The sequence below is a fragment of the Balaenoptera musculus genome, chromosome 9 (genome assembly GCF_009873245.2).
Source record: "Balaenoptera musculus isolate JJ_BM4_2016_0621 chromosome 9, mBalMus1.pri.v3, whole genome shotgun sequence".
Taxonomy (NCBI): domain Eukaryota; kingdom Metazoa; phylum Chordata; class Mammalia; order Artiodactyla; family Balaenopteridae; genus Balaenoptera; species Balaenoptera musculus.
The window spans coordinates 77175927-77248015 of NC_045793.1; the positions used below are offsets into that span (position 1 = coordinate 77175927).

Below are 72089 nucleotides of genomic sequence, written 5' to 3' on the forward strand. Positions count from 1 at the left end.
TTGCTGCTCGCTGGGGCTACTCTTTGTTGCGGTGCGCAGGCTTCTCGTTGAGGTGGCTTCTCTTCTTGCACAACACAGGCTCTAGGTGCATGGGTTTCAGTAGTTGAGGCAAGCGGGCTCAGTAGTTGCAGCGCACGGGCTCTAGAGCACAGGCTCAGTAGTTGTGGCGCACGGGCTTAGTTGCCCCACAGCATGTGGGATCTTCCCGGACCAGGGATCGAACCCGTGTCACCTGCATTGGCAGGCAGATTCTTAACCACTGCGCCACCAGGGAAGTCCCAGAGCAAGGGTTTTAAAGCACTGCATTGAACTGCTTTGCACTAGCAGTAACATTTTTTTTTTTTTTGGCCTATTTCATATGCTATCTTATTTTGAAATTTCTTTTTTGTGTGTTTTGTCTCCCCATCTAGACCTTAAGGATCATAAAGTCAAGAATCTTTCTTTTTTCTTTCTCACATTTGGGTCTTTAACATCCTGGCACTGGACCTAGTTAATGCTTATTAAATGTCCAAGGACAGGATAGAATTTTACACTCTGTGTTCAGACTTGGTCTTAGGTTACAGCCTTCCTCTGGGGGGGGGGGTATGTCAAGGCTAATTTAGTTGCAAAACACAGAAACTATAGTGGAATTGTGTCCTTTTTTTGTTAGTGTAGTATCCAAGGCCTTCACCTGGGGAATCTCTCCTGAGATGGCAGCTTTTGGGGAGTCTATGCTGTGTTCCCCTCCTTGGTTGCCCCAGAAGAGAGTTCTTTCCTCCCTAACACTTTGCAGCTGGAGCAGGTGGCCTTAGACTTGACCTTACAGCTTCTCCTACCTGGAGCCTTAAGTCTGGAGCAAACGATGCGAAGGTAAGAGGCCACTGAGATTCATTAAGGGTACCTTCAGAGGCTGGCAGTGTTGCATAGCAGTGGTAAAGGTGTTCTGGCCAGCCTATCCTTGTTAAAAGACAATTGTTGGGCCACTGGACATTCCAATGATGCCTCAGTCCCTATCCATCTTCTCAGTTTGGTTCTATAGCCTCTTTTCTATTCCTTGAACCCCTGACACATTTTCCTTTTTTTCCTTAAGATAATTAGAGTTAGTTTCTGTTGTCTGCAGTCAAGAAACGCTACTGATCCCTTCAATCAAGCTGGCTTCAGGCAAGGCAAATTTATTATAGGGATACAGAGGCGTCTCATGAAACAATTCAGACAGGCCTTCCCTGACCACCCTGTATAAAATAGTTGCCATCCCCCTTGCCCCTCTCCATCCTCTTATTTTGCTTTACTTTTCCTCATAGCATTTATCATCTCCAGACATAGCATCCGTTTGTTCATTGCTTTCACTGGACTGTCAGTCCATGAGAGCAGGCACTTTGATGGCTCGCTGCTATTTCCCCAGCACCTGGCACATTGCTGAATGAATACTTAAATAAATGAAAGAGAACCGAGGCTCATAAGGGACTGCAACTGAAAACCGGAAAACTATCGGGACCTGGGGCAGTTTCTCTCCTAAGGGTCAGTCTCTAGGGCCACGTGTTTGTTCATCTTTACCTTTCTCTTCCCATCTGCTTTTTGGCTTCTCCCTACAGACTAAGATGGAGGGAGGGAGGAATAGAGAAACAAGATGGTTTAAACCAGAGGTTTCTAAACCTAGTGGCTCATTAGAATCATTACAGGATCATTTTAAAAACATTGATTCCTGGGTCTCACTCAAGACCCCCTGTATCAAAATTTCCACAAATGGGGCTCTGAGATCTATAGTTTTAACATCCATATTTAGACAGCCAGGCGCTGAATTATAGATGAGTCTCTGAGAACCTCTGCTTTAAACAAATCAAGCTTTCCCCAAAATGTTTAGAGTTGACATCTTCAACAAATGTTTACTGAGAATACCTAATAGGAGCCAGGCATTGGTGTAGGTGCTAAGAGTCTGTAGGAAAGAAAACTAAAGTCTCTGACTTTCTTGTGGTTAATCCCATACACAGGAAAAGGGAGGGAAATGCCTTCTTTCTTTATTCATTCCATTTCACAAGTATCTCGAAAGCAGATTGGTACTATTATTGGAAGGGTAGGGTCCTAGTTGAGATATCAAAAGACCTAATTTCTAATCTTGCCTCTGCCACCTACAGGTTTTGTCTTCTTGGGCATGTCATGTCCCTACTCTGAGCCTTAGTTTCCTCAACAAAAAATTGAGATAGTATCCTCTCTGTGTACCTCTCGGAGAGTTATAACAATTAGAAGAAATAATGCAAAAATGTTTTGCAAATTACACAAATGTCAGCTACTGTGTTTTTCCCACAGATCGTATAATTTCTATACATTGTTTAGAACACTTTGCTTATGTGTTCCCAACAGTCACAGTAACAGAAGAATAGTGTTCCAAAGTTAATAATGTCCTTTTATGATTGGACTTATCTACCACCAGGTCTGAGTTAAGCACATTATAAACATTATATCACCTTGAATTTCTATAACACTTATTACTGGTATCATATTTGGTAATATCTATATTGCTCTTTAATGACTTTCCTTGTTAACTTGTTTTTCCAACCTCCTCATAAATTCATCAATCACAGGCCTGTTTTGTGCTTGCCGTGTGTTCTCCAAGGCACTGGGTATAAAGGTGGGAAGTTGGTGCTCCATAAATACCTGTTGATGGAATAATTGAATGGATAAGTTTATTTTTATGATAACAGAGTGTGTGCCCTGTTTGTTATCATCAGCCATAGGAGTAGGGAGGCAGGAAATGAGGAGAGACTGCATTAAAGTCTTTTTCTTTGTTTCCTCCCTCTCACATTTTATGGAATCTGAGAGAGATGGCTGACAGGATGTGGGTGGGAATAGATGGATCTGACAGGGACTAGCGTTTTAAGGCTGCATCTATCTGTTCTGCTAAAGGACTGATCTGAGTAGTGTACAATGGGGAAGGTATTGGGATGTGTGAATTTTATAGTACATGTTAAAGTGGAACTTATGACAGACAAAGCTCTTGGGATTGTAAGAATTAAAACGCAATAAAGTTGGGTAATGCTTAGACCAAAATATTAATACAACTCTGCACTGTGTCACATCTTTTCTCTAAATTTGCAATGTCATACATCTTGATCGACAAGATCTCATAATCTATTTGAGGAAGAGTTAAGTAGAGAGATACCTAAACATTTTTTTAATGAACGGGTAAACTAAGTCATAGCCAACGAAAGTGGCTTAATCCTTGGGATTTATCAAACATGGTTATTAAAAATTGAATCCATTTAATCTAATTTAGAATATCCGGAGGCTTTAATTTCTAAATCTAGCTCCTTATGTGGAAAAAATGTATAGTAATGAGCTTTGAATGCAATAGCATTCATCAATTCATTTACTTTAATGGGGTAATTATTCTGAATTTTATAATAATGAACAAAATATAGGTAATTTTTGTGGTTAGGCAAGTTAGCAAAAAAAAAAAAGATACATATTTGCACCTTTTGGTTGGTTAAAATCTATCTCCCTGCGTGTGAGCACCTGCTAGGAGATATAATGGTTTTTATGATCTTGATAATTAGAATGCTCATCTTTGCATTTTTGCAGTTTACATCTGGGAGTTTAAATAAATAAGATCTGCTTTCTATAAAGGAAAGCCTAAATTTGAATTAGGCAAGATATGATGAGTTCTTGCTGGATTTGGATGTATTTATTCATTGGCAAGAGCAACCTGCATTGTGCAATCAGTTAATGGTCACAGGACATAGCTTAGCGGCAGAGAATTAAAATACCTGTCTTGCATGTACACACTGCTATATTTAAAATAGATAACCAACAAGTAACTACTATACAGCACAGGGGACTCTGCTCAATACTCTGTAATAACCTAAATGGGAAAAGAATTTGAAAAAGAATTGTTACATGTATATGTGTAACTGAATCACTATGCTATACAGCTGAAACTAACACAACATTATTAATCAACTATACTCCCATATACAATAAAAAAACTAAACATTGTTTTTATTTTGATATAGGTTTTTCTACATACTGTTAAATGATATATATGTGTATATACATATACAAAGACACATACTTAAATTAAAACATATATTATATACAAAACAAAAAACAAAAAACCTGTCTTGGTCCAAACTCTTTATTACTTTTTCTTTTTTAAAATTTATTTATTTATTTATTTTTATTTTTGGCTGTGTTGGGTCTTCGTTTCTGTGCGAGGGCTTTCTCCAGTTGCGGCGAGCAGGGGCCACTCTTCATCGCGGTGCGTGGGCCTCTCACTATCGCGGCCTCTCTTGTTGCGGAGCACGGGCTCTAGGTGTGCAGGCTCAGTAGTTGTGGCACACGGGCCCAGTTGCTCCGCGGCATGTGGGATCCTCCCAGACCAGGGCTCGAACCCGTGTCCCCTGCATTGGCAGACAGATTCTCAACCACTGCGCCACCAGGAAAGCCCCTTTATTACACTTTTGATTAGGAGCTTTTCCTATGGTTAGCAGGCTCCTCTCACATTCCCAAACCCCAGAGAAGGGCAGGTTAGGGCCTCCCTTTCCTAGCCTGTCAGACTCCCCCAGACCAAACCCTTGGACCACTATGTGGAAAAATAGAACTGTCCACGAAGGGTCAGGTATATCACAGAAACATATCACAATGTAGGAGGAGCAAAGATTCTGTTAACTTGAGTGTACCCCTCAAAGCCCAGTGGAAGGTGTTTCCAGTTTTAGGCTTTCCCAACCATAGCGTCCTTCAGGGAGGCTCCCTTCATTTCTGACCTGTGTCTCTCCCTCCTCCTGGTCTCTATATTTCAAACTCTCAGGAAAGAGCCACCATTTCCCCACAGGTTTAGCCCAGAGTTTAGCTGATTACATTCTTTTGACTCTAGGTCTCCCTTTGACAGATGAGTGGGCGGAGTTTGGCAATACATCCCACTGCATCTAAGAAAAAGATTTCTAAGTTGTAAAGTGCTATAAAATATAATAATAATTATTACCTTCAACATTCCAAATTAATTTAATCTTTGTCTACCCGGATGTGGGATAGAATGGAGGTGATGAGAAATCTTGAAAATAACAATAGATGAATCTTTTGGCCAGGGAAACCTCTATCAAACAGCAGTTATTAAATATATATGGTATCCAGAGATTTGTGTATGAGGCCAGTAGGAAGATTTATTTATTCATCATATATTTACCGAGTGCCTTCTACCAGTGTCTGGAAACAGTGGATAGTAATGTGTTTATAATCTAATAGAGGAGATTGGTTTAACATATTAGATAACAAAATAGAATCTCACAGACAAATTCATAATTATCTCCCCATCTTAAAACTTTGTGTGGCTCCTCAAATTAAGTAAAAGTTTCTTAGTTTGGCATTTAAGCTTTCTAAGTTTTTGCTCTGTCCTTTCTGTTTGTCTGTTTGTTTGTTTGATGTATCTCTATAGAAGCATTGTCCAATATGAATATAATGCAAGCCACATATGCAGTTTTATTTTTCTTTGTAGTCATATTTGAAAAGTAAAAAGAAACAAGTGGATTAATTTTAATAATGTATTTTATTTAACCAATATATCCAAAATATTATCGTGTTAACATATAATCAGTATTTTAAAACTATCAGAGAAATGTAATGTTTTTTGTAGTAAATTTTCAAAATTTGGTGTGTATATTACACTTACGGCACATCTCAATTCAGACTAGCCACACTGCAAGCTCTCAAAAGCCACATATGGCTAGTGGCTACTGTACTGGACAGCTCAGGTAATCTGTATCCAGGTTATCCCATGTTTTGTATACATGACCTGTATTGCCTCTTCTCCTTTGTGCCTGGCTACCATGTGGACTTTTCCCACTCAGATAGAAATGTTTTTTCTCTACATATAGCAGATACCACATTCTACTGTGGCTTTCTGTATATTTGTGTTCTCCCCCCTCCCCCTACCATAAGAGACTTCCCAGTCTCAATCCTCTCCCCATAGGGTTCCTTCTGTCTTAAGAGGTAGCCGTTAACCTTTTTATGGTAACTATTTCCTTCCTCTTCTTTACTGTTTCAGCACCTAAGTATGCATTCTTTATTCATGTTTTTGAACTTTATAAAAATGGAATAATACATTATATATTCTTTCGAGAGTGGTTTCTTTTTCTTAACATTGTATTTTAAGATTCATCTATATTATTGCATGTAGTTTGTTCATTTCTCTGTTATATTCTATGTCTATTATTATATGACAATTTATCCATTTTGTTGTTGATAGAGGACATTGGGTTGTTTACAGTTTTTAGCTATAACAACAATACTGCTGTTAACATTCTTGCACATGCATCTTGGTGCACATGAGCCTTTCTTAGGGTATATACCTGGAAGTGACATGCTTGGTCATGTACAGGCCTGTGTTCTTAGTCATGCACAGGCCTCTGTACTTTAGTAGATAAGGCCAACAATGTTTCCAAACTGCTCTGTTAATTTACTCTCCCTAGAGTAAAGTGAAAAATTCCTGTTGCTCTACTCCTAGTGAACACTTGTAATTGTCAGTCTCTTTCATTTTAGCCATTCTGGTCGGTGGTGTAGTGTTATCTTGCTGCGGTTCAAATTTCCCTGTTCTTTTATAAGATTGACACTTTTTCACAGGTTTACTGGTTATTTGGATTTCTTCCTCGGTAATTTGCCTGTTCATTTCTTTTTCTTATGACTGTAGTTCTTTATATATCCTGGATACAAGACTTCTCTTGGTTCTATATACTGTAAATTTTTTTCAGCTTTATTGAGCGATAACTGACATACAGCTCTGTATAAATTTAAGGTGTACAGCATAATGCTGTAATTTCTTATTTGATTCTGAGGCTTGCTTTTTAGCTCTTTTAACGGTGTCATTTGATGAAACCAGGTCTTAAATATTAATGTAGTCAATTTATCAGTTTTCCTATTATAATTAGTACTTTTGGATTAATTTAAAAAGTCTGTCCCCTACTCTTGAGGTCATGGATATTTGCTCCTATTTTATCTTCTAAAAGCTTTATTGTTTTGCCTTTCAAATTTATGTCTAATATCCACCTGGAATTGATTTTGGTGTGTAATGTAAAGAGCCCAATTTCATTTTTTTTCTTCCAAATGGAAATCTATTTGTCCCAGCACCAATTATTGAAAACCATCCTTTAGGCATTGCTCTGCATCACCATCATGACAACGTAAATCAAACTTCCATGTACAGATGAGACTTTCTGGGCTCTTTATTCTTTTTTTTTTTTTTAAATATCAGGGGTTGGCCGACTGCATAGGTCTCCTGGGGGAGGGGCTGGCGAGGCTCAGACCTATCTTTGGGAGCGGCTGTCGCTACTGAAGCCGTGGCGCATCTCTGGGCTCTTCATTCTGTTTTATTGGTGTACTGGTGCATCCTTGATCCAATACCACACTGCCTTAATGACTATGGCTTTATAATAAAGCTTGATATCTGGTTGCACAAGTCTTCTTCCTCCTCTTCCTCATAAATACTTGTTTTATTTCCTCCTCTTCCTCATATATACTTGTCTTTGCTCTTCCATAAACTTAAATTAGCTCGTTAAGTTTCTCTCTTTCTCACACACACACACACACACACACGCACACACAGAAATCTACTGAAATTTATCTGGAATTGCACTGGGTCTACAGATTAATTTGGGGAGGCTTGACATCTTTCAGTATGGAATCTTTCAATCTGTGAACGTGTTATTATCTTATTTGTTTAGGTCTTGTTCAATGTTTTTAAAATGTTTCCTTCATATAGGTCTTGCACTTCTTTGATTTATTCCTAGATATCTGATATTGGTTTGAGGGTATTGTAAGCTTCAAATTCTCTAACTTAAAGAAAATCCAATTATCTTTTTTTCCCGGAATATAGAAATAAGTATTTTTTAAGAATACTATTTTTGTGTCTATTAACCTTGTTAAACTCTTATTAATTGTAACAATTTATCTGCAAATTCTTTTGGATTTGCCACATACATAGTATTGATATTATCTATGAAAAATAACGATTTTGTTTCTTCCTGTTCAATCTTTAGTCGGTTATTTTTGCCTTACTCCGTTGGCTACGGACATTCGGGGCAAAAATGGGCATTCTTGTCAGTAGTACACTTTTAATCACTACTAAGCCCTTCTGCCTCAAGCCAACAGCGTATAACTGTTAGTTCCCAGCTGGAGGGTATGAGTGAGACGCCTACGCTCTCCTTTCCGCGCCCGCAGCGAATGAAGGCAGAGAGAACTCCTCCCTCAAGCTAAGCTCATCCGAAAAAGGAGCCTGCAGGGGCCTCTGGTTGCTGTGCAACGGCGTCGTCCTGACCCGGAGTAGGTGCCGACGGCTTAGAAACACGTGCCGCCTCTTCCGCATTCCGGGACTACATCCCCCACAATGCCGCGCGTTGCGGGTGGCTGGTCTCCGAAGTGGGGGAAGGGCCGGGCCAGGAGGCGGAGCGGAAGCGGAGTGCTAGGGAAGAGAGGAGTAAAATCTCCACCAGCTGGGAACCAACCTTGTCCCTGATTCCCAGTCCTGGCCTTTCTCCATCCCGACCTGGAGGCTGTTTCGCAGGCGCAGGAGGCTGCTGACGCCCGCTAATCGGCTTTCGCTGCGCCGCCCCGGCTTGGAAGCCCGTTGGCGTCGGCGACGGTGACGAGAAGCCCACAAACAAGGTAATGGGGAGAGGGCGAGAGGGAAGGCGTCTCCGCTCGCCCTGTCCGCGTCTCTGGCTGAGCCCCTCAGGCAGGCGGCCGCCCCTCCTCCGCCGCGCTACGCACTGGTCCGCACCCCGCCCCATCGGGGCCGCTGCCGCCGGGCGTCCACGGAGCCCCGGCTCGGCCACTGGATTGCAGCCCCGGGCCACGGCCGGGGAGGCTCTTTGTCCCTGCCCCTCCGGGTCTGACAGCCGCGCCCCCTTGGCCCCGGGCGGAGAACCGAGCGTGGCTCGGGCTGCGTGATCCGAGCAGGGCGGGCTCGGTCCCGTGGCCGCTGGCGCTGGGGAGCGACTGACCTGAGCTGGGGGTATGGAGCGCCCGCGCGGCAGCCGCACTCACTTCTCTTTCTGTGTCTGACAGCTCAGTTCTCTTCTACTTTGAGAGAGAGAAAGCCAAATGCCCTTTTAAAATTTCCTCTTCAAAACTCAGCTCCTGGGTGACTGGTAAGGATGAACTTAAACAGCTGTGTCGACTGCGGCTTATACTCTCGCTAAGCCTTGTTAAGACAGCCGGGGTTCCAATCCCGATCGACGCACTGCCTGGCTTTAGTGACCTTGGTTAATTAAAGGCTCTAAGCCTGAATTTTCTCACCAAATGGCGGTAACAGTACACACCTTTAAGATGCTAGAATAAGAAGTAATATGCTTACAACGCCATGAATTCTTCGCTTGACGAAAAAATTCTTTTGAGTATGATACATTAGCTATACTGAAGTGGCCCCTAGATTGGTGAGTTTTGTGTTTTTCCTTGTTTAATCATTAGCACTCTAGGTTGTGTGTTCTTCACTTTATATATACCTTGTTCACCTTAAACCTAAGCAAAGAATTCTTTAAAATATGCTGTCTTCTCAATTTCCGCTGTTTTAAGATGGCTGAGAATGTTCTTAGGAAATTGATGACTTTGCTTTTCTGTGGATCAGCTTTAGATTCAAGGACTTATTCACCCCACCCCCAGCTGTGTCCTGTAGAGGATCCTTAGAGGAGCTTAAGTGTTTGTTCTGGCAGAATAAGCGTTTAGGTGTGCTGTAGTCCTGACTTGGGGCTTCACCACCTTTACCCTATGTCAACTTCTTTTCTTCCTCTCTCTACACTTTCCCACTGTTTAGTAATTTCCCCTCTTTGGGATTTGTGTTTCCAAGTTGTAGTTTTTGGTCTCAGGATAAGTTGAATGATTGCAATACATTTTATAAGGAATGACTTGAAACATTTCACATTAGTTCTTCTTCAGTTTCGATTGTTCTTGCACTGTTTTCTCTGAACTTTAGTGACATAGGTGTTGAGTTTTTCTTCAGGGAAATCGTTATGGTGCTTAGTTGAAATTGTTTTCAGTTAAAATGTCTGTTCTGTACTACTTTTTTTTTTTTAAATTAATTAATTTATTTATATTTATTTTTGGCTGTGTTGGGTCTTCGTTTCTGTGCGAGGGCTTTCTCCAGTTGCTGTGAGCGGGGGCCACTCTTCATCGCGGTGCGCGGGCCTCTCACTGTCGCGGCCTCTCCCGTTGCGGAGCACAGGCTCCAGACGCGCGCAGGCTCAGTAGTTGTGGCTCACGGGCCTAGCTGCTCCGCGGCATGTGGGATCTTCCCAGACCAGGGCTCGAACCCGTGTCCCCTGCACTGGCAGGCAGATTCTTAACCACTGCGCCACCAAGGAAGCCCTGTTCTGTACTACTTTTGGGTTCAAGCACTGTTGTGCAGTCTGTGAAATAACATGTTCTGAGTAATGCTGTTTTTGAAGGTACGGTGGGGAAAAGCCAGTGGAGCATGATGAATTTTGTGTAATGTCTTGAGTGACACATGCATTAAAAAAAAAATACCTTTACAAAGAAAAGGAGAAATCTAATGAATGTATTTCATAAGAATACCAGAGAACCATAGAGTAAATAAGTGAAAAATTTAAACTGTGGGAGATGGCATAAAGCACATAAAGATTTCTGATTCATTTAAAAATGTGTGGCAGAAATACTCGTTTTGAGTAAAAATTTTTCTCTGTTGGTGATATTTAGTGCTGTGTAGGACAGAGAGTAATGACTATGGAAATAGGAGACCTTGGTTCTTGTCCTAGCTCTGTCACTATTTATACAACCCTAGTTTCCTTTGCGGTCCTCAATTTCCTTCTCTCTCAAATAGTGAATTGATCTGATTCCAAGGACTCTTCTAACTCAGACTTTGCAATGATAAGCTTTTTTAATGTGGAAAAAAAATGATGTAAACCCTTTTAGTCATTTATTTGTGTCTTAGGTTTTTTTTTTCCCGTCACCTTGAGGAAGGGGATATACACGACAGAACTAGAAAGCTGCCATAAACAAAAATCTCTCCTGACCACTTCATCCCTCTTTCATGAGCTGCACATGTTTTCTCTGCATTTTTGACATGCTTAGTTCTCTTCCTCCCTACTACGTATCTCTTTTTTTTTTTACTCATAGCCTCTTTATTAAATTTTTTATTTATTTATTTATTTTATTTATGGCTGTGTTGGGTCCTCGTTTCTGTGCGAGGGCTTTCTCTAGTTGTGGCAAGTGGGGGCCACTCTTCATCGCGGTGCGCGGGCCTCTCACTATCGCGGCCTCTCTTGTTGTGGAGCACAGGCTCCAGACGCGCAGGCTCAGTAATTGTGGCTCACGGGCCCAGTTGCTCTGCGGCATGTGGGATCTTCCCAGACCAGGGCTCGAACCCGTGTCCCCTGCACCGGCAGGCAGACTCATAGCCTCTTTATTATGCTTGCTTTTATATAACTTGAGTTTGTCAATCCCTAATTCAACTTCATTGTTTTTTTGTGTGATTTCTTTTACTTTTTGCTCCTACTCCCAGCATATTGGGTTTTTTAGGGGCCAATTTTTGTTGGAGGCCTCAGGCAAAGGTGCCCAGTGCTAGTCTAGTTAGCTGTGGAAGGGGACATGGGGTCATGTGGCACAAAATATGATTGGCTGAGGCAGTGGGGAGGTCAGGTTCCGAGACGGAAATATCTAGTAGTGCGTGATATATTTTGGATTAAACTTCTACTGTGACATAGTGATTGGGTAGTTTCCCTTTTGCTCTAACATTCTCTTCTTAACCCTGACTTATTTTACCCATTTTCTTTTATCTGTCTTTATACTCTTCAACGTTGTTGTCTTCTCTTGCCTCTCCCCAGTATGCCGTCGAAAAATGATCTTGTATCTTGAGATGTGATATTTCTGTATCTTAGCTGGAATTTTAGTGTAGCTTCTCCCAAGGCAGTTCACATTTTAAATCTTAGACCTAATTAGGAGTGGATGCTGTGTCCTATGTTAAATTTTTTCCCCTAGATGTTAGCCTCAGGCAATATTATGTAGAGAAAATAGAAAATATTTTAGGAATGAGCCTTTCCCCTGAAATGACATTCAAAGGCAAGTCTGTGGCGTACTTATTTCTTTTCTTGGAGAGAACTCTCTGAACCTCTGCGCTCTAGTGAACATACTGTGTCTTTTTGTAATAAATATCTGCTTTTCCAGCTATAAATTTCTTAGGAGACCAATAGGCAGTGATTCTTCTAGCACCTTTGGCTGAATGAGAGCTTCTGTGCTTGCTAGTTGCTGCTATCGCTGTCGATAGTTACTTTAGCTGTAGTCAACGGCACAAAAAGTAGAGCACTGAATGAATGCAAAAATGGGATTTGAAGGAGAGATTTCCAAGGTAGGACTGGCCATCCATTAATGTTTTCAGCCTTGCTCTTTGCAACGTTTGCATAAAAATATAAATACAAGGAAGTATTTCAAGATAGGCAGTGTGAAATGTAGTGTGTTTAATATTTTTGACTGCAACCCGTAGCAAGAGATCTTTTTACCTCAAGACTCCATAGATATGTAACTCTGTGTGTGCATATCTGTGTATGAAAAATGTATATATCAAAAAAATGAAAAAAATTTCACAAAACAAAATCTGTATTGTGTACAACCTACTCTGAAGGTTTCTGTTTCATCTTGTTTAAAAAGTGCCAGTTGAAAAGTAGATTCTTGTTCCTTGCTTTTGAAATAGCGCTGGAGTCCTGAGCTGAGAGTTTGGATGCCTAATTTCCCCCATTCTTTTGACACTGGGTAGTCATTATCCTTGTGCTTCACTTTCCTTATCTTTAAAATGAGGGTGTTCTGGTTTAAATATTCACTGATTCTCCATCTTTACTCTTCCCTAGTAATAATGTACTAACATATTTGTCTTTAGGTCTTTGGCTAGGGAGAAACCACTGAAAAATTGCTCAGACATCTAGTTGCTTGCATGTTTGCTGTTTGGCAAGTGGCATAATAGAGCTTTGAACAGATCTTTGCTTATGTGTAAATCTTGTAAATTGGAGTGAATACATTAAGACCTGTAACACAGTAAATATACAAATTAAGAAAAAAATTTCCCCATGTTCTTTGTTTTTCTACTTTTGTGTTTTTTAACCAGGAATATTTTAGAGTTTGAAAAATTGTATTTAAAATGCTTAATAACAGTTGTAAAGTAACATGCCAGTGGATTGCTATATAGAATTTATTCCTGCCTCATCTTACCACCGCCCTCTTCATAGTAGAAAACGCCAAAAAGAGTATGTTTTTCTGTGTAAAGTCCACCATGTCAGGTCATTACTGTTCATATGTTACCAAACAGTGGAACTGCCGTTTTCGTAAGAAAGGCGAATATAGAGGTTTCTTTGCTTGTGAGTTTCCTTCTGTTCACTTTGGACGATTTCTCCAAACCAGGCCATTCCATGTGGGGATTGGGATCCCTCTCATTCTCCTGTGTTTGTACTGAGGAGACTAGGAATGAGGAATTTACTCCTCCTCCCAAGATTCTGGTTGGAGTTCTAAAGGTTTTAGTTAGAAGGAAATTGGAACCAGACTTTGTACTTCCTCTTCTTTCTCAGATCAGACCTCCTTAGAGGGCCTTCCTTGCCCTCATACCTCATGTAGACTCCTCACACATTCTCACATCACCCTGTTTATTTTTTCCATAGCAATTTATCACAAGCTGCAATTGGCTTGTTTCTGTGTTTGCTTGTTACCATCCCACTCCTACTAAAGCATGATCTCCAGAAGAGCAGGAATCCTGTCTCGTTTCATCTTTTACATCGCCTGTTTCTGGCACATAGTAGGTGCTTTAATAAATATTGTGAATGAATAAGTGAGCAAATGAATGAATAAATCAAGTTCTTTCATGCTTTAAATGAAACTGCACGTAGTAAAGGTTGTGTTTGAATATGTCTCTTTCTGCATCCCCCCTACTCCGTTCCTTTTTTTTCTGGAAATGTGTTCTTTCTTATCATTGTATTTATTGATCATGGTGAAGATTTCTACATACAGAAGACCTTGTATTTATCTTTGTTTTACTTCATATTTTTTCTATTGTAGTTTTTTGCCTATGTTAAAAAAAATAAAACAGAGATCGAAGATTTCTTAAATTCTTCTTGTAGCAACTTTGTAATACTTTGATTTATGTGAATCAACATATTTGAACTTTAATATGTGAACTTGATAATTTAAAGAACAGTCCAAATTACACATCTTCAGAATTTTAGGATCATTGCCCTAAACTGCCATTACTGTTTTCTTGTTACGTTCCTTTAAAGCAAAAAAGAACATGGTTCATTTAATATTACAGTTCATTCAGTACTTACAAATGCAATTCTTCTAATGGAGGTACAGGAGGTAGTATAGTATAGAGAAAAACCTAAATACTGAGTCAGGACCTGTGTTCAGGACCAGTGCACTTTCTGCCACTAACTCATTGCCTCATTTTAGGCAGGACAGTTAACATCTTTGGGCTTTACTTCTTTCATCTGAAATGTGAGAAGATTGAATTAGATTTCTTCTCAGGTCCTTCCAGCCTAGAAATGGATAATTGAAGATACAGTTGTCCCTCGGTGTCCTCAGGGCATTGGTTCCAGGTCCACCTCCACCTTTACCCCCGCACAACCATGGATACCAAAATCTATGGGATGCTCAAGTGCCTTATATAAAATGGCATATTATTTGCATATATAACCTACACATGTCCTCCTGTGTACTTTAAACCATCTCTAGATTACTTATAATACCTAATACAATGTAAATGCTATGTAAATCGTTGCCGGTGCATGGCAAATTCAAGTTTTGCTTTTTGAACTTTCTGGAATTTCTTTTTCTTAAATATTTTCTATCTGCAGTTGGTTCAATCTGTGGATATGCAACCCACCGACTGTAATTTTATCTTGAAATTCCCATCTCCTCTGCCCCTCTACCCCCCAGAAACATTGCAGGGAGGTCATATTGGTGCCTGGGAGATGCTGGGGTTAGGCTCAGGGGTGTGCTTAAATATAAGGCATCTCTGCTGATTGTTCTCCAGGCTGTGTGGGAGTTGTGGCTGCAGTGTAGGGCATGTTACTCTTGCCCTTAAAGGACCTGGGACTTAAAGAGACAAGGCTTACACACGTGATTGAGTGATATGATGTGTAAAATCAGTTGGTATAAAGTAATGTGCTGTGAGATGTGAGAGAAGGCCAAAGTGGGCTAGAGTAAGGTTATGAGGTTTTGAAATCCTTCTGGCGCAGGTAGCATTTAAGCAGATACTCTAGTCTCATTTTAGGCTATATGGAAGAGGAACTGTTCTCATCAACAGCATGCTATTATGTCATCTTTTAGGACTGGGTAATTCTTCAGTGACTACTACCAATGCGGTATTTCATGTTGTCCAAAAATTCTGCGAAGAAATTTTTTTCAAGACTGCAGCCTGACTGCTACTGACTGAATGAGAGGATGTAAGGAAACATATCTGGTAAATAAAAATATTATATAAATGTAAGGTATTATTGTAAGTAGATAGGGTAGGGGGTCCCTGGAGGAAGAGAACCAGGCATGGCTTTCTTGACATGAGAGAAGCCATTTTTGGCCTAAGCCATTTTGTGATCTAAGCCTAGCCATAATGCTTGCCCTTGAACAGGTCTCAGTAATGAATGATCTTAAGGGCACAGAAGAATGCAGAAACATTCAAGCAAAGATAATGATATCAGTTGTAAAGGCTCCAAGTTCTGTTTCAGTGGTGAAGATTAGCCTGAAGTGCTCAACTACCAGATCAGCTGGAACCTAAGGGATGACTTTGACCTTTTCTGATCCTTCTGACTTAAATCAAATAAAGCGTGGGCTGCCCAAGCCCTTTCCTGAATATGCACATACTCTTAGCTTAAAACTTCCCCGGGAGGGAGAGGATAAAAAAAAAAAAAAAAAAACTTCCCCAATTTTGCTGTTCCGAGAGACACTGCTTTGGGTAAGATCCCTCCTTACTTGCTGCAAGTGATAATAAATCCTTCCTTCTGATCTTCGGCTTGGTTGTGTCTTTTGGCTCAACACCCATCAAAAGGCGAACCCAGTTTTCGAGTATCATTATTATTGTTACTGAATGAGACAGAGATTGGCTTGATTGGGGGAGATATTTCTGTGATTAGTGGGAAATAAATTTTGTCTTTGGGGACTGGTTTCTGGGAGGGACATGAGAGCTAATCAGGAGTTTTATTTGGGTCTGGTAAAACATCCCCTGTATTAACTCAGGTTACTAAGATTGTTAAGAATTACTGGCATTGCTGTGTAAGTACCTGATACTAATAATAAATGTTAACATTTATTGACATTAGTAGTATGAGGTGTCATTTATTCTCACCAGTATTACATAGGTACTGTTGTCTCCATGATATAAGTGAGGACATTAGGGTATAGGGGGATAAAATAACTTAGTTAAGGTTTTAAAGATAGAATATAGTCACCCCTTTGTATCTGCGGGTTCTGCATCTGCGGATTCAACCGTGGATTGAAAATATTGAATAAAAATGCCAGAAAGTTCCAAAAAGCAAAACTTGAATTTGCTACTCTTTATATAACATTTACATTGTATTAGATATTATTAGTAATCTAGAAATGATTTAAAGTATATAGGAGGATGTGCATACGTTATATGCAAATACTATGCCACTTTATATGAGGGACTTGAGCATCTGTGGATTTTGGTATCTACTGGGGGTCTTGGAACCAGTCCTCTGCAGATACTGAGGGAGGATTGTACTATACATAATTTCATATGGAGATTGATAGAGAGTTCTTTGAGGCTGGAGGTGGGGTAGGGGTGGGAGTGCTACTTTTTGAAGAGGTGACATTTGAGCTAAATACTAAAGGATGAAAAGGAATAAGCCATGGGGAGAGCATTTCAAGCAGGGGAATAGCAGTTGTATAGACCCTGAGTTCAGAAAGAATTTGGTGTGTTTCACCTAGCTGGGCTGTAGCACAGTGAGCAAGGGGGAAGTGATGTGAGATTAGGACAGACAGAGATAAGGGTAGAAGTCAGCTATGCAGAACCTTCGGGATTGTGGTCGTGTTGCTGAACACAAGTTTGTATGCCTGATGAACAGTGAGGCCAAACTAACCAATGTGAGTTCAGAGCTAGGAAAGGTTTATTGCAAGGACCGTGCAAGGAGAATGGGCAGCTCCTGCTCAAAAACCCTGAACTCCGGAATCTTGTGCTTATCACTATTGTATCTTTTTTTTTTAAAATTTATTTATTTTTGGCTGCTTTGGTTCTTCGTTGCTGTGTGTGGCTTTCTCTAGTTGCGGCAAGTGGGGGCTACTCTTTGTCACAGTGCGTGGGCTTCTCATTGCAGTGGCTTCTTGTTGCGGAGCACTGGCTCTATACGCATGGGTTTCAGTAGTTGTGGCATGCAGGCTCTGTAGCTGTGACTCGCGGGCTCTAGAGCGAAGGCTCAGTAGTTGTGGCACACGGGCTTAGCTGCTTTGTGGCATGTGGGATTTTCCCAGACCAGGGCTCGAACCTGTGTCCCCTGCATTGGCAGCGGGATTCTTAACCACTGCACCACCAGGGCAGCCCGTCACTATTGTATCTTGACTGCTCCTCCTTTTTTTCTGCATTCCCTGCCTTTTGTGAGTATCTGTTTGAATCTGCCGTTTGGAACGCAGGGGAGGCCTAGGAGGCTGCAGCCTTTTCCCTACAAATAAGAAATGGGGGGGGGGGACATGGAAAGACATTTGTACCTGGGAGGACCCCACAGGGTCCTGCTTGGTTTCAGTAAATAGTTTTAATTTTATTCTAAGTACAGTGGGAAACTGTTGAAGAGTTTTTTATTTTAATTAATTTTTATTGGAATGTAGTTGATTTACAATGTTGTGTTAGTTTCTGCTGTACAGCAAAGCGAATGTTATACATATATCCACTCTTTTTTAGATTCTTTTCCCATGTAAATCATTACAGAGTATTGAGTAGAGTTCCCTGTGCTATATAGTAGGTTCTTATTAGTTACCTATTTTATACATAGTAGTGTGTATATGTCAATCCCAGTCTCCCAATTTATCCCTCCCCTCCTTTCCCCCTTGGTAACCATAAGTTTGTTTCCTACATCTGTGACTCTATTTCTGTTTTGTAAATAAATTCACTTGTACCATTTTTTTATATTCCACGTATAAGCGATACCACACGATATTTGTCTTTCTCTGTCTGACTTACTTCACTCAGTATGACAATCTCTAAGTCCATCCATGTTGCTGCAGATGGCATTATTTCATTCTTTTTTGTGGCTGAGTAATATTCCACTGTATATATGTACCACATCTTGATGGACATTTAGGTTGCTTCCATGTCCTGGCTATTGTAAATAGTGCTGCAGTGAACATTGGGGTGCGTGTTATCTTTTTTTTTTTTTAAATAAGTTTATTTATTTATTTATTTATTTTTGGCTGTGTTGGGTCTTTGTTGCTGTGCGCAGGCTTTCTCTAGTTGTGGCGACTGGGGGCTACTCTTTGTTGTGGTGCACGGGCTTCTCATTGCGGTGGCTTCTCTTGTTGCGGAGCACGGGCTCTAGGCACGCAGGCTTCAGGAGTTGTGGCTCGCGGGCTCTAGAGCACAGGCTCAGTATTTGTGGTGCATGGGCTTAGTTGCTCCGCAGCATGTGGGATCTTCCCAGGCCAGGGCTCGAACCCATGTCCCCTGCATTGGCAGGTGGATTCTTAACCACTGTGCCACCAGGGAAGTCCGCATGTATCTTTTTGAATTATGGTTTTCTCTGGATATATGCCCAGGAGTGGGATTGCTGGATCATATAGTAGTTCTATGTTTAGTTTTTTAAGGAACCTCCATACTGTTCTCCATAGTGCGTTGAAGGGTTGTGTGTGGTAAAATATATAATATAAAATGTACCATTTTAACCATTTTTAAGTATACAGTTCAGTAGCATTAAGTACTTTCATGTTCTTGTGCAACCATTGATGTCGGCAGGTGAGAGGACCTTGGTCCTTGTCCTCTTTTTTTTTTTTTTTTTTTTTTAATTTTTTTTATTTATTTACTTATTTATGGCTGTGTTGGGTCTTCGTTTCTGTGCGAGGGCTTTCTCTAGTTGCGGCAAGCGGGGGCCACTCTTCATCGCGGTGCACGGGCCTCTCACCGTTGTGACCTCTCTCGTTGAGGAGCACAGGCTCCAGACGCGCAGGCTCAGCAGTTGTGGCTCACGGGCCCAGCCGCTCCGCGGCATGTGGGATCCTCCCGGACCGGGGCCCGAACCCATGCCCCCTGCATTGGCAGGCAGACTCCCAACCACTGCGCCACCAGGGAAGCCCTCCTTGTCCTCTTTGAAGAAAGAATTCCACAAAGAGACATTGTAAAGCAGGCACAGAGTTTATTGGAGGCACTGTATGTGCAAAGAGAACAAAGAAGCAGCTTATTTAGAGCAGAAGCAAAGTAGAAATACACACCCAGAGAAGAGTGTGGCTATCCTTCCTGATGAGGAGTGCACCAGAAAGGTGATTTAAATTCCTTACATGGGGCAGTTCTTCAGGGTTTTTGTTTTCCTCTGGCCAATTATCTTGGCTATTTTCCCACATCTGACCTGTCCCAGGGCCCTATCCAATATGTGTGTGCATCTTTTAGCCAAGATGGATTCCAGTGTGGAGGCCTCTGGGAAAATTTGACAGCACATATTATGGGGGTAGTGTCCCCTCCCTTTTGACCCCTGAGGAGCCTTCCTGTGCACGTGCAGCAGGGGAGGTCTCCTTGACCTCAGTAGTGATAGATGTGGTCATCTTATCTCTTTACTCCAGCAGAGCTCAGCTTCTGCCATTAACTCTTACCTTGAAGTGTCAGGGAAAACAAACTACGATTTACTCCGCTTGACAAACTCCAGCTGCCCAGCCCAGGAGCCCATCTACCTCCTACCTCACCATCACTGCTGTACATCTCCAGAACTTTTTCTTCATCCCAAAGTAAAACTCTGTACTCTAAACTTTATTTTTGTTTTCTTGTTTTTTTTTTTCTGTGCTGTGCCACGCGTCATGTGGGATCTTAGTTCCCTGACCAGGGATCCAGCCTGGCCCCTTGCAGTGGAAGTGTGGAGTCATAACCACTGGACTGCCAGGGAAGTCCCTGTACTCTAAACTTTAAACCATAACTCTCCATTCTCTCATCCCCCTAGCCACTGGTATCTACCTTTCTACTTTCTATCTCTGTATCTAACTCTTCTGGGTACCTATGTAAGTGGCATCGTATAATATTTGTCTTTTTGTGTCTAGCTTCTTTAACTTAGTATCAATATAATGTCTTTAAGTTTCATCCATGTTGTAGCTTGTATCAGAATTTTATTATCTTTTAAAGCTGAATAGTATTTCATTGTATATATATATATATATATATATATATATATATATATATACCACATTTTGTTTATCTGTTCATCTGTTGTTTCCACCTTGCAGTGCTGCAGTGAACACGGGTGTACAAGTTCCTCTTTGAGTCCCTGATTTTGAAACTGAGCAGGACCCTGTGGGGCCCACCTGGGTACAAAAGCCCTTCCATGTCCGCCTTTTCTTACTTGTGGGGTAAAGACTTCAGCCTCTTAGACTTCCTCGAATTTCGAAGGGCAGATTCAAACAGTTGCTAATCAGGGAAGTATGGGTATGCAGAGACAAAGGAGAAACAATCAAGAAACTGTACTGCAGCGATTAAAGCAGTATCCTGGTTCCTCATTAAGGAATATACGTCAAACTTGAAAAGACATAGGAGCCTGTAAAGATTTATAAAAGAATACATTTAACATACATGTATCAAAGAATGTTTTAAAATTTTGCTTGAGAATCCAGAATTTCTACTTTCTGAACTCAAATGTAAAAATCTTTGTAGAAAAAAATATTAGCTAACGTTTACCTTACTTTGCTAAGCAAAGTTTAGTAAAATCCAGTATTGATATTAATGGTTTTGTTTCAGTGAGATCTGAGGGGATTTATTGTGTGCATGGTAACTAAAGAAAAAAGCAGAAGTGGAAGAAAATTAGAAAATGAGTTAATTCCTAATTTTTAATACTGTTATTAGTTTACCATTAATATATTATAATAATAATATAGTTTATAATTAATATACCCAGTTAGTGGTGTAGTCATGCTTGTAGTGAGGTTTGGCAGGATGAGTACACTTCAACAAGAGTAGATTGGTGTTCTTCAGACCTTGGAGCTCCAGGATTTATTAGACGCGTGTCAGGGACTAGGTAGCAGGGTGGGGGAGAGTAAGAGTGGTCATTTTCTGAACAAGAATTGGCAGGGCAGGAGGTCCCGCACTTACACATACCTCAACACACATGCATCTGCTAGAGAAACTTTGATTGTATGTATTTTGTGTTTTGATATTTTGCATAAGATTATTGAGTAAATACTTTCTTATTTTATTTTTAAAAAGGTTTGAAAGCACCTATGCCGGAAAGCAAATTTCTAGGGTAAAACATGGTTTTCCTACTGCCTAGCATATATGCTGGCTCATAAATATGTGTTGAAAATGATTGAGTGCTTTGCCTTTATTGATACTGTATTCATTTCTAGTCTTATTATCCTCAAACTAGATTTTTTTAGTTCACTGATTATACCCTATTAAGTGGGTTAGAATTAGTATGTTTTATTTGACCATACTACTCTAGGAAGTTAAAAAGTTCTTAAGATTATTTTCATTAAGCTGTTAAATGCACTTTTTGACTCCAGGTATATTTCTTCCTAAAGAATTTGACTCCATTAGACGTAATTGAAGAGTTTTCTTCACTGGACACTTTGGTGATTTATGCACATTCTTTTTTTAAATTTTATTTGTTTATTTCTATTTTTGGCTGTGTTGGGTCTTCATTTCTGTGTGAGGGCTTTCTCTAGTTGCGGAGAGCGGGGGCCACTCTTCATCGCGGTGCGCGGGCCCCTCACTATCGTGGCCTCTCTTGTTGTGGAGCACAGGCTCCAGACGCGCAGGCTCAGTAATTGTGGCTCACGGGCCCAGTTGCTCCACGGCATGTGGGATCTTCCCAGACCAGGTCTCGAACCCGTGTGCCCTGCATTGGCAGGCTGACTCCCAACCACTGCACCACCAGGGAAGCCCCCATGCACATTCTTACTGTCCAGGTGTTTGAAGATTCCATGATTGTCATTACCTTTCTCTTTTTTAAAAAACTGAAGTATAACCTTTCAATTTTTCCTTAAATTATAAAAATTATAAAATTTTATAAATTATAAAAATACCTGCATTATTTAAAATTTAGAATTGTAAATTTGGAAAGGTAAAAAAAATTTTCTACCTGTTTTAGCACATGTCATGTCTGGTATAAACTTAAAAGTGTGAACTTAGAAATTACAACTTATTTTTCATCTTAGATTGGATGCTTTTTAAGATTATCTCATTGCCATTAGTAGTATTTTCTAGTGACATTTTCAAATACTGGCATTCTTATATTGTGGGTTTATTTTTTTATTTTTTTAGTCAGACAGCCTTTTTCATCTTCCATCTGTTTCACCTTTCCTTATTTCTTACTTTCATTTTGGCATCAACCTCTTTTTTTTTTTTATAGGAGGAGGAGGAGGAATTGCTTTTACACATTTAGGTTGGTGACCTGTATTTGAATAGACTGAGATCTCCTATAAATCTTATATATCCATAGTTTTAGTTACAAATGATGAGAAGTCATTCAAAGAATTTTGTGACCATGGTGGCATTTCTTTCAGGTAGTTTTAATGAACTGACATTTATTTCTAGTTTAAATTGTTGAAGAGCTGTGTAAATGGAGCTGATAAAAGACCCAGAATCTTATTTAGTGGTAGAGAAAGTTATCAAAGAAGATGATACAGTTCCAAATAAAAACTGTTTATAGAATCTCTTCTTATCTATCATTGTCTATTCTGTTACTGATGTAGGTTAAGACTAATCACCTTTTTTCTTCTCAATTTTACAGAGTTAATTGAGAGTTGGAGGCAACCTTGCTGAAGATGAAGAATATACATTAGAGGAGGAGATTTTTTTCTTTCTTCTTTCAAAAGTCTTGATTGTTTGGTGGCTTGCCTCTAGTTACCATTTTTCAGTTGAGTCTGTTTGCTTCATCAGAAATGATTTTTACAATCTCAAGAAAAAATATGTCCCAGAAATTGAGTTTACTGTTGCTTGTATTTGGACTCATTTGGGGATTGATGTTACTGCACTATACTTTTCAACAACCAAGACATCAAAGCAGTGTCAAGTTACGTGAACAAATACTAGATTTAAGCAAAAGATACGTTAAAGCTCTAGCAGAGGAAAATAAGAACACAGTGGATGTCGAGAATGGCGCTTCTATGGCAGGATATGGTAAGATAACGGTAGAATATTCCTAGTTTTCTCCTCTTCATCCTGTCCCCATTTAAAGATAGTCATGGAAATCCAACTCACGACTTCATGCACAGGTGTTCCCAAAGTAATTTTATCTTGACTTTTTATTATGAAAAATTTCAAATGTACTGAAAATAGAAACATGATAAATACCCATATATCCATCACTTAGATTTTAACAATTTTAACATCTTGCAGTATTTGTTTTCTCCAATTTTTGGAGAATATTTAAATTAAAAATTGTGACATTTCACTGCTAGATATTTCCATATGTATCTCTAAAATAATGACTTTTTTCTACATAATCAGTATTTTTATTGATGTTTCATTGTGTAGGTATGATTGAATCATTAGCCACTTGGTTGAACTCAATTTCCCCGTCTCCCCTGCCCCCCCCAACTGAAAAGCCCTAACCCTCTAATCGCAGGGTTGGTCTTTCTGACATGGCGAACCCCCATTCTGAGTTATCTCAGCACAAAATATCTAGGGGCCCACCATGAATAACAAAGACAATCAGTCTGGAACTTCCAGGCATTTAGAGGCTACCTCCCAGGAACCTGGGACAAAGGCCAGCCAAATTCTTTATTACATAGTATCAGTGTCTATTTTTTTGGTATATATTAGTATATTTAGGTCTTTTCTCTTGAGCTGGTCAGGTTCTCTAGAGAAGGACTTCCAGTCTCTTGCAGGATGTATATGCCTCCAAGTGTTGTGGGATCTGAATGGGAGGAAAAGGGTGGGGGAGGAGGGGTAGCCTCAGCACTCACTATGTGAACTTTCACTTACTTCCCCAGTTTTCAGTTTGGTGCCCAGGCCCTTAAATGTTTTACTGGCTTCCAAAAACACATCTCAGATTTTCTGCAATGGTGGAGGGACTGTTGTCTAGTTTGGAGTGGTAAAGAAAGTTTAGAAATCAAATTGCTTTATAGATAAATTTTCACCCAGTCCTTCTGTTTTTGGTCCCCTTTTCACCCTGTTTTCATTGGTACCTGGTGCAGCTATTTCTGGACCTTTTAGGGATGGGCTTCTGTGGAGAAAAATGAATTGCTCTTTGATTTTTCTTATTTTTTTCAATTTCTTTTTGGTTTCTCTTTTAATATCCAAGTTTTTCAGGTCTGCTAAATCAGTTAACACTCATCCATATGCTTTCCAGCTTCTGGAGTTCTGTTGCTGTTGTCTCCTCTCTTGCTATCTTTGTTTTGGCCCCACGGATTTATGCTTTTTAAAAAAAAAGAGAAAAAAACACCTTTACTATTTTGGTAGGGTAGCCAGAGTCGGCAGAGGTTAAGTGCCTTGGTTGAGTTTACCATCTTTATCTGGGAATGCCCAAGACACTTTCTGTTTTTTCTTCTGCCACTTATGATGGTGTCTTTGAAGTGATGAGGGTTAGTCTGCATTGGCTCTTAAGGATCAAATATCGATGACTAGAGATGAAGGAATTGGTGTAAACGGAGATGGAGGTACTTGTGGCAGATAGACATGTAGATGTTGTGTTGTTTTGCATTCTGCTTAGTCCAAGGACACTGATAGAAACAATGAAGAAGCAATTCTTTTGGAACAGGAGAAATACTTGGAAAAAAGTTCTTTCCGCTTGAGCAAAATAACTGTGATATTTTAAAAGGTAGCTGTTCTATGCTGCCCAACTGTGCATAACAACTCAGTTTTAAAAGCAAAATGAGACTCATATACACATGGTATCCTATAAACTGTATTTTAAAATTTAATATATGGTGGAGATATTTCAATATCAATGAATATATGCCTGCATCATTTAATGGCCACATGGTATTTAACCAATTCTCTGAAATGTTTTTTGCTTATTTCTGATTATAAAAAAATTATAAGCATTCAAATATTATAGAAATGTACAACATAGATAAGTAAAAGTAGAGCAGAGAGAGAATGTCAGTTAATTTGGCATATATCGGGGATAGCACACTTTTCCTTATAGGGCTAAATAGTAAATATTTTCAGCTTTGTGGGTCGTGTGGTCTCCTTTTCAATAAATGAACATGGCTATGTTCCAGTAAAACTTTTTTACAAAGACAGGCAGCCAGCCAGCCGTAGTTTGCAGACACATTGTTCGTCAAGCACATTGTTTTATTTTGAAAATGGGATTGTACTATATATACTAGTTTGCAGCTTATTTGTTTTCACTTAATTGTTGTAGATATCTTTCCATGTTATTACAGATAGGTCTGTTTCATCTTTTTAATGACAACATTGTTTCATTTTATAAATATTCCTTTTTTTCTGCTTATTCTGTAGTAATGGATAATTTATTGCTAACCTTGTGTGCTGGATTTAGTGCTGTGATATATGTGTGTCTGTGTATATGAAATGTATGTGTGAGTGATAAACGTGTGGGCATTTTATGTTTGTGTGAATGTTTCAGAAGGATAGATTTTCTCAAGGTGGAATTTTTTGGCTGAAGGTATGCACCTTAAATTTAATAGACACTTGTTAAATTTAATAGACACTTGTCAGATTGCCCTCCAGGGTGGCCCTACCGGCCTACTACCATTCTCCCACCAGAGTGAAAGTGCTGGTTTCTTTCTTTCTTTTTTTTGTTTAATAGATTTATTTATTTATTTATTTTTGGCTGCATTGGGTCTTCATTGCTGTGCTTGGGCTTTCTCTAGTTGTGGCGAACGGGGGCTACTCTTTGTTGCGGTGCGCAGGCTTCTCATTGCAGTGGCTTCTCTTGTTGGGGAGCTCAGGCTCTAGGCGCGCGGGCTTCAGTAGTTGTGGCTCGTGGGCTCTAGAGCGCATGCTCAGTAGTTGTGGCGCATGGGCTTAGTTGCTCTGCAGCATGTGGGATCTTCCTGGACCAGGGCTCAAACCAGTGTCCCCTGCATTGGCAGGCGGATTCTTAACCACTGCACCACCAGGGAATTCCGAAAGTGCCAGTTGCTCCCCACTACACCAATTCTATTTAATTTTAAGTGGCTTCTAATTGTTTGCTTTTGCATTTCTTTGTTTACAGGAGAGGTTGAAAGACTTTCTTGTTTGTTGGCTATTTGTATTTCTTGTATGTGAGAATGAATTGTTTGTATCCTTTGTCAGTTTTTCTGCTGGGAAGTTTCTTAATTGATTTTTTATAAAGATATTCATGCTGTCAGTGTACGTAGCAAATGTTTTTCCTCTGATTTTTCAGTTGTCTAACAACTTGGTATATTGTTTTAAAAAATCTTGTGGTAAAACATGTCCATCATTTTTTATGGTTTAGTTATATGCTTAAAATGTTTCTTCCAAAACTTACATTCTAATCATTCTAATATATTACCTTTTTTTTTTTTTTTTTAACGTTTTTGTCTGTAATATAGTTGAGATTTCTGATGGAAGCAGTAAGAGATGCAGGGTCTTTTTTCCAAACTAGGTAGCCAGTTATTTCAGTTTCATTACTTAAATTCTATCCTTTCCTCCATTAATTTGGAATGACAATAAGATGGGAATTTCATGAGTTCTGGAGAACTTGCACTTTCAGCCATCTATAAAAACCATTTCTTTCATTGCTACTATACAAAAAGGCTAGTCCATCAAAAATATTTATTGAATGGTCTTCCCTTGAGCTATTTAACGTGATTTTCCTAGTTGGTAAAATAAACATAAGCTAATATATTTTTTTAAATGCTAGTCTACAATGAATTGTTACTATTGCAAAGGCCATGAACAAATCAATTCAACTCTAAAGATTACTGTCTGTAAATCTTGAGCAGTAACTTGTGCTTTCTCTTTAAGATAACATTTCTAACTGTCTTATGTCTTATTCTCAGCATTCTTAGTTTTCCCTAAGAAAAGAAGATTTTTGTTTCTTCCCATGTAACATCTCTTTTGGATTCTGGGGTTTGTCTAGAACAATGAATTGGGGGTTCTTGTTCTGATGCCCAGTGACTGTTGTAGAACGCGTTGCAGTTGACACATGGTTTCCTACACCTGAATGTACAGCAACACCAGTCTTTTAACACCTCAGGCTTTCCCATCCGAAGTCGGACCCTGCTTTCTTTTAAGAGTTTTAGTTTTACTATCTACTGTGGTTGCTGAACACTTTAAAAAAAAGTGGACTCCAAAAATATTTTCAGAGAATTGGAGAGCAGTTCAGTATTAATATTTAAATGCTTTCTGAAAATTAAGAAATGCTACCAGGCACAGATAAAAACAAAACAAAATAAAACAAATACCCCAACAGAAGGCTGTTCTCTGTAGCCAAAGAAGGGGCAGCCTAGCAAGACAGAAAACTTTTAGACAGGAAACCATTCTCCTCCAGCCAGACACCTCAGAAAAAAGTTGGTGACTGCACCGCCAACCACATGATCAAAGGCTAAGTGAGGAGCATAGACTTCCCCCTTGTGAGGCTATAATGAGGCATCCAAACTCCCCCCACACCACATGGTACCAGTGGAGACCACATGGGGAGCCAGGACTTCCACCCTCGCATGGCAGTAATGAGGTGCTCATCTCCCTCCCTCTGGGGGTGAGGTCAGAGGGATCCTAGTGAAGAGTCAGGACTTTTACCATGGCCCAGTGGTAAAGAGCAATCCCCGTCACAATGTCAGTGAAGAGTACGAGGGCACCTGGAACTCCCACTTCCATCCAGCAGTGATGAGGAGCTCAGGTAACAGTGGAGGCTAAGTGGGAACCTGGACTTTTGCCTCCACCTGGCAGTAACAAGGTGACAGCCCTCTGCCCTGCCACAGTGATATCAGAGAAAACTATCTAAAATAGGAAGTTTAAATAAGATCTGGACTTTCATAACAAAATATGTAAATGTCCAGGTTTTAAGTATAAATCACTTGTCATACCAAGAACCAGGAAAATCTCAAACTGAATGAAAAAAGACAACCAATGACAGATGTTATCTGAAAAAAGTTTTTAAGTAGTCAGCATTAAAAGTGCTTCAATGAGGAATTAATGAACACAAAGCAAGTGAAAGAACAGAAAGCATCAACAAAGAAATAGAAAGTCTCAGCAGATAAATAGAGCATATAAAGGAAAACCAAATGGAAAATTTTGAACTGAAAAATACAATGATTGAAATAAAATGTGTGAGTCAGCAGATTGACTCAAAAGCAGGAAGGAGAGGACAGAGGAAAGAATCAGTGAACTGGATTGTAGAATAATGTAATTACACAATCTGAACAACAGAGGGAAAATAGACTTAAAAAATAGACTTAAAAAAAAAACAATCCCAGCGCTTTAGGGACCTGTGGGATTATACCATTTGTGTTGTCAGAGTTTTGGAAGGAGAAGAGAATGAGGGCAGAGCTGGAAAAGTACTCAAAAAAATAATGACTACCAACTTCCCAAATTTTGCAAGAGACATAGACCTCAGATTCAGGAAGCTGAGTGAACCCCAAGTAGGATAAGTTCAGAAAAGCCCATGCCAATATACATTGTAATTAAGCTTCTGAAAACTTAAAAGGGCATCTAGAAAAGAAAATGTTTTTAAAGCACCTAGAGGGATTTCCCTGGTTGCCCAGTGGTTAGGAATCTGCCTGCCAGTGCAGGGGACATGGGTTCCAGCCCTGGTCTGGGAAGATCCCACATGCCGCGGAGCAACTAAGCCCGTGCACCACAACTACTGAGCCTGTGCTCTAGAGCCCGCAAGCCACAACTACTGAAGCCCTCGCGCCTAGGGCCCGTGCTCCGCAGCAAGAGAAGCCACCGCAATGAGAAGCCTGTGCACGGCAACAAAGACCCAATGCAGCCAAAAATAAAAATAAATAAACTTATTTTTAAAAAAAAGCACCTAGAGAAAAATGACACTTTACTTATAGTGACAAAACAATTCAAATGACAGTGGATTTCTCATCAGAAACCATCAAGGCCAGAAATAGGTGGCATATTTTGTTTTAAGTGCTTAAAGGAAAGAACTATCATTCCAGAATTCTATACCCAGTAAAAATATCCTTTAGGAATTAAGGGAAATCAAAGATATTTCTTAGATGAAGGAAAAAAATTGTCACCAGCAGACCTACTCTAAGAGAAGGCTAAAGGAAGTTCTCTCAACAGAAAAGAAATGATAAAAAGGAGGAACCTTGGAACAATCAGGAAGGAAAGAACACAGTAAATAAAAATAAGGGTAGGTCAGTAGGTTCCTTTTCTTCTTGAGTTTTCTAAACTATGATGGTTGAAGCAAAAATTATAACATTGCCTAATGTGATTCTAAGTGTATGTAGAAGAAATATTTAAGGCACTATCTTATAAATGAAGTAGGGTAAAAGGATGGTGTATTAGGGTTTTTGATAGAAACTGAGCAGGGAGAGGGAGAGATGGACTTTAAGAAACTGGCTCATGCTGTTGTGGGCCTGGGAAGTCCAAGATCTGCAGGACAGGCTGAAAATTCTGGCAAGAGCTGGTGTTGCGGTCCTGAGTCTGAAGGCAGTCAGCCTGGGGGCAAGATCTGCAGGGCAGGCTGAAAATTCTGGCAAGAGCCGGTGTTGTGGTCCTGAGTCTGAAGGCAGTCAGCCTGGGGACAAAATTCCTTCCTGTTCCAGGAACCTGAGTCTTTTTTTTTTAAGGTCTTCAGCTTATTAGATGAAGTCCACCCACATTATGGTAAATAATCTGCTTTACTGAAAGTCTACTGGTTTAAATGCTAATCACATCTAAAAACTACCTTCACAGCAACATCTAGACTGGTAGATTTGTCTAGGTACCATAGCCTAGCCAAGCTGACCCAAAATGAACCATCACAGATGGTAAAGAGAGGTAAAGCTCACTCAAATTGGTAAAATGACTATGGCACATTATGTATATGATGTAATATCTAGAACAACAACTAAAACTATACAGAGAGAGACATTTTAAAACCCTACAGAAAAATAAAAAAAGAATTCTAAAAAATGTTCAAGTAACCCATAGGAAGGCAGGAAAAAGAAAACAAGGAAGTGAAAAACAGAACCAACAAAACAAAAGATGAAATGTCAGACTTAAGTCCTAATATATCAAAATTACATTAATTATAAATGTTCTAAATACACTAGAGGACATTGGCAGACAGAATTAAAAAACATGACCCAAGTATGTGCTGTCTACAAGAAACTCACTTCAAATTTAATGATATTGGCTGGCTGAAAGTAAAAGGATGGGTAAAGATATATCATGCAAACATTAATCAAAGGAAAGCGGGAGTGGCTGCATTAATAACAGATAAAATAGACTTCAGAGCAAAGAAAACTACCAGAGTCAGAGAAGTAAATTATATAATCATAAAAAGGTCAGCCCACCCAGAAGAAATAACAATCCTAAATGTATCTACAAAAATGATAGAACTGAAAGTAAAAATAGATAAATCCGCAATTATAGTTGAGAATTTAAACACTCCTCACTCAGGAACTGATAGAACTAGACAGAAAATCTACAAAGATATAGAAGATCTGAAGAACGCAATCTAATCAGTGGAATCTTATTTACATACACAGAAACTTCATCAGCAACAGGAGGATATACATGTTTTTTAACAGTCCATGGAATATTCACCAAAATAGATATCCTGGGCCATAAAACAAATCTCAACAAATTTAGAAGAATTGAAATCATAAAGAGTGTATTCTGTGACTGCAGTGAACTCAAACTAGAAATTAATAACAGAGTGATAATAGGAAAATCTCCAAATAATTGGAAATTAAATAACACACTTCTAAATAATCTGTAAGTTAAAGAGGAAGTCTCAAGGGAAATTTTAAAAAATGCACTGATCTAAATGAAAATACAACATAAAAATTGTGGGACACAGCTAAAGCATGCTGAGAGGGAAGTTTACTTTAGAAAAGTACATACCTTAGAAAAGAGTGCATACTTTAGAAAAGAGGAAAAGTCTTAAATCCATAATCTAAGCTCCCACCCACCTCAAGAACCTAGGTTCTTGAGCAAAACAGATCAAAGCAGAAGGAAGGAAATGATCAAGATAAGAACAGAAATAAATGAAATGGAAAGAAAAACAGAGAAAATCAGTGTAACAGCTTTTCTTTTGAAAGGTGGGGAAAAAAACTGACAAACTTCTAGCAACACTGAACAAAAGATAAGTTGCCAATATCAGGAATGAAAAAGTGAATGTCACTGCAGACCCTGCAGACATCAAAAGCATAATAAGAGACTATTATGAACAGCTGTACACGTAAACACTATAACTTACATGAAAGGGGTCAGTTTCTCAAAAACCACAAACCAGCATACTCACGCAGTATGGAACAGATGATTTGAATAGCCGTATACAGGCATGCCTCAGAGATACTCGGTTCCAGACTACCGCGATAAAGCAAGTCACTCGAAGTTTTTGGTTTCCCAGCGCATGTAAAAGTTATGTTTACACTATAGTTTATTAAATGTGCAATAGCATTATGTCTAAAAAACCAAAAACCAAATGTACCCACCTTAATTAAAAAGTACTTTATTGCTAAAAAAATGCTAACCATCTGAGCCTTCAGCAAGTCAGGATTTTTTTTTTTTTTTAACTGGTGGAGGGTCTTGCCTTGATGTCCGTGGCTGCTGAAGGGTGGGGAGGCTGTGGCAGTTTCTTAAGATAAGACAGCAATGAAGTTTGCCGCATCACTTGACTCTTTGACAAATGATTTCTCTGTAGCATGCAATGCTGTTTGATGCAATGCTCTTTGATAGTGTTTTACCCACCACAGAACTTCTTTCAGTATTAGAGTAAGTCCTCAAAGCCTGCTGCTGCTTCATCAACTAAGATTATGTAATATTCTAAATCCTTTTTTTGTCATTTCAACAATCTTCACAGCGTCTTCACCCAGAGTAGACTCCATGTCAGGAAACCGCTTTCTTTGCTCATCCATAAGAAGCAACTCCTCATTCATTAAAGTTTTTTTTTTATCATGAGATTGCATGATTTCAGTTAACATCTTCTGTCTCCACTTCTTTTTTTTTTTTTTAATTAATTAATTTATTTATTTTTGGCTGTGTTGGGTCTTCATTTCTGTGCGGGGCTTTTCTCTAGTTGTGGCAAGCGGGGGCCACTCTTCATCGCGGTGCGTGGGCCTCTCACTATTGCGGCCTCTCTTGTTGCGGAGCACAGGCTCCAGACGCACAGGCTCAGTAGTTGTGGCTCACGGGCCTAGTTGCTCCGCGGCATGTGGGATCTTCCCAGACCAGGGCTCGAACCCGTGTCCCCTGCATTGGCAGGCGGATTCTCAACCACTGCGCCACGAGGGAAGCCCTCCACTTCTAATTCTAGTTCTCTTGCTGTTGCTACCACGTCTGCACATCTGATCGCAGATCACCATAACACATACAGTAATAATGAAAAAGTTTGAAGTATTGCAAGAATTACCAAAATGTGACACAGAGACATGAAGAGAGCAGATGCTGTTGGAAAAATGACACCTATAGACTCACTTGGCACAGGGTTGCCACAAACTGTCAATTTGTAAAAAATGCAATATTTGCAAAGTGGAATAAAGCGAGATATGTCTGTAACTGTTAGGGAAATTGACTTTATAGTTCAAGAACTTACAAAAAAGAAATCTTCAGGCCCAGATGGTTTCACTGGAGAATTCTATCAGAAATTTTAATAGGGGACTTCCCTGGTGGCACAGTGGTTAAGAATCCACCTGCCAATGCAGGGGACACGTGTTTGATCCCTGGTCTGGGAAGATCCCACATGCCACAGAGCAACTAAACCCGTGTGCCACAGCTGTTGAGCCTGTGCTCTAGGGCCCGTGGGCCACAACTACTGAGACCATGCGCCACAACTACTGAAGCCCGCGCACTCTAGGGCCCATGTGCTGCAACTACTGAAGCTCGCGTGCCTAGAGCCCGTGCTCTGCAACAAGAGAAGCCACTGCAATGAGAAGCCTGTGCACCGCAACGAAGAGTAACCCCCACTCGCCACAACTAGAGAACGCCCGCACACAGCAATGAAGACCCAATGCAGCCAAAAATAAATTTAAAAAAAAATTTTTTTTTAAATTTCATTAAAAAAATTTTTAATAGGAATTAGTATAAATACTACACAGTCATTTTCAGAAAATAGAAGGGGAGGGAACACTTCCCAGTTCAGTTATGAAGCTAGTATTATCTTTACACCAAAGCCAAAGACAGTATAGGTAATTAAAAACTACAGACCAATACCCCTCATGAATATAGATGTGTAGATCCTTAGGAAAAACTTAGCAAACGGAATTCAACAACACATAAAAAGAATTAAGATGAGCCCTGAACCAAGATGGCAGAGTAAAAGGACGTGCTCTCACTCCCTCTTGCGAGAACACCAGAATCACAACTAGCTGCTGGACAGTCATCAACAGGAAGACACTGGAACTCACCAAAAAAGATACCCCACATCCAAAGACAAAGGAGAAGCCACAATGAGATGGTAGGAGTGGTGCAATCACAGTAAAATCAAATCCCATAACTGCTGGGTGAGTGACTCACAAACTGGAGAACACTTATACCACAGAAGTCCACCCACTGGAGTGAATGTTCTGAGCCCCACATCAGGCTTCCCAACTGGGGGGTCCGGCAACGGGAGGAGGAATTCCTAGAGAATCAGAGTTTGAAGGCTAGTGGGATTTGATTGCAGGACTTCTACAGGACTGAGGGAAACAGAGACTCCACTCTTGGAGGGCACACACAAAGTAGTGTGCGCATTGGGACCCGGGGAAGGAGCAGCGACCCCAGGGGAGACTGAACCAGACCTACCTGCTAGTGTTGGAGGGTCTCCTGCAGAGGCGGTGGGGGGGGGTGCTGTGGCTCACCGTGGGGACAAGGACACTGGCAGCAGAAGTTCCGGGAAGTACTCCTTGGCGTGAGCCCTCCCAGAGTCGGCCATTAGCCCCACCAAAGAGCCCAGGTAGACTCCAGTGTTGAGTTGCCTCAAGCCAAACAACCAACAGGGAGGGAACGCAGCCCCGTGCATCAGCAGTCAAGCAGATTAAAGTTTTACTGAGCTCTGCCCACCAGAGCAACAGTCAGCTCTACCCACCACCAGTCCCTCCCATCAGGAAACTTGCACAAGCCTCTTAGATAGCCTCATCCACCAGAGGGCAGACAGCAGAAGCAAGAGGAACTAAAATCCTGCAGCCTGTGGAACAAAAACCACATTCACAGAAAGATGGACGAAATGAAAAGGCAGAGAGCTATGTACTAGATGAAGGAACAAGATAAAACCCCAGAAAAACAACTAAATGAAGTGGAGATAGGTAACCTTCCAGAAAAAGAATTCAGAATAATGATGGGGAAGATGATCCAGGACCTCGGAAAAAGAATGGAGGCAAAGATCGAGAAGATGCAAGAAATGTTTAACAAAGACTTAGAAGAATGAAAGAACAAACAGAGACGAACAATACAATAACTGAAATGAAAACTACACTAGAAGGAATCACTAGCAGAATAACTGAGGCAAAAGAACAGATAAATGACCTGGAAGACAGAATGATGGAATTCACTGCTGCGGAACAGAATAAAGAAAAAAGAATGAAAAGAAATGAAGACAGCCTAAGAGACCTCTGGGACAACATTAAACACAACAACATTTCGCATTATAGGGGTCCCAGAAGGAGAAGAGACAGAGAAAGGACCAGAGAAAATATTTGAAGAGATTATAGTTGAAAACTTCCCTAACATGGGAAAGGAAATAGCCACCCAAGTCCAGGAAGTGCAGAGAGTCCCATACAGGATAAACCCAAGGAGAAACGTGCCGAGACACATAGTAATCAAATGGGCAAAAATTAAAGACAAAGAAAAATTATTGAAAGCAGCAAGGGAAAAATGGAAAATAACATACAAGGGAACTCCCATAAGGTTAACAGCTGAGTTCTCAACAGAAACTCTACAAGCCAGAAGGGAGTACATGATATACTTAAAGTGATGAAAGGGAACAACCTACAACCAAGATTACTCTACCCGGCAAGGATCTCATTCAGATTCAACAGAGAAATCAAAAGCTTTATAGACAAGCAAAAGCTAAGAGAATTCAGCACCAGCACACCAGCTCTACAACAAATGCTAAAGGAACTTCTGTAAGTGGGAAACACGAGAGAAGAAAAGGACCTACAAAAACCCAAAGCAATTAAGAAAATGTTCATAGGAACATACATGTCGATAATTACCTTAAATGTGAATGGATTAAATGCTCCACCCGAAAGACACAGGCTTGCTGAATGGGTACAAAACCAAGACCCATCTATATGCTGTCTATAAGAAACCCACTTCAGACCTAGGGACACATACAGACTGAAAGTGAGGGGATGGAAAAAGATATTCTATGCAAATGGAAATCAAAAGAAAGCTGGTGCAGCAATACTTGTATCAGATAAAATAGACTTTAAAATAAAGAATGTTACAAGAGACAAGGAAGGACACTACATAATGATCAAGGGATCAATCCAAGAAGAAGATATAACAATTATAAATATATATGCACCCAACATAGGAGCACCTCAATACATAAGGCAACTGCTAACAGCTATAAAAGATGAAATCGACAGTAACACAATAATAGTGGGGGACTTTAACATCTCACACCAATGGACAGATCATCCAAAATGAAAATAAATAAGGAAACAGAAGCTTTAAATGACACAATAGACCAGATAGATTTGATATTTATAGGACATTCCATCCAAAAACAGTAGATTACACTTTCTTCTCCAGTACGCACAGAACATTTTCCAGGATAGATCACATCTTGGGTCACAAATCAAGCCTCAGTACATTTAAGAAAATTGAAATCATATCAAGCATCTTTTCTGACCACAACGCTATGAGATTAGAAATGAATTACAAGGGAAAAAACGTAAAAAACACAAACACATGGAGGCTAAACAATACGTTACTAAATAACCAAGAGATCACTGAAGAAATCAAAGAGGAAATCAAAAAATACCTAGAGACAAATGACAATGAAAACAGGACAATCCAAAACCTCTAGGATGCAGCAAAAGCAGTTCTAAGAGGGAAGTTTATAGCTATACAAGCCTACCTCAAGAAACAAGAAAAATCTCAAATAAACAATCTAACCTTACACCTAAAGAAACTAGAGAAAGAAGAACAAACAAAACTGAAAGTTAGCAGAAGGAAAGAAATCATAAAGAACAGAGCAGAAATAAATAGAAACAAAACAATAGCAAAGATCAATAAAACTAAAAGCTGGTTCTTTGAGAATATAAACAAAATTGAAAAACCATTAGCCAGACTCATCAAGAAAAAGAGGGAGAGCACTCAAATCAATAAAATTAGAAATGAAAAAGGAGAAGTTACAACAGACACCGCAGAAATACAAAGCATCCTAAGAGACTACTACAAGCAACTTTATGCCAATAAAATGGACAACCTGGAAGAAATGGACAAATTCTTAGAAAGGTATAACCTTCCAAGACTGAACCAGGAAGAAACAGAAAATACGAACAGACCAATCACAAGTAATGAAATTGAAACTGTGATTAAAAATCTTCCAACAAACAGAAGTCCAGAACCAGATGGCTTCACAGGTGAATTCTATCAAACATTTAGAGAAGAGCTAACACCCATCCTTCTCATACTCTTCCAAAAAATTGTAGAGGAAGGAACACTCCCAAACTCATTCTATGAGCCCACCATCACCCTGATACCAAAACCAGACAAAGATACTATGAAAACAGAAAATTACAGACCAATATCACTGATGAATATAGATGCAAAATTCCTGAACAGAATACTAGCAAACAGAATCCAACAACACATTAAAAGGATCATACACCATGATCAAGTGGGATTTATCCCAGGGATGCAAGGATTCTTCAATATACGCAAATCAATCAATGTGATACACTTTATTAACAAATTGAAGAATAAAAACCATATGATCATCTCAATAGATGCAGAAAAAGCTTTTGACAAAATTCAGCACCCATTTATGATAAAAACTCTCCAGAAAGTGGGCATAGAGGGAACCTACCTCAACATAATAAAGGCCATATACGACAAACCCACAGCAAACATCATTTTCAATGGTGAAAAACTGAAAGCATTTCCTCTAAGATCAGGAACAAGACAAGGATGTCCACTGTCACCACTATTATTCAACATAGTTCTGGAAGTCCTAGCCACGGCAATCAGAGAAGAAAAAGAAATAAAAGGGATACAAATTGGAAAAGAAGAAGTAAAACTGTCACTGTTTGCAGATGACATGATACTATATATAGAGAATCCTAAAGATGCCACCAGAAAGCTAATAGAGCTAATCATTGAATTTAGTAAAGTTGCAGGATACAAAATTAATGCACAGAAATCTCTTGCATTCCTATACTCTAATGTTGAAAAATCTGAAAGGGAAATTAAGGAAACACTCCCATTTACCATTGCAACAAAAAGAATAAAATACCTGGGAATAAACCTACCTAGGGAGACAAAAGACCTGTATATGCAGAAAACTATAAGACACTGATGAAAGAAATTAAAGATGATACCAACAGATGGAGAGACATACCATGTTCTTGGATTAGAAGAATCAGTATTGTGAAAATAACTATACTACCCAAAGCAATCTATGGATTCAATGCAATCCCTATCAAATTACCAATGGCATTTTTTATGGAACTAGAACAAAAAATCTTAAAATTTGTATGGAGACACAAAAGACCCCGAATAGTCATAGCAGTCTTGAAGGAAAGAAACGGAGCTGGAGGAATCAGACTCCCTGACTTCAGAATATATTACAAAGCTACAGTAATCAAGACAATATGGTACTGGCACAAAAACAGAAATATAGATCAATGGGACAAGATAGAAAGCCCAGAGATAAACCCACACACCTATGGTCAACTAATCTATGACAAAGGAGGCAAAGATATACAATGGAGAAAAGACAGTCTCTTCAATAAGTGGTGCTGGGAAAACTGGACAGCTACATGTAAAAGAGTGAAATTAGAACACTCCCTAACACCATACACAAAAATAAAATCAAAGTGGATTCGAGACCTAAATGTAAGAGTGGACACTATAAAACTCTTAGAGGAAAACATAGGAAGGACACTCTTTGACATAAATCACAGCAAGATCTTTTGTGATCCACCTCCTAGAGTAATGGAAATAAAAACAAAAATAAACAAATGGGACCTAATGAAACTTCAAAGCTTTTCCACAGCAAAGGAAAGCGTAAAGGAAAAGACAACCCTCAGAATAGGAGAAAATATTTGCAAACGAATCAACGGACAAAGGATTAATCTCCAAAATGTATAAACAGCTCATTCAGCTCAATATTAAAAAAACAAACAACCCAATCCCAAAATGGGCAGAAGACCTAAATAGACATTTCTCCAAAGAAGACATACAGATGGCCAAGAAGTACATGAAAAGCTGCTCAACATCACTAATTATTAGAGAAATGCAAATCAAAACTACAATGAGGTATCACCTCACACCAGTTAGAATGGCCATCATCAGAAAATCTAGAAACAACAAATGCTGGAGAGGGTGTGGAGAAAAGGGAACCCTCTTGCACTGTTGGTGGGAATGTAAATTGATACAGCCACTATGGAGAACAGTATGGAGGTTCCTTAAAAAACTAAAAACAGAATTACTGTATGACCCAGCAATCCCACTACTGGGCATGTACCCAGAGAAAGCCATAATTCAAAAAGACACATGCACCCCAATGTTCACTGCAGTACTGTTTACAATAGCCAGGTCATGGAAGCAATCTAAATGCCCATCGACAGAGAAATGGATAAAGAAGTTGTGGTACATATATACAATGGAATATTACTCAGCCATAAAAAGGAACGAAATTGGGTCATTTGTAGAGAGGTGGATGGATCTAGAGACTGTCATAGAGAGTGAAGTAAGTCAGAAAGGGAAAAACAAATATCGTATATTAATGCATATATGTGTAACCTAGAAAAATGGTACAGATGAACCAGTTAGCAGGGTAGAAATTGAGACACAGAGGTAGAGAACAAACGTATGGACACCAAGGGGGGAAAGCTGTGGGGGGTGGGCATGGTGGTGTGATGAATTGGGCGATTGGGATTGACATGTATACACTGATGTGTATAAAATTGATGACTAATAAGAACCTGCTGTATAAAAAAATAAGTAAAATGAAATTTAAAAAAATAAAATCAAAAAATCAAAAAAAGAAAAAATAAATAAATGGATTAAACTCCCTAATCAAAATACATAGATTGGCAGAATGGATTTTAAAAAAACCCAGAATTTCATTATATGCTGTCTATAAGAGATTCACTGTGGATATAATGACACACATAGAAGTTTGGGACCCTTATCAATAGGACTGGTGTCCTTATAAGAAGAGAAATAGACATGAGATGCATGCACAGAAAAAAGGCCACATGAGGACACAGTGAGAAGATACCCATCTGCAAGCCAAGGAGAGATGCCTCTGGAGAAACTAAACCGGCCATAGCTTTGATCTTGGGCTTCCTGTCTCTAGACTGGGGAAATATAAATTTCTGTTGTTTAAGAAAAAAAAAATTATGGCAATTTATTTTATATGCATTTCAAATAAGTGATTAAAAAGTTATATGTATGACCCTAAAAAAAAAAAAAAGAATTAAATACTGTGACCAAGTGGCATTTATTCCAGGGATGCAAGGCTGGTTTAATTTTCAAAAATCAATCAGTATAGGGACTTCTCTGGCAGCCCAGTGGTTAAGACTCCATGCTCCCAATGCAGGGGGCACAGGTTCGAGACCTGGTCGGGGAACTAAGATCCCACATGCCACATGGCAGGCGTAAAAAAAAAAAAAATCGATCAGTGTATTCCATCATATTAACAGGCTAATGAGAAGGAGGTGGGGGTTACTGTAAAAGGGCAACACAGGGTTTGTTGTGGTGAAGGAAATATTCTGCATCTTGACTGTACCAGCGTCAGTACTATAGTTGTGATGTATGTAGTTTTACAAGATGTCACTGTTGGGGGAAACTGGGTAAAGGGTACAGGAATTTCTGTATTTGTTATCTCTTGCAACTATATGTAAATGTACAGTTATCTCAAAATAAGTTATTTACCAATTAAGAAAAAGACTAAACAAACCTGTAAAATGAATAGTCCTTATATTCTAAACATGTTAGAGGGAAGTCAATCTCAGAATTCCTATTAGAAGTGGTTTTAATGTGGCTATTTAAAATGTAGATTATTCATGATTTGTATTATTTAGTCAAATCCATTATCTAGCTTTTGTTTTCTCACTTAAGAAAAATTAGGCTTATTTTATGTACCTAGGCATTTAATTTGTATTTAAAGTTTGATGAGAACATGTCAATCTACTCATGAGACCTAAACAGTGTGCCTTGCAGCCTTAAGTAGGGAAGTAATAAAATATTTGTTGAATGATATAATTTATTCAGCACTCAGTAGGAGAAGGTAGCTGTATTAAAAATGTAAAGGACTAAACAATTAATGTACATTTAATTACAGAGTTTATGAGGCTTTTGAAACCACTTTTACCTAGCAGTTTGCTCTGATATTTGAATTCGTTCATATTGCTTAGGAAGCATTCTTGTTTTATTGCTAGCTTCATAATAAAACTTTACAGTGAGTAATTCACTTTGATAATCAAGAAGTGACTTCTAAGTTTTCTCCCTTGTACAATTAAGCAGATGTTAGTGGTGGTAAAATATTAATTTGAATTTGAAAAATATTAATAAGGAAAAGTTTTTGACTTAGATACTTTAAACACTTCTGTTTTTTTTTTTTGTTTTTTTTTTTAATGGCTGCTTTGGGTCTTTGTTGCTGTGTGTGGGCTTTCTCTAGTTGTGGTGAGCGGGGGCTACCCTTCGTTGAGGTGCGCTGGCTTCTCATTGCGGTGACTTCTCTTGTTGTGGAGCACAGGCTCTAGGTATGTGGGCTTCAGTAGTTGTGGCATGTGGACTCAGTAGTTGTGGCTCATGGGCTTAGTTGCTTTGTGGCATGTGGGATCTTCCCGGACCAGGGATCAAACTTGTGTCCCCTGCATTGGCAGGTGGATTCTTAACCACTGTGCCACCAGGGAAGTCCCACACTTATGTATTTTATTTTCATTAGTCATTTTTGCATTTTACTACAATTGAATTTCTTTTTTGTGTACACATGGCTATATTTATTTGTATCTGCCTCTCTTCACATTAAGAATACAAATAATAAAACCTATTGAGATGTAAATAAGAGATAAATCAACAGAGACCTATAAGTATGGGGTCCACAAAGGCATGTGTACTTGGTGTTTGTGCTGGTCCTTTTCCTGGTTGCCTTCAGATTTATTCCTTTACTTTTCTCTGTTTTGTATCTCAAGGGAGGGTGATTCTAGTGGGTGGCACTTTCTCAGTTCCTAAATCAACTAGCTACTGCCTGGGTTCAGCCAATGAGAAGTACTGGCAGGAATTCGGAATGTAGGAGGAAAAGAGAAGCTAGGGTATTTTTCTCCCTTTCTGCCTCAGGTGATGTCTCCTTTGTAGCGCCAGCTTCTGCCAGACTGACTCCTTGGCTCTGTATTCCACTAGGTGTCCTTGGACTTGGGCTGTTGTAACATTACTGATTTTTCCCTCTGTTCCTTAGGCTTGGGATGATAGTGGCTTCCTGCTGTGCCTCACAATCTCTGATTATGTTTATTGTAGCAAGAATCTTTTTATATCCAATATCTTTAGTATATTTAATAGCATTGTAACCTCCTTTTTTGTTTTGTTTTGTCATATTCATTCGTTTGTTTTATTTTTTAGATTCCATTATATCCTCCTTTTGATTTTTGTATACTGTGAAATAATTGGGCTAGGTGCTATTTTGATAGTATGTGTGTTCTTATGTGCCTTTGTATTAGCCTGTTTTTTGTTGTTTTTCCCTTAAACTATTTGATTTCTTCTCCCAGAGAAGGGAAACTTAAAGCAGGAGCAGAGCAACCTTAAAGGATTTTATTTCCTAAGTCTGATTCTTCATGTTAGTCTCAACCATGATACCGCCTACCAAACATGAATCAGACATTCAGCAAATGTTCATTTCCAACATTTGTTGACTGTCTACTATGTGATAAAGCATCAAGCTGGATGAGCTGAGTAAAAGGATATAGTTTGGTCTTCCACTTCCAGGTTGTTTTTAGGGGTTCTGAACCGGGTCCCGTGGTTCCAGGAGTTCTTATTGCTAGCACTTTCAGTGATAGGGCTTTGTGGGGAAGTACTGTGGACTCCCATATAGTGTAAACATATAATTCCCATAACTATATAGTCACATGAAATGTAAACAGAAAATTGTAATGTGAATCTAGAGAAAGGGTGAGTTTTGTTATGTTCAAAGGGATCATTGTGGTTTTTCAACTAACTGATTTTATATCATCAAGCAAAGTAATTTAGATTTCTTAGTCTTCTAAAATATTTTATTAAAACAACTGATTTTAGAAAATTTGAAAGGAGGATATATGATAATTTAGAACATTGTTAAAGTAATATATAGTTGTTTCTGATTAAACCCAACTTTTCCTTTGAGTACTTTTTTGATGGAAAACTGATTACTTAACTTACAAATTATAAGTTTAAAATAAAATGAATTTTTCCAAAGAGAATTGGTGTAAGCATTTATCAAAGGCTGTGGACACCACTATTCTGCAGCATTGTAATAAAATATAAGCAGGAAGCTCAGATATATGCTACATGGATTTTAGATTGGAAACGTAGTGGCCTTTGTCACTGTTATAACCCAAATTATTTGTAATAAAAAAACCTGACAGTGTGTGTGTGTGGAAAAAAAAAAGTGTATGCATGTAGAAAGTAATAACATAAAAGGGAAAAATTATTGTGGTAGGCTGAAGATATATATACATTTCCTCTAAAGAAGCAATAGTCAAATGCAATGTGTAGATTTCATTTGAATCCTGATTCAAACAAATCAACTGTAAGAAGACATTTTTCAGGTAATCAGGAAAATCTGGATATGGACCAGGTATTAAACTACTTAAATTAAGAAATTACTATAAATTTTTTTAAGCATGATAATAGCACAATGGTTAAGTTCTTTAAAAGTTAAAGGTGCATTCTGAAGAATTTACAGTGAAATGACATGATGTCTGGGATTTGACTTAAAATACTGTTGGAGAAAAAAGGTGGAAGGGGAGAGATGAACCAAGAATGGCAAAATATTGTTCATTGTGAAAGCCAAGTGATGAGAATTAGGTCCATGAGTACTCATTATACTGTTCTATCTCTGCTTGTGTATGTTTGAAATTTTCCAAAATTAAAAACATTGAAAATGTTAAAAAAAAAAAACATGAGATACAGTATATCTACTCACCATTTAGACACCATAGAGGTAAAAATATATATATGTATTCTTTTTGCATCTGTGTTGTAGTGGAGAACCCTGAGTTTGGGGCCTTGGAAGCGAAAGACTGGGGTCTGAATTCTAGTTTTCCTACCTGCTAAAAATGTTTACTTTTTCAATCTATTTTATACGGAAAAAAATAGACATGTTTACTGAATATTACAACAACTAATAACAAGTAAGGTTTGTTGAGACCTTATTGTGTACCACACATTGAGCTAAGCCTTATGTATCATTTAATCCTCATTACTAATGAAAATATTAAATAATGTATGAAAAAAAAAACCCTGATGTGCACGTATACATATATATGTATATATATACAGACACAAATATATATATATATAAAATACACATACATTACAATAAATTTGTTTGTATTTGATTTTAAAGAACCCCAACTTTTCCTTTAATTGCTATTCCTAACTATAACTAATCAGTGAGGAGGCTGTACCTTTATAATTCATGTCGCACTTCAGCTTGGTGTCAAACCTCTGAGGGCTTTCGCTTCATTTTATGTTAACATGATGGTAAGCGCCCCACCCCAGTCTATTCTGTGTAGCCTTCTCTGGCCTGGGTTGCCTACTTCTTCAAATATTATACATGAGGTGGCTGCCAGGGAAGAACAGATCCAGCAGTTATCTTTTAGTCTTGTTGCTGGAAGATTCTTTAAAATATATATTTTTTTAACTTACCAAATACTATTATAACTCTTGATTGAAAGGTCTTAATAAAGAAACGCCCCCTCCCCCTAATCTTTTATTTTGAAAATTCTCAGTCTACAGAAAGTTAGGGAAAATCATGTGGGGTAAACATCATATATCTTTTCTCTAGATTCATCATTTGCTAAAAAGTTTTCTGTATTTTTATCTTTCCTTCTCTATACAAATATATATGCTTTTAGGGGGTACCAGTTGAAACAAGTTGTATATATCATGACATTTTATCCCTAAATACTTCTTATCAAAGAATTTTTCTTATACTTTTCTTCTTGTGCATACCCACTAAACTAGAATATTTAAGTGTTCATGATGAATGATGCCGAAAGATACACTGCTTGATTTCCTCCATCACTGGACTTTCTCCAGATACTTTTTCCCCTCACTTTATATTACATTGATTTTTTTGTTGATTTATTTCTAATCACTTTTTACAACCACCTGCTACCACTACTCTCACTACTCCTTTCTGAAATCTGTTTTGCTTTTTTCACTTTAAGAAAATTATGGTAAAATGTATGTAACATAAAATTTGCCATCTTAACCATTTAAAAAAAAAAATTTTTTTATTTGTTTATTTTTGGCTGCGTTGGGTCTTCGTTGCTGCACGCGGGCTTTCTCTACTTGCAGTGAGCAGGGGCTACTCTTCGTTGCGATGCATGGGCTTCTCATTGCGGTGGCTTCTCTTGTTGCAGAGCACAGTCTCTAGGCACGCGGGCTTCAGTAGTTGTGGCTCGCGGGCTATAGAGCGCAGGCTCAGTAGCTGTGGTGCACAAGCTTAGTTGCTCCACGGCATGTGGGATCTTCCCAGACCAGGGCTTGAACCTGTGTCCCCTGCGTTGGCAGGTGGCTTCTTAACCACTGCACCACCAGGGAAGCCCTTCCATCTTAACCACTTTTAGGTGTACAGTTCAGTGGCATTAATTATATTCAATGTTGTACAGCCATCACTGCTACCTAAAACTTGCATCACTCCAAACAAGAAACTCTGTAACCTTACCATTAAGCAGTAACTTGCCATTCCCCCCTTCCCCTGGTCTTTGGTAACCTCTAATCTACCTTCTGTCTCTACGTGTTTTTCTATTCTAGGTAGTCCAAATAAGTGGAATCATACAGTATTTGTCCTTTTTTTGTCTGGCTTATTTCACTTTGCATAATGTCTTCAAGGTTCATCCATTTTGAATCATGTATCAGAACGTCATTCCTTTTTATGGCTAAATAATGTTCCCTGTATGTTAATACCACATTTTGTTGATCTTTTGATCTACTGATGGACACTTAGGTTGTTTCCACCTTTTGGCTATTGTGAATAATTCTGAAATAAACATTGGTGTGCAAGTATCTCTTTGAGTCTCTGCTTTCACTTTTTTGGGGTAGATACCTAGGAGTGGAATTACTGGGTCATATGGTCGTATTATGTTTAGCTTTTTGAGAAACTGCTGAACTATTTTCTATGGTGGCTGTGCCATTCTATATCCCCACCAGCAGTGTATGAGGGTCCCAATTTCTTCACGTTTTTGCCAATGCTTATTTTCCTTTTCTTTGATTATAGCCATCCTAGTAGACGTAAAGTGGTATTTCATTGTGACGTTGGGTATCTTTTCATGTGCTTATTGTTCATTTGCGTATCTTCTTTGGAGAAATGTTTATTCAAGTCCTTTGCTGATTTTAAAAATTGAGTGGTTTATCTTTTTGTTGTTGGGTTTAGGAGTTCTTTATATGTTCTTGATACTAAGCCCTTGTCAGATCTATGATTTGCAAATATTTTCTTCCATTCTCTAGATTGTCTTTTTACTTTCTGGATAATATATTTTGATGTCCAAAAGTTTTAAATTTTGATGAAGTCCAATTTATCTGTTTTTTCTTCTGCTTCTGCTTTTTCTGATAGCTTAGTAACAGAACCATCAGCAACTTTATGAGTTGTTGTTAAATGGTTTTTCTCCTGATCACAGATTAGGGTTTGAGCTGCCTTTTTTGGTCCAGGATCAACAAAAAATAACAATATTAGTTGCCACTGACTGAATACATAATATGTGTTAGGTGCCATTGGGAAACCTGAGAAAAGAGGATTCTAAGGAAGCAAAGGGTCAAAATTTCATTCTTATCAGGTAAATTCTACTGAAACCCTTTAACCTCCCAGAGAGATTAGAAGATACAGTCTTCCCCATCATTTTCTAGTCAGAACTAGTATCTGTACTGCACTGATCAGGTTCCTGGCATCTGCTCTGGATCCTAGGCTGCCCCTACACTTCAGCCTGTGGAGGTTCCGGGTTTCTTGTTTCTGCATTTCCTTGAATTTCTCACTTAGCTCAGCTAGTTTTTTACCTTACCTGCCTAGTCCACGGTCGTCTTTACAGACTAAGAAACCCAAAGTAAATGGGTTCCTTACAGAGGGACTAACATTTTAAACCAGCCTTTAAATCTGTTTTATTGCACTAGAAAAGTGAGGTTCCCCACATTTGTAACTCTGAAATTCCATTAAGAAGCTCTGTATGTGATGCTCTTCATTAAAACAGTTAGGCTTTTTCTACGTGTGGTATGAGCGCTTTCCCTCTCGTATATTTTCTTTTGGATGACTCGATAATTGTTCACTTTTCCCCTCATACTACGAAAACACAAATATTAAGTGCTCTATCAGTATTTAATATGGTTTATTCTCATTTTTTTTTTTTCCCCTAGCTGATCTAAAAAGAACAATTGCTGTCCTTTTGGATGACATTTTACAACGTTTGGTAAAGCTGGAGAACAAAGTCGACTATATTGTTGTGAACGGCTCAGCAACCAACACTACCAATGGTCCTAGTGGGAATCTGGTGCCAGTGACGACAAATAAAAGGATAAATGCATCAGGCAGCATTAGATAGCAGTTGAAGATCAGCTTGTGCTGCTACGTTCACCGTGGATTATATCCTATGGCAGAAAAGCTTTTATATCGCTGGCTAGCATAGAGTAATACTTTACAATAAAACCTCTATGCATTTTCAAGGAATATGCTGGATTCATGGAACTCTAATTCTGTATATAAATTTTAAAAGTTATTAGTTTGCTTTCAGGCACAACTCTTCAACGCTGTACTATATCCTTAAAGGGAATTTGGTAACATGGTTGATGTAGTAAGCAGGTAGGTGATCTTTGTATAAATCTTTGTGTTTGAGATCAAGTTGAAACAAAAACACTGAAAGACATGGATTCATTTCTATAAAATATTTATTTAAATATATAACGTTTTTCAGACAAGTGAAGAATATTGTTACTGAATAATTCTGTCGTTTGTTATCAGTAGATGTGACTGTTTGACTAATACTGTTAGAAAATGTGCTTACTTCCAGTACTTACTATATTTTGTTATTCAGATTATGAGCAGAGAGAAAGGAAGTATAATGTTGAAAATAATGTTTTGAAATCATGACCCAAAGAATGTCTTCATTTGCACTATCCCTTCAGAATAACTGGAGGTTAATTATTGTATATTTTTAAAAATTACATTTATAAGAGTATAATCTTGAAATGGGTAGTAGCCACTGTTCGTAACCTATTCTAAACATTGGGGCAATTAAATAACATTAAAATAGTAATCTCTAATCTCATACGTAACATTTTCTTATATACTTATGTTCTGAAGAATAAAAGATTTTTATGATGAGATTAAAAATAAGTATTAATTCATGATTTTCATGTACAAGAATGTTAATTTAAAAGTGTAACCCTTTGATTATGTTGTCAAGAAAGCACATTATTTCCATATTTTGGTAATTTTTGCTTATATTATATTGGCAAGGGAGAGAGAAACTGAGATACTTGTGAGACTGGGACTCTTAAGGACTTTAGCCAGATGTACATAATAAAAGTATTTGTGTTGCATTAAATTGCTTGGAAAATGGTAACATTATAGTACGTAGAATATCCTGCTTTATGAAATTTTGGATTTGTATAATAGATACGTTAGATATTCATTTTATATAATGAACACTTAAAAATAATTAAGAATGTTTAAAATATAATTTAAATTATGAAGATGGACTATCTTTTCAGGAAAACAGCTATTCTATATAGCACAGGAGATCTTAATCTTGGGTAATTCTACTATAGAGCAAAGTACACCTTTATTTAAATTTACCTTGTAGCAAATTTAATTGCCATATGGTGCCCTATGTTTCATAGTATTTATTCTCTATAACAACTGCTTAAGTGCAGCTAGCTTCTAGATTTAGACTGTACTGAATTTAGTTTTAGATATTGTATTGTTCATTATTACAATGTACTACCAGACATAGTAGCAATAATTATAATGTTTTATTAAAGTAAGTATGAGAAAATATTTCATGAAAGGTATCTTTCCAGACTCTTCCCTGTACCCTACCTTTATGTGAAGAAATTATTTATATACCATTTCCAGGTAAAGTTTGGAATAATTGTTCAGTCTCTCATTAGATGTTGACATTTTTGTTTTTTTGTTTTTGTTTTCAGGGATGAAATAAAATGTATTATTTGTACTTTAAAGTATTATCATAAGTTTTTTCTTTAATGGTGATTGTGCATTTAATAAATGGTAAATGATTAAAAGGAATCTTAGATAGTTTGGGTTTTGTTCCATGAATTCCAGATAGCTGTTTCAAAAGAGAAAAATGGAAGATTGCCTTGTTCAGGTTAGGAGAGTCTGAGTTTAGGGATTGATGGGAACAAATCTGGGGATTGTGTTTGGAGGTGGTTCCTAGGCTTGTACTGTCAAATCGAAGTTTACTGTTGAGTTTTTTTAAATTTAAACTTAAATTATTAAATTTTTATTTTATATTGGAGTATAGTTGATTAATAATGTGTTTCAGGTGTACAGCATAGTAATTCAGTTATACATAAACATGTATATGTTCTTTTTCAAATTCTTTTCCCATTTAGGTTATTACAGAGTATAGAGCAGAGTTCCCTGTGCTATACAGTAGGTCCTTGTTGGTTATCTATTTTAATAGCATTGTATACACGTCAATCCCAAGCTCCCAATCTGTCCCTACCCACCACCCTTCCTTCCTGTTAACCATAAGTTTGTTCTCTAAGTCTGTGAGTCTGTGTCTGTTATGTAAATAAGTTCATTTGTATCTTTTTTTTTTTTTAGGTTTCACTTATAATCTGATATCATATATTTATCTTTCTCTGTCTGACTTACTTCACTTAGTATGATAATCTCCAGGTCCATCTGTGTTGCTGCAAATGGCATTATTTCATTCATTTTAATGGCTGAATAATATTCCATTGTATATATCTAACACACCTTCTTTATCCACTCCTCTGTTGATGGACATTTAGGTTGCTTCCATGTCTTGGCTATTGTAAACAGTGCTGCAGTGAACATTGGGGTGCATGTATCCTTTCTTTTTTTAAAAAATTAATTAATTAATTAGTTGATTTTTGGCTGCATTGTGTCTTTGTTGCTGTATGTGGGCTTTCTCTAGTTGTGGCGAGCGGGGGCTACTTTTCATTGCAGTGCACGGGCTTCTCACTGTGGTGGCTTCTCTTGTTGCAGATCACAGGTGCTTGGCATGCAGGCTTCAGTAGTTCTGGCTCGTGGGCTCTAGAGCACAGGCGCAGTAGTTGTGGCGCACGGGCTTAGTTGCTCTGCGGCATGTGGGATCTTCCCGGACCAGGGCTTGAACCCGTGTCCCCTGCATTAGCAGGCAGATTCTTAACCACTGTGCCACCAGGGAAGTCCCACATGTATCCTTTCAAACCATGTTTTTCTCAGATATATGCCCAGGAGTGGGATTGCTGGATCTTATGGTAGCTCTATTTTTAGTTTTTTAAGGAACCTCCATACTGTGGCTGCACCAGTTTACATTTCCACTAACAGTGTAGGAGGGTTCCTTTTTCTCCACACTCTCTCCAGGATTTATTTTTTGTAGACTTTATGATGATGGCCATTCTGACTGGTGTGAGGTGATATCATAGTTTTGATTTGCATTTCTCTAATAATTATCAGTGTTGAACATCTTTTTATGTGCCTCTTGGCCATCTGCATGTCTTCTTTGGAGAAATGTCTATTTAGGTCTTCTACCCATTTTTTGATTGGGTTGTTTGTTTTTTTCATATTGAGCTGCATGAGCTGTTTGTAAATTTTGGAGATATTAAATCCCTTGTCAGTTGCATCGTTTGCAAATATTTTCTCCCATTCTGTGGGTTGTCTTTTTGTTTTGCTTATGGTTTCCTTTGCTGTGCAAAAGATTTTGAGTTTAATTAGGTCCCATTTGTTTAATTTTGTTTTTATTTTCATTACTCTAGGAGACAGATCAAAAAAAGATATGCTGTGATTTATGTCAGAGAGTGTTCTGCCTATATATTCCTCTAAGAGTTTTATAGTATCCAGTCTTACATTTAGGTCTTTAATCCATTTGGAGTTTATTTTTGTGTGTGGTGTTAAAGAATGTTCTAATTTCATCTTTTTGCATGTAGCTATCCAGTTTTCCCAGTACCATTTATTGAAGAGACTGTCTTTTCTCCATTGTATAGTCTTGCCTCCTTTGTTATAGATTAATTGACCATAGGTTCGTGGGTTTATTTCTGGGCTTTCTATCCTGTTCCATTGATTTATATTTCTGTTTTTGGTGCCAGTACCATACTGTTTTGATGCCTATAGCTTTGCAGTATAGTCTGAAGTCAGGGAGCCTGATTCCTCCAGCTCTGTTTTTCTTTCTCAAGATTGCTTTGGCTATTTGGGGTCTTTTGTGTCTCCATACAAATTTTAAGATTTTTTGTTCTAGTTCTGTGAAAAGTGCCATTGGTAATTTGATGGGGATTGTATTGAATCTGTTGATTGCCTTGGGTAGTATAGTCATTTTGACAATATTGATTCCTGCAATCAAAGAACATGGTATATACCTCTCCATCTGTTCGTATCATCTTTGATTTCTTTTATCAGCATCTTACAGTTTTCGGAGTACAGGTTGTTTGCCTCCTCAGGTAAGTTTATTCCTAGGTGTTTTATTCTTTTTGATATGATGGTAAATGGGTTGTTTCTTTAATTTTTCTTTCTGATCTTTCATTGTTAGTGTATAGAAATGCAACCAATTTCTGTGTATTAACACATTATTGACCATGGGATTTTTGCAGAAACTAACACCTGTGGCTGGCGATTTGTAATGTAAGTGAATATTGAAACACCCACGTTTGAGTAAATATCAACAACTTTTTTTGCACTTAATGTATTTATTTGAAACTTCGTACATGTCATACTAAAGCGTTCTAATACTTCATTAGAGTGTAATAGGTAGTATAGCAGGCACCTCTGTTCAGGGGAACAGAACATCTATTACAAATATACTGTGTTTCACTGCACTTTCCCCTGGAAGAGCAGACTCTACACTTTCCGGCGGCATTTTTTGTTAGTCCTGTGGGTATTATTTCTTCTAGAATATGTTCTTTTATTTTACCTGATAGTCGACAAGGTGGATCTTCGTTGGGAGCTCTTTTAGAAACGCCACAAGAAGGACCAGCTGCGGGACTACCACTACATTCACCAGACTGGTCAGTTACCCATTCTCTAGCTGCTGCTAACAAAATTTGCTTGTAAGTCATTTTGTTTTGTACATTAAGGCTACAATAAGTTTTAAACGGCTCTAGGCGTGCGTGCTTCAGTAGTTGCGGCACACGGGCTTAGTTGCTCTGCGGCATGTGGGATCTTCCTGGACCAGGGCTCGAACCCATGTCCCCTACATTGGCATGTGGATTCTTAACCACTGCGCCACCAGGGAATTCCTCCTTTTTCATTTCTAATTTTATTGATTTGAGCCCTCTCTCTCTTTTTCTTGATGAGTCTGGCTAAAGGTTTATGAATTTTGTTTATCTTTTCAAAGAACCGGCTGTTAGTTTCATTGATCTTTTCTATTGTTTTCTTCATCTCTATTTCATTTATTTCTGCTCTGATCTTTATGATTTCTTTCTTCTATTAACTTGGGTTTTGTTTGTTCTTCTTTCTCTAGTTGCTGTAGGTGTAAGGTTAGATTGTTTATTTGAGATTTTTCTCGTTTCCTGAGGGAAGATTGTATTGCTATAAACTTCCCTCTTAGAACTGCTTTTGCCGTGTCGCATAGGTTTTCGAGTGAGTTAGAGTCTAATTCACTGATATAACCTGGGCATATACAGTTGTGTACACATATACATTATGTGTCTGGCACATAATAGGTGCCTGATAAATATTTGTTAATACAAGTTCCTCAGCCATTTTACACTTTTTGCTTTGTGCATCTATACCTTTATATTAAAAAAAGACATTCTTTTTGTACAACATATCATGAACTTATTTCCAAGTCAGTAAGTGTATAACTTTCATGGTTATTTCATTGTGTGAAATGAATATCACAGTTGATATACCTTTCACTCAATTATTGGGCACTTTGGTTGCATATAAAAGATTTAGACCTTGGTGTGGGACAAATCTAAAGCCTGACCTCTTTCCATTATTCCTTGTTGTCTAGATGCTAGAGGGTAACCTAATAAAGTGTGGTTAATATCCATTTGGGGGAGACAAAATAAAGTGTTGAAATATCTCTACTGGAAGAACAGAGAAAATCCAAAACTGGTGATCATCCTCAGGCTTTGTTTTATATCATGAGCAGCAGGCTAGAACCATTTTGCGAAGTAAGGAAAAGACTGAGGGTTAGAGAACGGGGAGGGGATTGGTTAGTAGTCAAACTTGTGCTTAATCAGATCAGGTTTGTTATTTTATAGCTTTTGGCTTAAAACGAATCAGTAATATTAGTGTGTATTTAGGTAAGGAAGTTAAGCCATAAAGATTTTTTTAAATTATTGTTTTTTTTTTTTGATTTTATCAATGTTAGTATCTTTCAGACATCTTTCCTGAATGAGTTTAGGACCTCCAGTGAGTCCTTATTAGGTCAAGTGTAACTTCACGTTGCTTCTAAGTGTTGATTAGCATCATCATTCATTTAAATAAATCATTATTTTTCATTTAGCTTTCTCAGGTGCTTAATTCATCCACCCACCCACTCTTTCTTTACTGTCTCATACCGATTAGACATTAATAGTTAATACTGATTTTTTTCAGGCAAAGAAGTAAACTATGGTTCTGAGGATTGTTTTTAAGTGGGATGGTGATATGAGATATAATAAGAAAGCTTGAGGAGAGGAAACATTTTGAACCACTGGTGTTTGGGAATTTACCCATAACAGATTATGTTCAATTTTGAGGTAAATGTGTTTTTTGTTTGCTTGTTTGTTTTTCATCTTCATGAGTTTGAAAAGGAGGAAAAAATCCCCTGTTATTCTTTTCTTCAAATCTGAACTAGGAGTTTCAGGCCCTAAACCTTGAGTGGATGATTGAATCAGGAGAGGCCAGAAAGGGGCCCTCTGCCAGGTGAGAGGGGCCACTGGCCCCTGCCTCCTGAAAGAGACTCTACAGCTTGTATATTAAAACTGTTCAAAACCACAAAATGCTCTGGGAGGAAGGATTTAGAGCAGGAAGGATTTGGAGAATTTATTTTTAATAATATCCCTCATGTAATGAGATCATTACAGTAACAGTTATGGAGCGTTTACTAAGGGCTGTGCCCTGCACTGTGCTCATCTTGTACAATGTCTTGTTTTAATATGCAGAACAGCTTTGTGAGGTAGGTTCTGTTACCCCCATTTTCACAGATCTTTTAAACTGCACAGCAGAGATTCAGACCCAGAAGGGTTGGTCTACAGAGTCTGTGCTCTTGACCACCGTGCCTTACCAGCTGTTCTGCCAATCTGGGCTTAAATAAGCTCAAGCATTCCCCTTCCCTCCCCTAATCTTGTCCCCGAGACTTACAGACTTCTCTGCTCTGATCCAAGAGAGATCTCCTCACTGTGTCCTCAACGGCCTGGGTGGGTCAGCCGAGCGCACAGAGTCTGCAAAGGCGTCACACAGTATGTGTTGGGCCCCCAGGCATTGGTGGTAACCCCACCCAGGCTGATGGCCCAGGATGGCTGGGTTTGGGGATGATGGGAGATGAACACATGCCATGGTATTTGGGAGCTTATGAACACGCCTGCCACGATAGCGGCTCTTACATCCTGTCTTGGAATAAAGGGAAGCCAGGAATCGGCTTAGTGCATATTCTCCAGGGTGAAGAGAATCTTCTCAGTCTCCTCATTAAGGCCATTTTTTTGTATCCAGCATGGGATTCAGGGCACTATCAACTCACCTACGGCAGTTCTCCATCAATGTCAAGTCTAGTACTAAGATATTATTTGCAAGGCTTAGGTTAGGGACTTTCTGGGGCCAAAATATTTCCACTTATTGGAGGCTAGACAGAGTGGGATTCAAGACCACATTCTTGGTCTATTATTTTGCCCTTTGTAATGTCTTTGGGTTTCACAGATGTATCATTTGATGACTTGTAAAGGAGCCTCAGATTGTCTTGATATTGACTTGATATGTCTGACCTAAGCGTTTCACAGAATATCTCTGAGTTTTCTAAAATACTGTCTGAGCCTAAAAAACCTCTAGCCATTTCTCCAAAGCTTCCCTGTTGATTTGAGAGCATTTTAAATTGCGGAAGCTCTGGGTCCATCTTTTTTCTTTCTCTGGAAGACTGCTGCCTACTGCACATGGTCCATGCACTGATAATCAGACTGGAATTGATCTCTCCATGGAGAAGCGAGGAAAAACTTACATGGAAATCCTCTTTTTAGCATCTTCATTATTACTTGTCCTATATAATAAAAGGGCAACTCTTTCTCTGGTCTTCCCCTGAAGCTGATGTACTTAAACTTAGAATGAATGTAAAGAATGCTTGTTGTGAACTGTAAGAGTGCATTTTAGCTAAAAATGGCCTTCTCCTTTTAGCTTCCAGGCGAAGACACAGTTGGAGGAGAAAGGCAGGCAGAAGTAGGGGGTTGGAGGGTTGACATATTAATATAGTTTGTTTTCTTTTTCTCTACTGGCTGCTGTCATTTTCTGCCTTGGAAGGTACCTAAGTGGTGCTTGGAAATAAACTCTCCCAGGCAAGGTGGTATGAATATTGATAGTTTTAATTGAAAATCACTTTCTGTCTCTTCACATGACTTAATTCTTCTTACCTTTTTTCCTAAATATCATGTGTTAAAAACAATATTGAGTTTAAATACAGTGCTAAGTAACCGTGGTTAACAGCAGAAGACAGGTAGCTCTTTCTTTGATTAAAACAAGTGACTTCTAACAGAGCCTCAGCTGAGGGGCTTGGAGACTGCATAAGTGGTCACTCTGCCTTCTGTTTCTAGAAATAAATTTTTCCTAAGGCTAAAAAGGAAGCCAAGGCCACAGCTCTGAAAGGGGGAAGTTTTTCTTACTGTCGATTAGTGCTCAGTTAACTTTATCAGGGAAATAATGAGCTTGGGGAAGACTTAAGTTATACCTTCTACACCTTTCTTCAGAGAGTCTTCACTTCACATACACTGATGCTAAGGTGGGGAGAATTGGTTTCTTCACAACCCAGAAGGCTAGATGGAAAGTATTCTTTGCCTCTGCAAAACCAAGATAACTAGTATTTCTTGCTGATGATAAGGCATGAGGACTGGCTGCATAGAAGTAGTGTCCCAATTCTAGGCACAGCTGGGACCCTTTGCCATCTTACAATGTCCTGTTGGAATTCCAAGCAGATGAAGCCGAGCCCAGAAATAGTCACAACTATGAAACAATGCTATTGTCAGGCTTTGGCTGCCCTATTTTATATCATGTAGTTCAGATTTGTTCTTTTCCATTTCCTTGCCTGGAATGCCTTTCCCTTATTCTCTTTGGTTTGAGTACGATTAGTTTTTCCAATGTGCTTTTCAAGTTTTACCTACTTAGTATTCCAAGTTTTCTGTTCCCAGCCTTAAGAGATCGCCCTTTTCTCTGGAATCCCATTTTGACTTGTCCCTGCTTCATGCATTTAGTCCCTCATTCACACTGTTCCCTCTGTCCGATTACGCTTCTCCCAGGTCTTTGCACGAGTGGCTTTTTCTTGAGAAATTCTTCAAGTCTGAACTGAATGCCACTTCTACAGAGAGACCTTCCCTCACTACCATTCTAAAGTAGGAGGCCTTTCTGTATATTCAGAGACCGTCAGGTTCCTAGCACCCAGCACAGTAACTAGCACATAGTAAATGTTTGTTGAATGAGTTAACAAATGAATTTATTTGTTATTTCAATTTAATGTGTAATGATTTTCAGCTTAAGAACAAAAACTTTGGGAATAAATTCAAACTATGAATTGGAAAGAATTGAAATCTTTAAAATACTGAGTCTTTCATTCCGCAAATATGGTAACTTTCAAAATTTATTAAGGTGTTCTTTAAAGTTTCTCAGTAAACTTTTGTAAGTTTCCTTGCAGAGGCTTTATATGTGTTTTGTTGTATTGGGTTGGCCAAAAGGTTCGTTCGGGTTTTTCCCTACGATGGTTCTAGTAGCGCTTAGTTGTCTTTAACTTCATTCGAAACAATTTTTTTAGATTGTATTGTGACGGCTGTCATATCAGCGTGCATTGAAAAGAAAAACATCAAAATTGGTGGATTTTTGTGTGGCCGTTTTAATATTGAAGATGGAAGAAAAAACATTTTTGGCATATTATGCTTTATTATTTCGAGAAAAGGGAAAGCACAACTGAAATGCAAAAAAAGATTTGTGCAATGTCTGGAGAAGGTGCTGTGACTGATCGAACATGTCAAAAGTGGTTTGTGAAGTTTTGTGCTGGAGATTTCTCGCTGGACGATTCTCCACGGTCGGGTAGACCAGCTGAAGTTGATAGCGATCAAATTGAGACATTAATTGAGAACAATCAACATTATACCACGTGGGAGATAGCCGACATATTCAGCATACCCAAATCAAGCGTTGAAAATCATTTGCACCAGCTTGGTTATGTTTATTGCTTTAACGTTTGGGTTCCATATAAGTTAAGCAAAAAAAACCTTCTTGACAGTACTTCCACATGCGATTCTCTACTTAAACGTAGGAAACATTCCATTTTTAAAACAAATTGTGATGCATGATGAAAGTGGATACCGTACAATAACGTGGAATGGAAGAGATCGTGGGGCAAGTGAAATGAACAACCACCAACCACACCAAAGGCCGGCCTTCATCCAAAGAAGGTGATGTATATATGATGGGATTGGAAGGGTGTCCTCTACTATGAGCTCCTTCCAGAAAACCAAACAATTCCAGCAACTGCTGCTCCCAATTAGACCAACTGAAAGTAGCACTCAACAAAAAGTTCCGGAATTAGTCAATAGAAAGCAGATAATCTTCCATCTGGATAACGCAAGACCACATGTTTCTTTGATGACCAAGCAAAAACTGTTACAGCTTGGCTGGGAAGTTCTGATTTATCCGCTCTGTTCACCAGACATTGCACCTTTGGATTTCCATTTATTTCAGTCTTTACAAAATTCTCATAATGGAAAAAATTTCAATTCCCTGGAAGGCTGTAAAAGGCACCTGGAACAGTTCTTTGCTCAAAAAGATTAAAAGTTTTGGGACGATGGAATTATGAAGTTGCCTGAAAAATGGCAGAAGGTAGTGGAACAACACGGTGAATGTGTTCAATAAAGTTCCTGGTGAAAATGATAAATGTGTCTTTTATTTTTACTTAAAAACCGAAGGAACTTTTTGGCCCACCCAATATTTATTACTAGATGTAATTTATAAATAGTATCTCTTTACATTTTGTTTTTATTACTTGCATATAGAAAAATAAAAGAACAAACACTTTGATAACTCCCAGAATTGAGACATAAACAGAAGAGATGCGATGCATGTCTGCTTGTGTAAGGAACTAAGAAATTTTCTGGAAAGTAACTCATGCTAGTAGATGAAACCTGTGGGATGCCAGGGTATGTTTCAAGGATAGTAGTACGAGTAAACAGGAAATGACTGCTATATTCTCTGTGGTCTTCTCCTAGTTTTTCTCTGGGGATCTTGAGAAAAATGTTTTTGTTTATCTTTAAACAGTGTTTAATGCACATCTGACTGTATTATGATAGATGGATATAATTTAAGTAAGACATGATCAAACTTTTAATCCAGTTATTTCTATGCAAAAAAGTCATCATGTATTTTAATATAGAAAATAAATATGATTTTTGAAGTTGATTTTTTAAAATACTCTAGCTTTTTAAAGTTGAATTTGAGAAAATTTGTTTCTTAACTTCCATTACTTTAATAGTATGACTTTTGGCAAATATGTGATTTCTGACTCAGTGCCTTCAACTCCAAAGCATTGATGATGCCTATCCTTTGTGACCCCATGGGGTTTTGGTACAATAAACAGAGTATATCTAAAACCCTTTGAGTTCTTAGGAAGGAAATATATAAAAGGAAATATATTTTAAAAAATATATATATATATATTTTAAATAAATTTATTTATTTTATTTATTTTTGGCTGCGTTGGGTCTTCGCTGCTGCGCGTGGGCCTTCTCTAGTTGTGGCGAGCAGGCTTCTCATTGCGGTGGCTTCTCTTGTTGCGGAGCACGGGCTCTAGGTGTGCCGGCTTCAGTAGTTGTGGCTCTCAGGCTCAGTAGTTGTGGCAAGCAGGCTTAGTAGTTGTGGCTCACGGGCTTAGTTGCTCCGCGGCATGTGGGATCTTCCCAGATCAGGGCTCGAACCTGTGTCCCCTGCATTGGCAGGCAGATTCCCAACCACTGTGCCACCAGGGTGCCACCAGTATATATAAAAGAAGTATAATGAAATTGTTCATCCCAAGTTCCTAGCACGAGGCCTTGCACAGACTTGGTTCAATCCATATTTATTAATTTATCACGAGAAAAGGAGTCTGTGGAATAGCACTTAAAAAGCAATAGGAAGATATTTTACATTTCTACATTTCTTAGATTGTGTCACAATGCAGTCCACATCCAGGACTTAGAGTTTTCTAAAAAACTCTATTACATGGTACAGTGTTTCAAATGGCAGGTTATGATCCATTAGGGAGATAGGATATCAGTTTAATGGGTTATGACTAGCATTTTGAAGTAATGGAATAAAATGGAAATAAATATCAGATGGCATCATAAGTAATAAAAGTATTTCCTGAAACTTTTGATTCATATATCTGTGTGTGTGTGTTTCCTGGGTCATGATGTAAAGTATATTTCTTTGGTAGGTTGAGGTTAAAAAAAGTTTTGAAGGCCACTGATACAATTATACAGATTATAATTTACACAGAACTGTTCTCATTTTGCTTGATTTAAGAAGACAAATAATTGGAACAGAATTCTAGTTTGCTGCTAGCAGCAAGGAAAATAACAGAATTCTATGCCAGAAAAGCTGTATAGGACTCCCCCCACTGCAACCCCGGTTGGGGAGGTAATTAGAAGAAACTAAAATACACCTGCTTTACTAATCAAGTCATGTTTTGGGAGGTCCTTGGTCAATTTTTTTTTTTTTTTTTGGCCATGCCGCTCAGCATGCGGGATCTTAGTTCCCTGACCGGGGATCGAACCCATGCCCCTTGCCGTGGAAGCATGGAGCCCTAACCACTGAACCGCCAGGGAATTTCCCTGTCAAATTTTTCTTTATAAGCTTACCTCCCCTCATACTGTGCAATTAATGATTTTCTCATTTCTTATAGGAAACAAATGGCACTGTCAAGTTATGACTATCAACTAATGTTTTTAAGTCACACCAAGAACTGTGCACATCCTATCATGAAGACAAATTTTACATATTGCTTAAAAGGAATGAAAATTTATATTGTTCAAATTCCTGTAACAAGTCCCTCTCTTTCTTCAAATTATGCTTACTTGCTACTTAATATATCTACCTGAGGAAAGCTTCCTCACTGAACCTATTTCAAACGAGGCGACAGAGCTTTACATTTATTTTCAACATTTTACTATGAAAAGTTCATCCATACAGCAAGGTGGAAAGAATATGCCCACCATCTAGATTCTACCATTAATTCTTTTGTTATACTCTGCCACATCTATCCATTAAACCATTTGATTTTTTTATGCTCTTTGAAACAAATGACAGTTTTCAGCCACCTTTCCCTAAGTACTTTAACATGCACGTCATTAACTCAAGTTCAGTATTTAAAGTTTCTTCTCTAGATGTAAAGTTTATATACAATGAAATGCACACATTTTTAGCATATATTAGCTGAGTTTTGACAAATTCATTAGCCTGCTACCCAAACTTCTGTTAATATAGAGAACACTACCATCCCACCAAAAAGGCCCCTTATACCGTTCCTAGTCAAATCCTACCCCACCCCAAGGCAGTTTTTTCCACCATAAATTAATTTTGCCTATTCTAGAGTTTCATATAAATGGAACCATACAGTGTGTGCTCTTGTTTCTGGCTGCTTTCACTCATCATAATGTTTCTGATTTTCATTTATGTTGTTGCGTGTGTAATTTGTTTAATGCTGAGTAGTATTTCATTATATGAACGTAACACAGTTTGTATATTTTTTCTCCTATTGATAAACGTTTGGGCTCTTTCTAGTTTGGGGCTATTATGATAGAACTGCTGTGAACGTTCTTTTTTTAAAATATTTATTTATTTATTTGGCTGCGTCGGGTCTTAGTTGCTGCACGTGGGATTCATTGTTGCGGTGTGCCAACTCAGTAGTTGCAGCACATGGGCTCTAGAGTGCACGGGCTCAGTAGTTGTGGCACGTGGGCTTAGCTGCCCCGCAGCGTGTGGGATCTTAGTTCCCTGACCAGGGATCAAACCCGCGTCCCCTCCATTGGAAGACGGATTCTTAGCCACTGGACCACCAGGAATTCCCATGAACATTCTTATAGAAGTCTTTTTTGTGAACATAAATTTTCATTTCTTTTGGATAGACACCTAGGAGTGACATTACTGGGTCGTATGGTAAGTGTGTTAAGAAATGTACTGTGTCTTCCAAAGTGGTTGTGCGTTTGGCACTCTCACTGGCAGTAGAGTTTTGATTAGATGCCTCCACGTTTGCCCATGCTCAGGGAGGAAATAGCAGGGCCATAACACCTCACTCCTTTGAAACAGTTGCTCCATTGTGCCCACAGGACATAGTTGTAGATGGTGAGCAAACGCGTAATGTCGTGTGAGTGGAGGTCCCGAACTGATCATGCACACACCGGAAAAAAGGAAGTTCTACCAGCAGAAGGATGAAAAAGCATTGTCTTCAAGGCAGAGAATAAAGGGACTAATAGAAGGACCCTTGGACCACTCTCTGTCTGTTGGTGTCCCCAAACTTATCTCATTGCTAATTTAAAGAAAGTGAGGCCTAGCCCAGAGGAGAGAGTAACTCTTTGGCAATATTCTAAACCAAGTTGCTACCTGTTTCCCTGGGAATAATTGTGTGTGTGTGTGTGTGTGTGTGTGTGTGTGTGTGTGTGTGTGTATATATTTGTTTTCTTGTACTGTAGATTTACTGCACAACTCTCAGGTACCTGTAGAATGGGTTTTAAATTTCCATTCCATATTCCTGTCAGTTTGCATGTTTTTCTTTATTCTGTTAATATGGTGAATTGCATTGATTGATTTTCAAATATTAAACCAACATTGCATTAAATGTTGTAATGTGTTATTTCTTTTTTATGTTATTGGATTCAATTTGCTACTATTTTGTTTTAGGGGTTTTTAAATCAATAGATTTATGAGATTTATGAAAAAAATTGGTCTGTAATTTTCTGTCCTTGTAAGTCCTTCAGTTTTGGTATTGAGTTTATTCTGACATCATAAGACAAGTTGAAAAGTATTCTCTATAAGAGCATGTATAAGATTGATATTATTTCTTTGTTAATTTAGAAGTCACTAGTGAAGTGATATGGCCTGGAGATTTCTTTTGGGGAAGGTCTTTAATTATGGGTTCATTTTCTTTCATAGGTATAGGGTTATTTAGATTTACTTTTAATTTTTGTGTTAATTTTAGTAAGTTGGTTTTTCTCTGTTTTTCTTGTCCATTTAAATTTTCAAGTGTATTGGCATAAAGCTGTTGGTAATATCTTATTGTCCTTTTTATATCTACTGCATGGTTTGTAATGATGTTGCCTTTCATTTATATTAGTTTTTGCTTTGCTCTTCAATTATTTCTTAGATAAAAGGTAGCATTTTATGCCCACTGTCTGTGACATGATTTATACATTTAAAAATATATTCTGGAGATCACTTCATAGCAGTAATCAAGAGTCTTTCTCATTTTTAAATGTTGCACAGGACTTCATTGTGTGGTTGTTCATGCCTCCAGTCCCCTTTTAATGAATGTTTGGTTTGTTTTCAGTCTTTTTACTATAACAAATAGTGCTGAAGGGAATACCTTTGTATGTATGTATTAAAACAAACTTGCTGGTTATGATCTCATTTATATGTGGAATCTCAAACAAAAACAAAAACCAAGTTCATAGATAGAACAGATTGGTGGTTGCTAGAGGCGGGAGTTGGAGGGTGGGCAGATGGGTAAAGGGAGTCGAAAGGTACAAATTTCCATTTATAAAATAAATAAGTCGTGGGGATGTAGTGTCCAGCATGGCGAGTATAGTTAATAATACTGTATTGCATGTTTGAAAATCGCTAAGGGAGTAGTAAATCATCAAAGCTCATGTCACGAAAAAAATTCCGTAACTATGTATGGTGATGTATGTTAACTAGACTTACTGTGGTGATCATTTCACAGTGTATACAAATATCGAATCATTATGTTATGTACCTAACATATAAAGTTGTGTGTTATGTACCTAACATATGAAGTTGTATGTCAATTATACCTCAAAAAATTAATTAAAAAAATTTTTTTCTAGTGTTATCTTTGGGATAGATTTCTAGAAATGGGATTTCGTAAAAATGGGGGAGGGGCAATAACTATAGATTAAATTTAAGAGCTATAACAACCAAATACAGTAGATGATCCTTGATTGGATCCTGCTATGAAAAAGTGAGCTATAAATAACACTTTGAGGACGTGGGTAAATTTAAATATAGAATGGGTGTGAGATGAAACTAGAGAGCTATTTTCATGTTGGGGAGGCAATACCATTGTATTTAGATAGGAGAATTTTTTTTTTCTTTTAGAAGTGTAAAGTATTTTGGCATAAAATGTCATAATGTGTGACACTTACTTTGAAACAGCTCAACCACAATAATAAAAAATGAAATAGATTGATAAATCAATAAAGCTAATATGACAGAATGTTAACAATGGCTGAATCTTAGTGGATTTATAGGCATTCATTGTACTATTTTTTTCTACTTTTGTATGTTTGTAAATTTCATAATAAAAAGTAAAAAAATTAAAAAATTATACAAGCATGTATATTATGTTTCTAGTGAGTTATTCTTGCATTATTTTATCTTTACATGTGACTTTATCCATAATAAGGATTTTTTCTTAACAACATATTTTGTCTGATACTAATATAATTATCTCATAATCCTCTTACATATTATCTCAAAATACTGGTGTAATTTCTTTTGGTTAATATTTGCTTGGAAGTCGGTCCAGAGGTTGCAGCTGCAGAGGAACCACCCAAGGAGAGCTGCAAAGATGCTGTCTGGACACGTGGTCTTGGGCTGTGACTTGCACCCTCCCTTGGCAGGCCAGACTGGTCTTCAGAATGCTTTGGGATCATCCTTCGTTGCCACAGGGAACCTCCATGCCTCTTAACACTTGTCTTCAGAAGACTGGCACTGCTGAGGTATCCTCTGTTCTTGAAGAGCGTACTCTTGGAGCCAAAACCTCTGTTGACTGTGAAGAAACAGGGTGTGTCTCAAGTATTGGTGATAGTATTGGTTGAATACATGGGCTGAGGAATGTTCAAGCAGACGAAATGGTAGTGTTTTCTTCAGGCTTAAAGGGTATGCTTCAACTTGGGAACTGACAATGTTGGTCTTGTTGTGTTTGGACATGATAAACTAATTAAGGAAGGAGATATTGTGAAGAGGACGGGAGCCATTGTGAATGTTCTAGTTGGTGAGAAGCTACTGGGTTGTATAGTAGATGTCCTTGGTAATGTCATTGATGGCAAGGATCCAGTTGGTTCCAAGACCCATTGGTGAGTTGGCCTGAAAGCCACTGGCATCATTTCTCCAATCTCTGTGCAGAAACCAGTGCAGACTGGCATTAATGCTGTGGATAGCTTGGTGCTGATTGGTTGTGGTCAGTACAGGCTGACGATTGGTGACGACAGACTGGCAAAACGTCAATGATTGACAGAATTATTAACCAGAAACATTTCAGTGATGGATCTGATGGAAAGAAGAAGCTCTACTATATCTACACTGCTATTGGTCAGAAGAGATCCACTGTTGCCCAGTTGGTGAAGACAGTTACAGATGTGGATGCCATGAAGAACACCAGTGTGGTTTCAGCCACTGCTGCTGACACTGCCCTCCATCAGCACCTGACTCCTTATTCTTGCTGTGCTGTGGGAGAGTATTTTAGGGATAATGGCAAACGTGCTTTGATCATCTATGATGAATTATCCAAACAGGCTGGTGCCTCTGCTGATCTGCAGACCACTCAGCTACTCATGAGGCCCAGCCTGATGATGTGTTCTACTCACACTCTCATCTACAGGAGAGGGCAGACATAATGAACGATTCTTTTGGTGGTGGCTCCTTGACTTCTTACCAGAAACACAAGCTGGTGATGTGTCTGCTTACATTCCAACGAATATCGTTCCTATCCGTGATGGACAGATCTTCTTGGAAACAGAATTGTTCTACAAAGGTGTCTGCCCTACCATTTACATTGGTTTTTCTGTGTCCTGTGTTAGATCTGCTGCCCACGCCAGGTGTGTGAAGCACGTGCAGGCACCATGAAGTCGAAATTGGCTCCTATGGTGAGGTTGCTGCGTTTGCCCAGTTCAGTTCTGACCTCCATGCTTCTACTTGACAACTCTTGAGTCATGGTGAGTATCTGAGTTGCTGAAGCAGGGACAGTATTCTATGGCTGTTGAAGAACTCGCAGCTCTTATGCTGGGGTAAGTGAGTATCTTGATAACTGGAGCTGTTTCTATTTTTGTGTGTGTGTTTTGTTTTTGTTTTTGCTGAAGTATTTAAAAGCAAATCTTAGATGGCATGCTATTTTACCCAGCCACTTCATTATGCTTTGAAAGACAAAATTTTTTTTCCTTAGGTAACCGCAAATCCATTTTTACATCTAACAAAGGAAATAAAACATTTCTGAAGTTTTAATACAAACTATTAACATTTCTCCGATTGTCTCAAAAAATGCCTTTTTACAATTATTTTTTTCAGATCAGAGTCCAAACAAGGTCCACATCATGAATTTGGTTCTTAGGGTCTCTAGGATCTCTTTTCATCTGGAGAAGTGCTCCTTTTCCCCTTCTTTATTCCATTTACTTCTTGAAGAAAGTGGGTCAGTAGTCCTGTTGCCTAGAAGTGAGATCTAAAGACTTGATTAAATTCTGTTTCAAGTTTTGACGAGACTAGCTGTAGGTGATGTTACAGACTTCATATTGTTTCATCACCTGGAGAACCACATAGTGTCAGATTGTCTCACGTTTTTAGTAATGCTTAATTCAGGTGGTGACAGCCTAGTTCCTTCATTGTGAAGTTTCCTAACAGTCTTTTAACTAATGATTTTAATATCTATTGATGACTATTGTCTGATTCATTTTGAAATAGGGGTTGCAAGATGGTGATTTTCTAATTTGATCATTACTTCTACATTTATTAGCTAGAAGTCTTCTGTATAGAAAAACTTTTCTGCGTCCTTTAGGCTTATTCGGTTACCCTGAAATACTGTTCATACCGAAAAGACAGGAGAGATCTTTAATTATTTCCTTTAAATTATCCAATTTCAGAGTAATGTGTTGGTTACCTAGCAACCTCCATGATGTCCAAAGACTCTCTCTCTCTGTCTTTTTCCTTTTTTGCATGTCACTACGAACTCATGGCTTTACACATTCAATGTATTTCTATCAGTTGTAGTTGTTTGATACTCACATTATTTTATTTTGGGCACATGGGGAAGCATTTTGATGTTTTCTGTATTTATTTAATATGGCAATATTAGCTTTTGATAGCTTCCTTGCTTTCTATCGTAATGTGATATCCCAAGCTCAACTGGTACATTTCCTGGAATTGACTGTTCAGAAATAACCCTGAGTCCTTTTAGTGTGTGAAGGTGTTTTGAGACCAGAGTATGAAATTCTTGTTGCTACTTGATTATCATTGCTTCTTGGCCTTTCAGTGGACAGTTAGAAAATAAGTACCTTTTAAAAAATAAAGTTACAAGTTTATACTGATATTTACAACCACAATTTAAAATTACAAGGTTTTTCAACTGACATTTTGATGCTGAACATTAGTCCTTAGCAGCTTTAACATAGTTTCTTAGTTGTATTATGTTAAAATATATACATGTTAATAATAATACAATTGTTACTGTTAACAGTAAGAATACTAAGTGACATTAGGTATTTTAAGATTTGTTTGCCCTTTTAATATTTTTGTCCTAGGAACGTATTGCACTAAAAACTGTGTAGTCAAAATATTTTGTTCTGAGATCAATTGGAATACTTTTCTCTGTGTGATTTTGTTACCAAACTGATATACCATTAGGTTCATTTGTTTCAGTTTGTTTTCAACTTCTAGGCATTGGTTTTTATTTTCTTAAATTTAGTTTTGTGTTTTGTTTACTACCTCCTTCTTGAAACAGTTCTTTTAAAAATTTTTTTATTGAATTATAGTTGGATTTACAATGTTGTGTTAGTTTCAGGTGTACAGCAAAGTGATTCAGTTATACATATATGTACATATATATATTCTTTTTAAGATTCTTTTCCATTATAGGTTGTTATAGGATATTGAGTATCATTCCCTGTGCTATATTGAATATTACTATATTTGTATATAATAACATATATTGCTATACTGAAATACTTCCTTTACTTTTCTTCTGGGACATTACTTTTTCTTGCATTTTATTTTTATTTTTTTTCTGTCTCACTTGGGGCTTCGATTAAGTCTCCTTTCCTGGTTCCTCCTCCTCTTCCTGCTCTTAACTTTGGAGTGTACCAGGACCTCTCCTCCATTTATATTCATTTCCTAGTGAATGCGTCTTGTCCCATGGTTTTATTTTTTTTATTTTTATTTTTTTTAATTTTTTTATAGCTACTTTATTTATTTATTTATTTATTTTTGTCTGTGTTGGGTCTTCGTTTCTGTGCGAGGGCCCCCTCCAGTTGCGGCAAGTGGGGGCCACTCTTCGTCGCGGTGCGGGGACCGCTCTTCATCGCGGTGCGCGGGCCTTTCACTATCGCGGCCCCTCCCGTTGCGGGGCACAGGCTCCAGACGCGCAGGCTCAGCAGCTGTGGCTCACGGGCCCAGCTGCTCCGCGGCATGCGGGATCCTCCCAGACCAGGGCTCGAACCCGTGTCCCCTGCATTAGCAGGCAGACTCTCAACCACTGCGCCACCAGGGAAGCCCTGTCCCATGGTTTTAAATACCACCTATTTTCTGATCGCTCACAAATTTATATCTCTGCCTGGACTTCTTCCTTGAATTGCAGATCTAGATATACAACTTTTTATTCACTATTGGCACTTGAATGTCTAATAGGATGTCTAAACTTAGCATATCCAAAGATGAACCCTCAATTTCCATCCAGCTGTTCCTCTGGCAGTCTCCCCTGTTTCAGTAAGTGGCAACTCTATCACATTGCTCAGGCCTAATACCTTGAAGTCATCTCTGATTCTTTTCTTACATATCCTGTACCCAACTTACCAATATATCCTGTCAGCTTCTACCTTTGAAATATATTAAGAATCCAATCAATCCTCCATTTCTCACCAACTCCACTGCCATCACCCCCAACTAAGCTGCTGTAAATTCACCTGGATTATTGTAATGGCCTCATAACAGGTCTTCCTGTTTCCATCCATGCTTCTTTACAAGGTATTCTCTACTTGGCAGTCAGAGTGAGCTGTTAAAAGTCATTCCTTTGTTCAAAACTCTCCAGTACAGTCCTCCAAAATAATCTAGGTTTGGGGAAGGTGGATAGAGGTGTAGATGGCCATGTATTGCTAATCGTTGAAACTGAGTGATGGCAACTTTAAATTCATTATATTGTTCTTTTATTTTCGTATATATTTGATACATAAAACAAAATCCAAACTCTTCAAAGGCTTTACAGTTGTCTATAACTGCACCAATATGGTAGCCACTAGCCACATGTGGTTACTGAGCACTTGAAATGTGCTAGTCTGAATGTAGATGTGCTGTGAGTATAAAATACACACTGGATTTTAAAGACTTCTTAAGAAAGAAAAAATGTAAAATACCTCATTAATATTTTGTTGTATTGATTATGTATTGAAATCATATTTTGGATATGGTGCTTCAAATAAAATACAGTATTAAAATTAATTTCATTTCGGACTTCCCTGGTGGTCTAGTGGTTTGGACTTGGTGCTTTCATTGCTGTGGCCCCGGGTTCAATCCCTGGTCGAGGAAGATCCCACAAGCTGAGTGGTGTGGCAAAAAAAAATTGTTTCTTTGTATTTTTTTTTTTTTTTAAATTTTATTTATTTATTTATTTATTTATTTTTGGCTGTGTTGGGTCTTCGTTTCTGTGCGAGGGCTCTCTCTAGTTGCGGCAAGCGGGGGCCACTCTTCATCGCGGTGCGCGGGCCTCTCAGTATCGTGGCCTCTCTTGTTGCGGAGCACAGGCTCCAGACGCGCAGGCTCAGTAGTTGTGGCTCACGGGCCTAGTTGCTCCGCGGCATGTGGGATCCTCCCAGACCAGGGCTCGAACCCGTGTCCCCTGCATTGGCAGGCAGATTCTCAACCACTGAGCCACCAGGGAAACCCCTGTATTTATAAAAATATGGCTGCTAGAAGATCTTTGTATGTGGCTCACATCATCTTTCCATTGGATCTGTGGCCATGCTTTCTCTCTGACCTCATCTCCTACATTTTCTTCTCTCCTTTTTTTTTTGGCCATGCGGCTTGTGGGATTTTAGTTCCCCGACCAGGGATTGAACCTGGGCCCTCGGCAGTGGAAGCGCAGAGTCCTAACCACTGGACCGCCAGGGAGGTCCCTTTTCCTCTCCTTAGCTCACACCACTCCAACCACACCGATCTCTCTGCTTAGAACAAGCAGAATACATTTCTGTCTCGGGACCTTTGCACTTGCTAACCTGTCTGCCTGGAGGTCCCTTTCTCAGTGTCCTGTGACTCACTCTCTTGTTTCCTTCAGAGATACTTACCTGATCTGTATAACACCTCGTCCCCTTCACTCTCTATTCCCCTTAATCTGCTTTCTTTTTCTTTGTAATACTTATCACTACTGACTTGTGTTTTGTTAATTTGTATTCCTGTATCCTGAGCACCTAGCATAATGCTTATACAGCATAGGGCTTTTGGTAACAATTTGTGGAATGAATGTCTATAGATTGTGCAGGTAATTATGTTAAGTTCAATACTGACTTCTTCTGCAGTAAGGTTCAGGTTTCCTAAATATATAAAGGGTAAAAATTATTAGAGTAAAATCAACTTTAATTATAACTACATGAAATTCCCTGTGTGAGGAAACAGATGCTTTATAAAATGATATAAGATAGCTATTTTATTCCCTTCAAAGGAATTAAGGTAAAATAACCTTATACTAAATAATTTTTATATATTTGCATAATTAGTAAGATGGAGAGTTTAGAGATACTTAGGAGATATTCAAGAAAGTAAACAAAATACAGACCAAGACTTACTTAAGGGTCAGAAATGTTTTTTATCCAGTAGATAATATCCAGTTTCTCCAAGGAATTTTCCAAATTCTTTTATTAGTCTGGCATTTTTATTGTATTCATGGTAACCCAGTAAAGTGGGCTATGTCAAGGAGCTTAGAGATTTTTTTGAGTACACTGAAATTTTTCTTGTGTTAGTAAAACAAAACTTGGTCTGTTTATAAAATAACTTTTGAAGGCAGCCATTGTTTTTTATTTAAAATTAAAACTGTGAAGGAGGGAAAGGAACCAAAAAAAGGAAAAATGAGAAAGGAATATTTTTAATTTATTGTCTTCATTTTAAAATGTAAGATGACTAAATGTACCAATGAAATAATTTAAAAGCAAGGGTATCTTTTCCTTATCTGAATATACTTGCAAATTCTATTTTAATTTTAAACAGTCTTGGTCACAGCATCCCTTCAACTGTAACAGGAAAAATGAAATGACACCAACAAGGTATGTGACAACTTGAGCTGTGAAATTTCAATAGGCGAAACTGATGAATCAGGGCTAGCATTATATTCAAGACCTTTAACTAAGACGTTTGAAGTACATCCTCAGTGATTTTTTTGTTTTTGTTTTTTCCTCAGTGATATTTTGGAATATTATTTTGTACTTGTTTAACAAACATTTACTAACTGTATATTGTATGTCAACACTGTACCAACTACGCAAGGTTACAAAACTATACTTTCACAGTGGCTATCCTTCACTGAGTGCTTATTAAATGTCAAGTAAGTTTACAGAGATTATCTTAGTTAATCCTCGCGAAAGAGGTAATTTTATTACTCTCAGTATTCCAATGAGGGAACAGAGGCTTTCCAGAGAGTTCTGTTTTCAAAAAGTTTACCATCTAGAGCGATGAGAGTAGCAGTAGATAGAATATAAAGTGCTAAATGCTACAAGAAAGGGTGCAGAGGAGGGGTTGCCTTTGGAGTTGGGAATGAGGAAGGCCTTCCAGAGAACAGGATAGTTGTTCTGAATTTGAAAGGTAGGGAGGAGTTTGCATGGTGAAGAGTGGAGAATATTGCCAGCATATGCAAAGACATTGAACTCTGAAATGATTTGAGCATTAGTGAGAACTTTTCTACAAGCCTTTGATTTATTCATCATCTACCACACATTCTGTATTTCCATATTCAAACAAAGATCTGGCTTAGGCAATGAGGAATCATCTGATTGAGTTATTATCAAGGGCTGGAGTGCTGGCAGGGCTTGTTCGGATTAGCATATGGGTTAGAACTTCACGTCCTAGGCTTTGGCCTTAACTTGGCAGGTCTCCCGGGGGTAGATTCCACACTGAATAGCAGAATGGCTAAGAAAACAAATTCTTGTGCCAGACTGTCTGGGTTTAAATCTCAGCTCTGCCACTTCTTACCAGCGGATGTGACCTTGGATATGTTACCAAACATTTTTATGCCTTACTATCTTCATTTGGAAAATGAGAACAATAATGACAGAACCTACTTCATCATAGGATTGTTATGAGGATAAAAGAAGTTAATAGATACAAAGCTCTGAGAATAGTGCCTGGTACATAGGAAGCTCTGTATAAGTACTAAGTACTAGTATTACTTGAGACTAGTATTTAAACAAAATGCTACTTTGTTCATTTAGAGTGAACTTTGTTCCTTTCTCATGGTGCTAAGAGTCTCCTAGGTCCTACTTTTTTGGTATTAAGATGCCTGAGATGCTAAATTTTGAATCGGAAAGTTGTTTGCTGGGAATTGGCCCAGAATATTTGTCCTAGGCCCTAGTAAAGGCCAGTGAGATATCTCTCCACCATAACAGAAACATTCTCTCTTCGTTGGGTTACATCTCCCAGAATCATTATCTTACTCCTTTGTTACTATCTGCCCGGCCAGATATAGCTAGTGGGTTCAGAGTCGAATGGAGATAGAACTTGGAAAGAACCCCTGAAGTGCTAGTTAAGCCAGGATCTTTTGATAAGACACGCAGGGTGACCTATTTGAGGCTCTGCTGTCTACTCTACAGACCCCGTGGTGGAAAGTGGCTGGGGTTTCCCTAACTTGGAAGGACTTGGAGCAATTCCTGTAGTTGCTTGATTATTACAATGTCCCTGATAGACTAGAGACAGGGAAGGCTTTATTACAGAACTCTTGATGCATTCTTTAGAACCCTCAGCTAAGTAGACTAGCTCAGGACTTTGCTT

The 72089-nt window shown here is 38.5% G+C and overlaps 1 protein-coding gene and 1 pseudogene across 3 annotated transcripts; both read left to right on the forward strand.

Moving 5' to 3' along the window:
* Positions 1-8401: 8401 nt before the first annotated feature.
* CCDC126 (coiled-coil domain containing 126) lies at positions 8402-48748 on the forward strand. 3 transcript variants are annotated; one of them, XM_036862750.1, is made up of 4 exons: positions 8402-8625; positions 15280-15412; positions 22875-23263; positions 46928-48114. In XM_036862750.1, exons 3-4 carry the CDS (start codon positions 23026-23028, stop codon positions 47110-47112), a joined length of 423 nt encoding a protein of 140 aa, XP_036718645.1. In that variant the 5' UTR covers positions 8402-8625; positions 15280-15412; positions 22875-23025; the 3' UTR covers positions 47113-48114. The 3 variants fall into 3 exon arrangements, with proteins under 3 accessions (XP_036718645.1, XP_036718646.1, XP_036718644.1); XM_036862751.1 differs by having other exon boundaries at positions 15280-15395; XM_036862749.1 differs by lacking the exon at positions 15280-15412 and having other exon boundaries at positions 46928-48748.
* Positions 48749-63708: 14960 nt separating this feature from the next.
* On the forward strand, positions 63709-65278 carry LOC118900554 (annotated as a pseudogene).
* Positions 65279-72089: the final 6811 nt, after the last annotated feature.

What these genes read in the sequence shown, in the direction of transcription:
- CCDC126 (XM_036862749.1), top strand. Translation starts at nt 23,026, where the DNA reads ATGATTTTTACAATCTCAAGAAAAAATATGTCCCAGAAATTGAGTTTA. An exon ending in CGCTTCTATGGCAGGATATG is followed by an intron (nt 23,264 to 46,927) that starts GTAAGATAACGG and finishes TTTTTCCCCTAG; the next exon opens with CTGATCTAAAAAGAACAATT.